The following is a 68,725-nucleotide window of genomic DNA, read 5'->3' as shown; positions in this document are numbered from 1 at the left end:
GATCAAAAAAACAAAATGAATTTCATTTGGTCAAATATATTATAATAATGAATACGAGTGATACAATTTTAATGTTTCATTAAGAAGTTTTAGTAATATATATATCAAACGATATATCTTTTCCGTTCAGATTTGGTATTTTGTTCAGAAATTCTAATGATCCAGAAAATGTTGTTCAGATTTAACAAATGACCCCTAAGTCGTGGACTAGATTCTGTTTTTGTTTTTTATAATTCAAAACTTCCCAACCCGATAACTTCTTGTTTGACTTACCTTGAAAACATATTTACAGTATCATTTATAAAAAATAGAGTAATTATTTACTATTTAAAAAACTGACTCATAAGTTGCTAAGTTGTATATCTTTCATAAGCATAGAAGTCGGGCTTTTAAACTCGGCCAAACACCACCCATATCCTTTTTAGCGGCTTATTTTTATTTTTAAAACTTTGATTTTACAACGTTGAAAGTACCTTTTTTAAAAATAATTTATGAAAATTTTATCATCATATTAAAAAAATTAGGATATTTATCAAATATACCTCGTTTTAATATTTTAATTGCAATAATACAATCTTCTCTCAGAAATTGCATATTTACTTCTCCTCCATCTTCTTTCACCGCCATATAATCATCATCAAATCCAGTACTGCTGTCACATAAATCTAAACTAAAATCATCAGGTTCAAATCCAACAAGTATTTCCATGCTCTCTCGTAAGTGTTGTAAAAAGTGAAAATCAGACTTAATCGGTGAATCTAAGTAATAAAGATTAATCAGAGATTAATTGAATTGATCATGAATTAATCGAATTAATCGGAAATTTAACCAGTATATTACGGATTAATGATTAATTATGATTAATCGCCGATTTTAGAACGTAGCCTCAATAGAATGAATGAATGATAAACTACACGCAGCATAACAAACTTTTCAAACAATTATTTTCAGCAAATCACATACGGAGATTCAATTGAGGGTATAATGAACAAACCTGCGTGTTGTGAAATAATCCGACTGCACACTATAATACAAACCTAACCAAGCCCGGCCTTGCTCAGGAGTTTTTTTTTATAATTCAAAACTTCCTAACCCGATAAGTTGATAACTTCAAAATCATGAACCGGGCGTATTTTAAAAAATATATATATTATTTATTAACGAGTAAATAATTTATAAGTGAGAAAATAATTATTAAAGACATGCTATCACTTAAAAGATATCATACTTTAAAGAGAAGAATGTGGAACGGTAAGTTTTATTAAATACCTATTGATCTAAACATTGTTACAATGTCTATCCATCCCATCTTCTTTATTTCTATGATTCTCTAATATTTAAATTAAAATTAAAATTTTCTTTCTTACTTACATAATTTTTAGAAAAATAATAATTAATAATATTTTCAAAATAGAAAGATTTTTGAACTTATAATCAATCTGATTATTGAGCATCGCTGGCAACATGGTCCACAACCGCATTCATTATTAATGACAATGGAAAGGTTTGAAAAGGAATTTTTGTAATTTATAAGGAGTTATGAAACACTAAAGATACGGGTTATATATCAAATGAGCCACTCGTTCTGATTAGATATCTCGTCTAGACCACCCATTACAAAGTCATATCATTTAAATCACTATACCGAACTTATATATCATTCCGTTAGTTACTTGTCATGATAATTAACGGAAACCGTTAAGTGCTTACACGGCATCCACGTCGCTTCCCAGTGGCATTCTAACATGGCATGATCAACGTGCAACTAGGGGTAAGCATTCGGTTCGGTTAACCGAAAACCGTACCGAATAACTGAAATTATTTCGGTTCGGTTAATCGAACTATATATTTCGGTTCGGTTTTCGGTAGTGGAAATTTTGAAATTCGGTTTTTCGGTTATTCGATTTTTAAATTCGGTTAACCGAAAAACCGAACGGTTAACCGAAAAACCGAACGGTTAACCGAATTTTCAATATTTGATAATATTTTATTATTAATAATACATATTTTCATATATATATATATATATATATATATATTATTTACATGTCGTGCTTAGGACGTGTACAAGTGACCAGAAAGAAAGAAGTTGATGTTAGTCCTGCTCTTACTACTGACCCGATGACTGAATACACTGATTCACCATAACATCATGAACTAAACATTTGATGCAAGTGATTTTCACTTCTTTTCATTAAATGTGTGTATGGTGGGTGATGTGTTAAATGTGTGTTATTGTATTATGATGTATTAAATGTGTGTGATGGAGAAGAATATTTACATTGAATGCATTTGTATTAAATGTATGAAATCATTTGTATTAGATGTATGAAGAATATTTACATTGAATGCATGTATTAAATGTGTGTGTTAAATGTGATATTACATGTGTGTTAAATGTATGTATGTTTAATGTGTGTTAAATGTATGGGTGTGTTAAATTTGTAGATGATAAACTTGGATCGAAGTTGGATTAATAATCAAGTGCAAAGTGATAAAATTTCGTTGACTCCGGAATATATGAATGATGTAGAAATTTTTTTAAATTTTGCAAGTGAAAATAGAATGGGAGAAGATGGTACAATGAAGTGTCCTTGTAAATATTGTATGAATTTGAATTGTTTAATATCGATGATGTTAGATTTCATTTACTTGCTAAGGGGATGCTTGAGGGTTATTACCGTTTGGACTTTGCTTCAATATAATCGCTTCGATTCTGTTTGCAAATTCAAAAACGATTGACCCGTATTCCTCAGAATTTCAGAATCCACTTCCAGTTGATAAAGTGATCACTGCTATGGGCCTCTCAGACCATACTTCTGCATGCCTCTCTCCTCTTCCAAAGAAAGTTTGTAGATGCTCCAGCATCTAGTCTGTCTATGCCCCATGCATGTTCTCTAGCTCATCGTATAAGTACTATTAGTTTCTTTTTTGATTTTATGTATCTTCTCGGTCCATCTTGCATAATTGACAAGGTGTTTTAGGCTTTAAGCCTTTTTAAAGGGAGTGTACTCCCTCTTGTAAGCTTTTCCGAGATTTTGATATATTTTCTTGATTATAAAAAAAAATATTATATGATATCTCATATCGTTATCATTATAAATTTCTCTATCGCAACCATTTTTCAATAGAGATAACGGCACTGTTAAGAATATCGTAGTTGTGGATATATATTATTGAAAAATTATGAAAAATATTAAAAAATTGAAATATACTGAAACTTCACGAGATAACACCAAATTAAATCTACTATTATATATTAAAAATATAAAGGGCGAAATTAGCCAATAAAATGCATGTGAAATTACCACCATATCCTTATTTAATAAAAAATAACAAACAAAATATTATTTCATAATTACTACTATAAATGAATCAATTTTTGATGTAAGTAATTGAACCTTTGAACTCATAAAATGACTATAAATCACTACCATTAAATTTCGTTGAAATCGGTTTCATTTTCAAAATCTTAACATCTCTCATTGTATCTTATTTTTATTTTTAAAATAATATAATGATTTTTTTTAATAGAAAAATAATATAATAATGATTTATATTATTTATATAACATAATAATAATTCTTCTTTTTTGAACCTACCCATTCCAAAATTATTCAATTCTTAAATCAAGGTGAATAAAAAATCACTCGGGGAATGGTACCCGTAACACTTCCAATAAAAAGACCTTTCAGCGTAAATGAGTCCGAATATGGAGTTCGGGTTTCGAGATCATCGTTTTGCTTTGAAAGACTTATCCTATACTCCTTCCATCTCAAATTAGATGATTTTTTTAGGAAAAAAATTTATCTCAAAATAATTTAACCTCTCTCTTTTCAATGCATATTTAGCAACAATCTTCTATTTTTACCCTTTCTTATTTATCATTTTCAATGTATCCTCCAACCATATTATAAAAAGTCAACACAATAAATATGGGTAGATATGAAAAAAAAATCCAATCATTTAATACTTCTTAATATGTTTGAAATGAGCAAAAGGCTGAAAAGCGCACATCTACTTATCTACTTCTACTTATATATATAATTCGTGTTAAGCATTCCTCCTAAGCAAATAAATTACCACATCTACTTATCTACTTCTACTTATATATAATTCGTGTTAAGCATTCCTCCTAAGCAAATAAATTACCTAGCTCCGAATCTGAGCCTAACTCCGAACCTAGCCTCTTCTCGTATATATTAAAAAAAATGTTATTAATAAGACTCGAACTCAGGACTCTCCGATGCAAATACATCGCTCAAACCACTTGAACTACACAAACAATTAGTTTGTTATTCAAAAGCATTAACCACATACTTTAAAATTTTTGTATTTATATTCGTTTCAATATCTTGTTTATTTGAGACAAGTTATTATTTCAGTTAAGTGTCATATATTGTTTACATGATATATTAATATCTATAAATTAATTATTTATGTAAATAAATTTAATATTGAAAAAGAATATGAATAATCGGGTTCAAGCCATGATTCAAATTTCTAAAAATAGATATAATTTATATTTGAATAAAAATAAACGAATTCAAATCTAACTTAATGGTTTAAACGAGCACCGGTACAATATTATAGAAATTTTAAGTCATGAATGTGAGAAATAAGCACACAAACTGAGGTTTAAGCGAGCATATTTGAAAGAAAAAATTGATGGGTTTTCAACATGGAATATGTCATATTAATTTCTTTTATTATAAAAGACGATTTAAAAAGAGATTATAATATTTTGGAGAGTACGAAATAAGGTGACTGAAAGAATATTCCTATTTAATTAGATTTTTTTTTTAAAACTTATGAATTCAGTATTTGATGTGTAACTAAATCTTTTTTTAAAGTAATTATAGATATAAGAATAATGACAATATATCAAATTTGGTGTCATAAAATATATCTAAATGGTGTAGTTTTGATGATATATGTAATTGAAATACTGTAACTTGTCATAACTTGTCATATGAAGGTGAATTTAGGGAAATTCTATATTGTCAATCAGAAGTCAACCATATAATAATAAAACGCGTTTACGAGAACTACTAAAAAGATTTGAGTTATAAATTTTACTTGGTTAATATAATAACACAGAGGAATAAGTTATATATATTAAAGTCTTAAAACTATAATTTTTAATATGCCATCATTCAATATATAATATACCAGTTAAATAAAATGATTCAAACTACAATTAAATTAATCATTTACAAATTAAGCTAATAAAATATAATTAATTCTGAATCGGATCATCTGACGCGATACGGTGAAAACTAATATCTGATTAAACGGGACTAGAACAAGAATAGTTTTTTCATAATTCAAAATATCGGATATATGATTTGATCTTTAACAATTGAACATGGTATGCCACATCGATCACTCCTAATAAATACATGTATCAAAATATTTAAAAATGTGATTTTGCACAAAGCTAAAAAAGTAACTGCACGACTAATTGAACTAAATAGTTCATGGTTTTATGAACTTCATGATGCCTAACTCATATCTACTCTCTTTTTACTATTTGAAATTCCTAAAAATCATTTGTTTGGGATTTGGTTTATAACGATTACATGAAAAATCATTAAAAATCTTAATCGACAACCTCAAAAAACTAATTATAAAAAATTAAAATTTTGTAACGAGATAACGTTATAACATACTGTATCAAAGTAATAATCATCTAATATTTTTAAATTAACAATAAAAATATAATACGTTGAAGTACTATATAATTGATATGAAAAATAAAAGGATAAGACACATCAAAGGCGTCAGAAATTTTTGGGGAGCAATTATACAGTTAGTAGTTCAATTGATGCTTTTATAATAAAATAAGGTATGTGTCTTTTTACATACAACATATATTTTAATTTCTATTTATACAAAATGTGTGCAACATATGCTAAAAAGAATGTGTTGATGATCTGCTCCATCATGTATCACTTTAACAATTATGCAAACGTACGCTAAAAAAAAGGAATAAATGTAAGACAACGCGGACCACACATCTTCGTTTAATCATGATTTAGGATATCGTAATTCACATATCAAGAATAAGTTTTCATCAAAATCATGATATATTAGTTGAAATAATTTAATAATTTCAACAATAAATTACATATACTTTTAATGAGTTATAATATATTTAAAATCTAAAATATCAGTTTTAATTTCGAATATAATTTTGAACATAGATAATATGATAATGGTCTCTACATCCTAACGAATTTGAATATAGAAATATCAGTTCAAATGTAGTTTTTGATCCATAATTTTTTTTAAAAAATTATACTCCCTTCGTCCCATTTTAAGTGACCTTATTTGACTTTCACGGAGATTAAGAAAAAGGTAGTTAAAAAAGGTTAAATTTAGTTGGAAAGTGGGTAAAGTGGTGGAACATATCAAAATTTAATAATAGATTTGAGATAGTGGAGGTAAGTAGTGAGTGTAATAGTGTTTATTTAATAAAGGCTTAATGACCTTTTAGCCCTTGAAGTTTGGGTGGAAGTTCCGATGCGGCCTCGAAGTTTAAAAACATACCTTTCGACCCTCAAAGTATCTTTGTCGTACCTTTTAGCCCTTATGGCGTATACCGGTATATAACAGGGTGAACAAAGTTGACATTTCACACGTGAGGGTTAAAAGGGGCATTAAACATTAAGGGTTAAAAAGAACATCTAATGAATTTTAATGTATTCTTTAGGGGTTAAAAGGAACGAGATGTATACTTTAAGAGTTAAAAGGTACGCCCAAACTTTACCCCGAATATGAATTGTCAAGTTTATCCCCCAATTTATACTGGTATTTTTCAAAAGGGCTAAAAGGTACGACAAAGATACTTTGAGGGTCGAAAGGTACGTTTTTAAACATCGATGCCGCATTTAATAAAAAAAAGTATAAAATAGAGAAGTAGTGGGTGTAATAGTGAAAAGTAGTGTTTAAAAATAGTAAGTATGATAAGTTCATTATTTTAGACATGTCCCAAAAAGGAATAAGGGTCATATAATATGGGACGGAGGTAATAGTACTTATTATTACTATTAATGCTATTAGGGTGCAAATATTACATTTTTCATATTTACATATTTTGTCAAAAAATAAAACGTAATAGTTACGCTCGAAACAATATGATGACACACAGATATTATTTAAAACACAATACAAACTGAAGGCTCGTACGAGAACAATACGATGACACATAAATATTATTTAAAACACAGCAAAAACTAGAGACCCGAACTTTTATGCTAGTTTTATTAGAAGAGCCGAGTGAACATGAATCATGGATCTTCGTGCAATTAATACACCGAGATAATCTCTTAATTTATTATATTTTTGGGGTAATAGCCTAAATTTTATGGAGAAATATTTTGAAAGCACATGAGCTGCTTAAACAGAAGATTGGGTGGCATAACACCGATGAGTGTAATTTATATATTCTTAAGAGCAAGTCTAATAGCGTTTTAGTAGAAATCCTATATATAATAGGGAAATTCTTGAAGTTACACTCATAGAATTGACTTTTCTCAATGGTACGGTCGCATTTTTAACTTCTATCAGTGGTACCCTCATACTTTTAATTTACTTTTTATGGTACGCTCGTGTACTTTTGATCTACTCTCCATTGATTTCAGACTGTAAAACAAATTGTATATTTGATATCCTTGCAAAAACTTACATAAAATAGACCCTTAAATCATGTAAGACAGAGTCAAAATGAGTGAGATATTAATGACAAAGTTTGGTTATGAAGTCATTAATATCTCACCCATTTTGACTCTGTCTTACATGATTTAAAGGTCTATTTTATGTAACTTTTCGCAAGGATTTCGAATATACAATTTGTTTTACATTTGAAATCAATAGAGAGTAAATTAAAAGTACACGAGGGTACCATAGAGAGTAAATTAAAAGTACGAGCGTACAATCAGTAGAAGTCAAATATGCGATGGTACCATGGAGAAAAGCCAATTCTACGAGGGTACCATCAAGAATTTCCCTATATAATAAAATATAATGTTCTAGAGATTTAGGATACTATACACATACATCTACTCCAACAATATGTCTTATTTTCATGTCTTAATATTAAAATATTAATATATTTGAATACAATTATATATAAGCTAAGTATTAAAAGGTGTGAAAAGAGAGAGAAATTGAATATTATATGGATTAAAATGGTTTAGGACAACTGTGGTAGTGCCTTATAAGAGCAAGTCCAACACTATGCTAAGAGGTTCTCTAAAAATATTATAAAATAATATGTCTTAGTGATTTAGCACAAAATTTAGCACATGAGCTCCAATAGTACTCCATATATCTATTTTCTATTATTATAATAATAATATTAAATTTAAACACTTTGGGATGTTGTGAAAAGGGAAATGATGTGGAGGAGAGAAGGAAATGAATATATTAATGATAAAAATAGTTTAGAAGTGACTAGTATATCTAAAAATAGGGAATGAGATGTTTGTGCTAGTGATTTAGCACATCACTAGCATAGTGTTGGAGTGCAATTTTATCACATATTCCCTATTTTTGGATTTAAGATTTGATTTAGCACACCTGTTGGACTTGCTCTAAATAAGGCACATGTAGTGTGTCCTAGTGTTTTAAGGCACCACTAGGACACTGTTGGATTACATTTTTATCTCAAATGCCTCAAATTTTACCTTAAGACACTATTATAGGGCATTATTGGACTTGCTATAATGAAACTTGGTTCCCTCGTGAAATAAATTCATTTATTTTGTATAACGATAAAATTTTAAGATTAATTTGGTTCAATATTGAATAAAATTAGAAAACAGGGAGTGAAATAAAGATTGGGTTTTGACTTGTTTGATGATAGAGAACGAAAAATAATTCTGGAACTCCAAATTTGTAAGGAGATTTAAATGTGTTCTATGGAGTAAAAGTAGCTTTTAAGTGCGATGAAATCGCATACAAATTTCTCTAGAGCACATTCTAATATTTATAGTGTGGATGTGTAGAAGTAGTGAAGATTTTGATTTCAGGATACCAACCAAAACTAAATAATTTCTTTGGAGGGTGCTCACAAGGTGTATAGATAATGATAAATTTATTCTAAAAATTAGCAGCGATTTAGAAAACGTGTCTAATACGTAAAAGGAGCGATGATGCAATTTTTCATGTATTAGTTTCCGTATCATGTTGCTTAAATGTTGCACAAAGACGAGATTAATGAATTTGAGAAAAGTGGTGTTTAATTTGGTTGCCTCCTCTCAAATTTGTTACTCTCTTTATTTTTTATTATTTGATATTTTGATTTCTAATACATATTTTTAAATGATTTGACCAGTTAGTTAAAAATATTATTTTTGATAGATTTTTTTTGTGAATTAAAATTTTGATTATATATTTATATTCAAAAAAAGAAAATTTAAAAAATAATATTTTTAATTATCCGACCAAAAAACTTAAAAATGTGTGTCAAAAATCAAAACGTCAAATAATAAAAAACAGAAAAAACACATAAAGTTTTTTTAAATACTAGGAGGAAAAGATTGTGATGATTTGTTAGGCGTTATGTTGCACTTGTAATGATTTTAGAGTGCTAAGTAATCATTCTAATAGAATATAATTTATTTATTTTTGTAATTGACCGATTTTGCCGACTTTTGACTGATTTTCCCAATTTTCATCGATTTTCAAAAAACGTTTTTTTGTCTAACGATTAATCGAGACGTTTTCCGTCTGAGCAGTGATTAATCGGCGATTAATTCAGATTAAATTACCGACTAGAACTCTGCTAATTAGTATCAAATAAAAATAATCCTAACTTATACAAGATTAAACAACATATATGAAAGATACGTGTTTTGAGATTGTATTTAACTTATAAATAAAATTGAAATAATAAAATCTAATTTGATATCTCATACTTCTCCCTCAAACCCACTTACTCTCGAAGGTATCAAATTTCATTTCTGATAGATTTAATGTATGAGTTTTAATTTTTAAAAATGATCAACAAAATATCATATATAATTTTGAAATGAACTCATACCCGATATTAGAATCGGATGAACCAAACAACCCTTTAAAGATTAGGTTCGTTCTTTCATCAAGAAATCGTAGAATACGAGACTCTAGTTATAATGAACTCTGGTCCGAATTTCTTTCCGGTGAAAAAATGCAGTTAAGATGATTGGAAAATTACATATATTTTTGCTCAAAAACGGTGGTTTTACTACAAATACAGTGAATCAATACATGCACGAGTGCAGCTTTGTTAATGGCGTGACTCTTCTAGTTAGGTGGGCTGTTCTGATTTAAGTTAGAATATGAGAAGTTGAAAATATCAAAAAAAATAAAATTAGTGACTTATTTTTATTTTTAAAATTAGATTTTTTAAAATATGTAAAATATCATTTTAAAAGATAATTTAGAATAATTTATTATTATTATATTATTATATTATTATTATTATTATATAATGACCTGTTATGTATAAAAAAATAAACGCTTCTTTTCTTCTTAGTTGCGTTAAACGGTCCCAACACAAATATTTATCACATTATGTTTATCATTATAAATAAAATTAAGATGTCTTTGATTACATGATAGTACGAGGCCAAACCTGTGTTATGACCAAACAGATTGCAACAGCATTGTTTGCTAATTCACCTTTTACGGAAGGAAAGCCAAATGGTTACCTCAGCATGAGAAGGTTTGCATAGACGGGCCTATAGTTGTTTTACTGGCATTTCGAAATATCTGGCCATCATTTTCCTCTTTGACAGCTTCAAATTTATAGTCAGATTTCTGGAACCATTGTTTCCATGTAAGTGAGGATCATGGAGGAAAACTAACAAGGAGATACATAAGTTATATATAACAAACCTTCAGCTTATTTTGTTCCACATTTAGTTAAATATCGTCCTCCAGTTTGTCCATAACTTCTGAAACCAATCAAAAAGAAAGAAAATGGTTAAATTAAGGAAGGTAAGAATCATACTCAAATTAAGAATGAAATTGTGAGACTTACCCATTTTCTGCCACTTTTCCGTAGTTATAAATCCTTTAATGTCGTCGATAGGTCTTCTTTGTGTTTGTCTACGCTTATGCTCATCTAGTGCCCTTAATTTGTCAATGTAAAACTCAAATTTTTGATCCATTTTCAATGCCAATCCTAGTGAAGCAGAACACTCTTTGGCATCCCTTAACCCTAACTGAGTATATAACCGTAACGGATCCCACTCAAATCCCAAATCATACAAATACCATACTCCACTAGTGTGCCCCCAATTCAAGATAGTATCTAATTGTCTCCTGTTCAAAGTAACCTGTCTTGGCTCTCCATTATTCATACCCAAAGATTTCGATATTACACGCAAAATTTCATCCGATCTCATCGTTTCACACAGAATAACACACAAATTTCGAAATGACTTCTCATCACGCGAATTAAAAACATTTATAATCGATTCCTTAAACACAATGAGGGAGAAATGGGTGGGACATCCAAGACGATAGCTAGAATCATACTTTAATTCCTCCGATTTTGTAAATTTGTGATGAGTTAAATCCGAAAAATCTTTAACCACATACCATTTGTTCTCGATGAAAAAGCCAACATTATACACATTTGGCTTATAGATTAGAAAATCAATCCCATATCCACCCTCAAAATAAAAGGCTACTATCATAAATAGGTTTTTGTAGGACTTATCATCTCCTAAACACAATTTATAATCCAATTTTTCTCTTATAAATCTTTCCCCTCCACAAGCAGCGAAATATCGCAATTGAACTATAAATGTAATGAAATTATATATAAGATGTTGATCATCAAACCTCAAGTTGAAAACGAAACGATCATCTTTCCCTAATCTGCGCGGATCAAAATCCCGCCTCTTTCCTTTGTCCTTGGGCTGCGACTTTTCTATCTTGGGAGCCATGAGCACTACTGAATGTAGCACGGAGCAGAACAAACAATGCCGCACTCGGAATCAACAGGCAAACACGAACCAAACTCAAACAAACGAAAACCAATCTCAGCCTAAACCGCGCATGCACTGCAGAACCCAATGAACTTTCAAATCACAGAAGCAAAAATGATCATAAATGCAATCTGCAGGAATCGACGAAAACTCTGATTTAAACCATAAACTAAAAGCAAATTCAAAACCCAATTACTGACTTAATTTCTCAAAGCAAGAAGAACAAACAGTCGAAACCAAGTTTATATATACTCTACAGAACTCTATTGGAAATAAAATACAACTGTGAAACAGAATCAGACAACTCGGCAAATCGATAACTCGCAGCAAAGTGTCAACGACTCGAAAAACAAACTCGACTCACGCAACTCAAAAGAACAGACTCACAGTTAAATAACATAAAATCAAAACACAGCAGCAAAGTAAAACCAGTTCGCAAAAGCTCGGCAAAAACAACTCGGACTCGACATTCAAACTCAAGAAACAAAAGCAATAAACCGAAAAGAACAGCACTCGACTTTGACTCACCTACTCTGAAATCGGACTACCCAAACACAGCTATGGCAGACTACAACTCCTCGGAGAAAACAGCCAGCGATTCAAGGAAATGACTCAAAAACAATGTGACTTAAACACGGGACAGGGGCTGTGACTCGGTTTCGACGTCACCAAAACAAAACTAATTAGCATCTCACACAACACAGCAACTCGGAAATGTCTACGACGAATCACACGGCAAAAACCCCAACTCAGGGTTTTTTTTTTTTTTTGCCACACAACTCAGGGTTTTTGTTAAAACAAAAAGGAGAAGAATAGCTTGAAGAGAAAGGCAATGCTAGAGATCCCAAATTTTTTCCCCAAAATTTGTTACCAAATGACGTGGTTAACAAGTGACGAAATTTGATTGGGTGATTGATGAATTTGTAGGAGGCCTCACTATTATGGGAATGAATGCAACCAATGAGATTTTGCCACGTAATTTGGGAAAAAATTTTGGGATAAATATTTGGGTTCCTAGCATTTTTCTTAAGAGAAAGATATCTCATTTAGTTCTTGTTTATTTTCTTTAATTATTTTGATCGTAATAGAGTCTAATTGTTTCATGCAATATTTTTTTGATAGTGATTGTTTTTTTAGTTTAAATTTTTAAATTTTGATATTATCTTTTTTTGAATATATCTTTTTTATTTATGATTATATTAGATATATTAACTGATATTTTGTTTAGAATTTTAAACTTTGTATAAAGGTTTTAATTCTCTTAATTAGTATTTACTTTATCACATTAAAATTTATTCTTTTGTATAAATGAAATTTTTTTGAAATTGTATGGAAACGTTTTTTTATTCTCATTTACTCGGTTAATTAGTATGTTAATTGTGTTATTATTGATGATTAATTTGTAACATTTATGGGTGATGATATTTTTTTTTTTGGCTTACAAGAGGCAACTACGTGTCACTTTGTTGGCTACAATTACATGCCACTTTGTTGGCTTGTTAATGACTGATTTGTTAAATTTTCGTTATTTTATTTTTTTCCTTAGTGTCTAACCAAAGATCCATCTTTTGTTGCATTTTATTTCATTTCATTTCATTCCGTAAAGGGGTACTAAAGATAGGGTGGCCTGGGTCCATACTACAAATGGACAGTTTCGGTGAAATCAGGATATCAACAATGGCATAAGAACCATGTTGGTGATGGTGAGGCTCAGCAGTCAAAAGGTTGGAATAAAATCTGACGAATTGCAGTCCTTCATCGAATAAAATTTTTCTGTGAAGATTCTGTCGCAACAACATTATTGTGAGAATTTTACTACGGGGAAGAGGGGTCCTTGTTCCGATTGGATGTGAAATGTGTGAAGGGGAGGTAGAACATATGTACCACCTATTTTATGACTGTGACTTTGCAAAAACTTTGATGGCAGTTGACGGGGATTTCAAATGATATGAACGAGGTAGAGTATGTTTTTGATTGGCTTCTTGGAAAACTGAGTACCGAGTCAGGGGACGATTTAATTAAAATTGCTACAATTTTTTGTGCAGTGTGGTTCGCGAGAAATCAGAAAATCTTTGAAGGAAAGCTGTTGATACCTGAGTTTGTCATGCAATGAAATTCGAAGCAAATAGCAGATTGGCAATCAACTCAAAGAAGAAGACACCCCACTTTACGACCTGCAGACTCGAGCTTAAATCAACCCCAAACTAGCTGGTGTCCTTTTTCTATTGGCATGGTGTTGAGAAACCATCAAGGCCATTATATTAAAGGGAAGATGATGAGGTTTGGTGAGTGTGTTCCTATGATGGAGGCAGAGTTGATTGGGATTGCTGAAGCTCTAAAGTGGTTAGAGGACGTTCCCATGACAACGCAAATAACTTTGGAGAGTGACTCGCTACTCAGTATTACTGCCATAAACTCGGGTGGCAATAATCTGTTGGAGATGGGCAACTTGATTAGCTTCTACAGAGAGTTTCTTAAGAGAAGAAATGGAATTAAGGTTGGGTATATTAGAAAGCATGCAAACAAACTAACTCATAGTATAGTTAGAATCCCTTGTGAGCCTAATAGCTTTGTTGAGAATATGTCTCCTCCATTGTTTTTGTTGGAGACACTTTTGTATGATATTTCCTGGAGAAATAAACATTTCCATGGTTTAAAAAAAAAGTGATTTTAATATTTATTTATTATTAGATTTATTATCCTTAATTTTTGTGATATATATAAGTTGTTATATATATCGACTTATATTTTCCTTGTTCAATTGTTTACATTTTCAGGATGTTTGGAAGAAGACAGGTTTTTCTTTACGGAAATTAAAATTTTATTGTCTAAATTTTCTCGGTCATCTTGCATGTCTAATGGTTAGATAAGTTTTCTTGAATGAAAGAATTATCACGGTGAATTGCCAAGTCTTTTGTTGAGATTCATTCTCATTATCAATAAAATAAAATAATAATAAATAAATAAATCACAAAATGCTAATATATTGGAACTTAAAATTCCACGCAAATTCGTTTTGGTGCTATACTTTTCACTTGAAAATTGAATCTACAAGTAAAAGAGCTTTAACCACTTATTTAAACAATCAAGGCCCTCTTTTCTTGCTAAGCAATGCACCATACTAATTTTCAGTTAAAAACTTTAATTTGTTATAATAATTTTTATAAAGAATCAGAGATATTAAATGTTAAATAAATATTTGATATATTATGTATTTTAAATTAAATGTATTCATTATCTTATTTTGAAAAATGATTTCTTTGGAGATTATGATATTTTGGGATGAAAATAAATAAAAAGATATTATTATTTCATGGAGGGAGGGAAAGATAGATGACATATAAACAAATTGTAAACCATTAAGTATAAGCAACGTCGTCTTACTATTGATTCAATTACTGTACTTAACCAAGTCCACAAAGACAGATTCAAACTTCCCACCATTGAGGTATTAACAACATTAATAACTAATCAACATGCAAGCAATCAAGATCAATAGCTAAATCCAAACAATTCATCAACTATATTAATAACCAATCAATTCTACAGCAAAAAACACCGGCAACCTTAAAACTGAAGAAAAAACAATTTTATCTTCATAATAAATTAAGTGACTTCAGTATCATTGTGCCTATAACACATGCATATATACATAAGATTCATTAAAGAGCAATATAGCCATTTCACAAGAAATCCACGGGAGGATATTTAACAGCAGATCATGTAATCAAAATTCATGTCAAACATATGGAAGATCTTTCCATTTGACATCAATACAAATGTCAACAAAATCACTCTTGATGACCTCTAAAAAGTTTTCTTTCTTCCTTGTAAAGAGTACCCTTTGAAAGAACTCTACATCATAAGTTGGCAGTAATGTCACCATAAATTTTGACATGAGCAAAAGATCCGCGATGAAATACGAGACGGACTTCAATAATTGCCAGAACAGCAAACGAGAACAAGGTATAATTAACAGCAGCAAAACTCTTCTCGTTGACACTCTTAACAACTGAACGAAGTCGCCTATCAAACCAAGGCCTTTGACGTTCACCAATTGCAGGAGATGATGCGACATATCCTTGGATGTTCACATGTCCATCAACGTCCCTGAGATCAATTTCCATGGAAAAAAAATACCCTGGTGTAATAGCTCGTGTTGGCCCTCGCACAGGTAAGAAATTGGAACCCCGCGATAAGCAATATGCCTCTTTCTTACTACAACTGAAGATACTGCACCAGCCCCTCGAATCCAAAATGTTAACAGACCCATATAAATTCACCTCCTCCTCAGTTGTGAAGCATATAAGCTAGGCCAGTGAGGCTGAAAAAAAGAGTTAAATGAAGTATATTAAATAGCATCACAAATACCATAATACAACACAATGAGAAAAAAAAAATGTACTATCAATTTAAAATATAAATGAGTGCATTTATGGAAGAGGAAATCGCCATAAAATAAGACCATGACTATTACAGGTCAGGATCTGACACAACTGGGTAGTTATGTCCAGACACCATTCAACACAGCTACTCAACTAGAATGCTTTCATAAAAGAATACTACGTCCCAATAGGTTATATATATTTGGTATAGACACGGATCAAGAAAAAGTGTAAAAAATAAGTAAATTTAGATGAAAGGTGAGTAAAGTAACGGGACCTATTTGTATTTAATTATAGATTTGTGATAGTGGAGTAAAGTAGTGGGTGTAATAATATTTATATTATTATAAAATAAAGATAATGGAAAAAAATAGTTGGTGTAATAATGTTTTACATTATAAAAATTTACTATTTTAGGAATGTATAGAAATGATGGGACATCCAAAGAGAAAACTGTATAGAAATGACTCGGAGGGAGGGAGTACATGTTAAGCTTGTATTGTTTTATTACCAATAAATGTTTTTTTTTATCAATGAAGCATGGTTTAAAATTCAAATGATTGCCAGCCGGTTAGCCACATATATATACAAGAAGAGGATAATATTTCATGTGTATGTCAACCTCTCTAGCTCTTATCTTTAAGCATTATACAAATCCTATAATTAACAATCATTTGCATAAAAAAATTATCACGGTGAATGATGATACTATGGTTCACCGATTTTATGCAGTAATGTTACAGAGGCAAAACTGAAATAACTGTTTCCGAGGATTAAAGACCGGGCTTGAAATAGTCGAGTCTTCGTGACACACACTCTAATGCTAATGTGAAGTATAGTTATATAATTTTTTAAACTTTTTTTCAAAAAAGAGGTTTTAAAAATAAATTATAGAACTGCACTTTATAATAGCATTAAAGTGTCTTTCGAGTAACGAAAAAAGCCTATGAAAATGAGTGGGTCGGATAAAGTATATTTCACTTGAAGACAAAGAAGATGACTAAACATTGCCATCAGAGAATTTGACAGATTAATCTCCGTTAAAATCATTAATCAAGACAAATTGTTCTTTATTTGTTACAGTTAAACCTCGATTAAATAATATCCGATAAAGTAATAACCTCGCTTAAGTAATAAATTTTGCCGGTCCCAACTTGGGCCAATGTTGTAAAGTAATATTTTCGCTAAAAGCATAAGATAATAAAAATTTAGAAATTCATTAAAGGCCCAGGTAATATGTAAAGTAATAATTCATGAATTATATGTATATATATAATGTATATGAATTACAAATTTCAGTTCTTTTTAAAATCTGTAGTAGCTTGTTTCTTCTTTCCGCCAAGACCAAAATTAACCCCATCTTTGACTTTATGTAAAGCATAAATAACTCTCGGTATGTTTTGCTCATGTTGTAACAAGTAATTGTTTAAAGTGTTGATTGCTTGAAGTGCTTCCTTTGATGACACGCTTGGTATGATGTACAGTATGTACATTACACATGTTACAGTACATATATACTCTATCTGGGGCATGCATGAATTTAGTTTTCACATATGATTAATTATTGCATGTGACTGATTGTTGTTTATAAAAATAATGAATTATAATTTGTAAACATATAGAAATTCGGTAAAATAATAAAATATTACTTTATCGATAAAGTAATAAAATATTATTATATCGATAAAATAATAAATTCGGTAAAGTAATATTTTTCCCCGGTCCGAGGGGTATTACTTTAAAGAGGTTTAACTGTAATTAGTTTGATAACAACAGGCTGGCTAACTTGAAAGTTGACATAGGCCCATATCAAAAACACTAAAGATCAGCAACCCCATGAGCCTGAGTTTCATGATTAGCAAAACTGATTATTACATAAATTTCATTTATTTAACTATTTTTATCTACTTTTGTGGGAAATGTAAATTTAAGACACTATTTAGATAATGTAGCCGTTGGGTAATGAACGTTATTCAAGCTGGTTGTCACTTTGTCACAATGTATACAACTCCAACGGTTATTTTATCAGATTCTCTCAGCTACCCTACATTAAAACCTTTATGCAGACATAACTTCAGAATTATTTGTCATAAATAATAACTTTCGAGAGATATCGAATTCAAAACATGATTACAGATCATCCCGTAAATTCTTACGCAAATAAATAATTCTTTTAATATAATTAATTATAATACAACAAAAAATATTCATCGGAAATAATTTCTGAAAATCTGACATTAAGACGCGAACAATGTGGAATAAATTTATGCCGAACAAATAATAAGTAGTATCTTGCATATTCCTTTCATCTCATGATAAGTGTGTTTTTCACTACTCAAACGGATTATATTTGACTAAAAAATTTATATATATATATATATATATTATATAATTAAAAAAATTATTGTCCTTAGTTTTTCTAAAATATAATTTTTTATTTTTTAAAATAATATATAATTTCTTTTAATATGAAATTAATATATTATCAATTCAACGTCTTGAAAAACTGAAAGATGCATCTAATTTGAAATCTAATTTGAAATAAATGGCTTCTCCAAGATTATTGATTATGATACAACTAAGAAAATTAATAATGTTGACATGACAATCTGTAAAGGATAAACACAACACATAAAAAACCAATAAACCTAAAACAAATCATGCTAAATCATAACCTGTCACAGTCCACTCCTACTTTCCAGACCACCATTGTCCCACTCTAAACAAAACCCAATGATTCACTAATTTTCTTACATTTTAAACAACTTCTAGCCTGGCTTTAACTCCACTTCCCCTCTATAAAAAACCCACTTCAACTCTATCCATTCTCACACAGAAACCTTTCTTTTTTAACTCAATTTATTCAAGAAAAGCCAAGATTTTGTGCAAGCAACAATGGAGGGCAAGGAGGAGGATGTTCATGTAGGGGCTAACAAGTACTCAGAGAGGCAGCCATTAGGCACATCTGCACAGACTGATAAGGACTATAAGGAGCCACCACCAGCTCCTTTGTTTGAGCATGGTGAACTCACTTCTTGGTCTTTTTACAGGGCTGGGATTGCTGAGTTTATAGCCACTTTCTTGTTCTTGTATGTCACTGTTTTGACTGTTATGGGGGTTTCTAGGGCTCCTAATAAGTGTGCTTCTGTGGGGATTCAAGGGATTGCTTGGGCTTTTGGGGGGATGATCTTTGCCCTTGTTTACTGCACTGCTGGTATTTCAGGTAATTCTTGAACCTGAATATTACTCTTTTTTTGTTTTACTGTGTTTCTTGATGTGGGTATTTCTTGTTTTTCTGCATTTTGTCCAAATAAGCCCCTCTTATTTGCTGCCTTCCTTGATGATTATTACAAATTAGTACATGCTAGTAATTTTTGTTTTACTGTGCAAATTTAGTGTGTTTTTTGATGTGGGTATTTCTTGATTTTCTGCATTTTGTCCAAATAAGCCACTTTTATTTGCTGCCTTTCTTGATTATTACAATTAGTACATGCTAATTACCCATTTTTTGTTTAAGAAATCAATGTTATAGACTATGCCCGACAATTTTGTACACGACATAGAAAAAGACACACTAATTAAATTAAATTCTTTAATGTGTACTATTTTAGATAATTACAGAGTAGAAGTTATTATGGCCTTCTTGGTTTGGCTTCACAAACTTACTGTATTTCTTGATGTGTGCATCTGTTGTTTCTTCGATAATGTGATGTAGTTTTAGAAATTTATGCTATTGTCTTTAGATTGTTCTTTTTAGTTGGCAATTTAATTGTTAGTAATTGTAGTGTAGGACATATTTACTATTTTACTGTTATGGTTGTGTTTATTCATGTTAATTACCCAATTTTAGTTTCGGATATCGTAGTAAACATATTAATTCAGGGTCTTTAGGGGTTAATTGTAGCCTAATGTGGTTTGATGGAATAAACAGGAGGACATATCAACCCTGCTGTAACCTTCGGTTTGTTTCTGGCAAGGAAGCTTTCCTTGACCAGGGCTGTGTTCTACATGGTGATGCAGTGTCTTGGTGCTATCTGTGGTGCTGGTGTTATTAAAGGTTTTGAAGGATCTTCGAGATTTGAGCTCAGTGGCGGTGGAGCTAATGCTGTCAACCATGGCTACACCAAGGGTTCAGGTCTTGGTGCTGAGATTATTGGAACCTTTGTTCTTGTCTACACCGTGTTTTCTGCCACTGATGCTAAGAGAAGTGCCAGAGAATCACATGTTCCTGTATGTACTCTTATTCGGCTAAATTTTACTACTACATTTTGATTAGTATGATATGATGTTTGTCTATTCACACTTCATCCATATAATTTTTTTGGGAAATTAGATTCCTTTGTCTCTCTTATTTGGAATTTTTGAAATTAGGATTAGAGTACTAGTTGCTTCATAAAATTCAGTAGTCAACAACATTCTATTACTCGAGAAAAGAAAATGTTTCAGTAAATATTATATCTTTTGTTACATTGGTTGTGTTATGAAATAATTTTGTGTACTATGTGGCAGATTTTGGCCCCTCTTCCTATCGGGTTTGCTGTGTTCTTGGTTCATTTGGCCACCATCCCCATCACCGGAACTGGAATCAACCCAGCTAGAAGTCTTGGAGCTGCCATCATCTACAACAAAGGGCACGCTTGGGATGATCATGTGAGTATTGGTTACCAAGAATCTGAATCCGCTCTAACATTTCTTTTATAATCTATTCATAAAATTATAAATAATAATACTAATGAACTTTCATTTTCTATACCAGTGGGTATTCTGGGTTGGTCCATTCATTGGCGCCGCACTTGCTGCAATGTACCACCAGATTGTCATCAGAGCCATTCCTTTCAAGAGCAGATCTTAAGTTTCGGTTTTTAAGTATCGATTATGTACTGCCCCTTTTGTTGTTCTTTTCAATGTATGTGGATGTTATGTGGATTAATTAGCAGCTGTTGATTATGCATGTAAATTATCAGATTATGCTGTATTTAAGCTTGCCTTTGCATCTTTATGAATGAGAAATTCTCTCCTGGTTTCAACATGCCTCTGCATAATCTTCTGTGCTCTTATCAATTTCTTATCTACCACATTGTCCTAGAAGCTGGTAATTAATTTCGTAGCTTGCTGAATTAATTAAATCTCCGATTATATAATTAATCAGCCGATTAATCTCTGATTAATCCTTGTGAATGAGAAATTCTCTCCTAATTTCAACATGCCTATGCCTATGATTAATACTATTGGAGATTATATAATTAAGAGATTATATAATTAATCAGCCGATTAATCTCAGATTAATTTTTGTGAATGAGAAATTCTCTCCTAATTTCAACATGCCTATGATTAATCCTATGTGTTCTTATCATTTTCTTATCTACTACATTGTTCTAAAAGTCAGTAATTCATTTCAAATTCGAATTGATTAAATCTTCAATTATATATTTAATCCTCATACGTGTCTTCACCAATAAAATCCAAATCCAACTTTTCACGACACTGATCAAGTACACAAAAGCAAGAGAGAAAGATGTAATTTTGGTTCAAAATTTAAATTAGAAAAGAAAAAGAGTAACCACAAGAGTGTAAGCCCCGTTCAGTTAATCCATTATTGGACCACGTGAATGACTGTGTTATCGGCCAACTTGACTTGAGAGAAATCCGAAGGCTCCACACTTGTCTCAGCCCAAACCCAAGAGTTTAGATTTCTTCACCAAGCCGTACCTGTTTCCAGGCCTGCATCTCTGCAGATAAGGGCCCGGGGACTTTCCTGGGCCGGACAAACTACTTTGCCATGGCCCAATCACGCCATCTTGTGGTTGTATTTGCTGTCGCTACAATTCCTATTGTATACATAGATTTTGTTTTGTAAGTTCTCGATGTGGTACTAGAAATCATAAACTCATTACTCACCCTCTCTCTCTAATAAAACCCACAATTTATATAACAAATTTATCGCCCCCGAGATGCATGCATATAAATTTCCCGATCATCTTTTCATGTCCGAAAGTATATATTTATTGCACTCAATAAAATCATATTTTGTTCATAAATATATGTAAATTCAACCGTTTCAAAATCTTTCATGTTAAAATTGCTAACATTCAGGCAAATATCGATACTATTGATTCACTTTGATGCTGATCTTTCATTTTCAAATAAATGAATTTCAAAATCTGAAATGATAAAACATGAACTTTTTCAAAAAGTATCCCGAAAAAACAACTATTTTCGAGTATACAACTTTTATCGTATTCTTAAAAAATAAAAAAATATAGATATTTTTTGAATAAAACTAATATGAAGCATCACTTTCGTGGCACAGTGAAATATTAGTAATTTATTAACCAATTAAAATTCAATAATATGTTGAATTGTTCAAATCAGGTATTATTAGTTTATTATATTTTAGTTGAATCTTGTATCATAAATTATTAAATATATTCAACATAATATTTTTTCCCGAAATATTATATTCAACATGATGATCATTGATTTAATCTACTAAATCGTCCCTGTTCTCTTTGTACTTTCTCTAAACCCGGCCCACGAAAACCTTAATTAAAACCTTAACCTTCCACTAATCCTTAAACATTTCTTGTTAACAAGAACAGAGAACAGACAGGGCAAGTGTTGAGAACACTACTACTAAATTTTTTGTTTTTGAAAAAGGGGTGATGTGGATATTTGGAAGAACAGGTGAATCTGGATTCTCGGCTCGATCAACAGCTGAGCAAGTTACTCATGGACTTGACGGCACTGGTCTTACAGCTATCGTTACTGGTCTCTCTCTCTCTCTCTCTCTCTCTCTCTCTCTCTCTCCCTTCTCTCTCCCCTCTCTCTCTCTCTCTCTCTCTCTCTCTCTCCTTCTCTCTCCCTGTATGTCTCTCTCCCCGTCCCTCGTCCACTCTCTCACTCTCTCTCCCTATCTCTCTGTTATATCAATCGTTAGAGCTCTAGTTACTTATATTTGGCTTATGTTTGCATAATTTTTTGTGGGGTTTTCTTTGATTTTAATGTGGATACTGTTTTGTTTGTATAATTATAACATCTTAAACAAGTTTGATAAATATTGATCAGTTTCAAGTTGTATGTAGCCTTTTTTAGCTGTTGATATATGTATGAACATGGATTTATGTATGTATGACATATAGATTCATGGTGATGCAGTGAATTGATTGCTTTGTCATGTTTGATCTCATATGATGTTGATGAGATTGTAATTCTATAGATTGAAAGATGTTATATGTCTCTCTGAGCTTTAGAGATGGGCTGAATTCGAAATTGTAAGGAACCACTTATATTCCTCCAAGATTGCTTTAGAGGAATACACTGTTGAAGCACGGCATGATTATGAACATTTATTACATATCACTTGAGCATTTACACTGACCTTTCAATTTCTTTGATCCCACTATATATGATCAGTAATCATCAGGAATTCAAGAATTAGAATAGGCCAACAGGTTGTATCATTGCTTTCGGATTGGTTGTATTTGAGTTGTTCCATCAGTGATTACAAACTGTAGTAACTCATAGTCTTGAAACTTGAAAGCTTAGAGGCAGCAAACTGAGCCTAACAGTTAGCGATCTATATTAGAGTTTCTCAAATTGCATCATTTAAATATGGATTCAGAAACATTGTGTTACTTCAGGAAATAATCAGCCTATCTTTTATCTATATATCTATATCCTTTCAGGTTCTTCAGCATTGAGGCTAATTACGATGTTGAATGATGAAAGCTTCTTTACTTTGTTCAGAACTTAATAATGTGACGATTTCATCATTGTTATGCATCTGTTTATTTAGCATCAGAAATTTTAATAATGTTCTTTATATAATGGAGGCTGTTCTAGAGACCGGGTTTTGAACTATGTTCTAGCTAAACAGCTAATTGTTTGATCATGTTTGAAATTTGCAGGAGCGTCAAGTGGAATCGGAATAGAGACTGCACGTGTCCTAGCTTTGCGTGGTGTACATGTTGTGATGGCAGTGAGGAATACCGCTAGTGGTAAAAAAGTGAAGGATGAAATACTTAAGGAAATCCCCAATGCTAAAATTGATGTCATGGAGTTGGATCTCAGTTCCTTGGCATCAGTTAAAAAATTCGCGTCAGACTATAATTCATCAGCTCTTCCCCTCAATCTCTTAATGTAAGAAATTTTGAGTTAATTAGTTTACTTGTTCAGCTAATGGAAATATTCAATTATTTCTATTTGTGCGTAAGTGTGTAACTGATTAATTTTGCTGTCTAAAGTAATAATGCAGGGGTTATGGCTACTCCCTTTATGCTTTCCAAAGACAATATAGAGCTGCAATTTGCAACTAACCATCTAGGTATTGTTTTAAAAAAAATTATTAGTGCAATTCTGTGTAGTGTGCATATAGTATACACAGATACGAAATTTTGTGATATGGAAAAAGTCAGTTAGACTTTATTTATTGCATTGTACAAGCTTTTTCATATATTAAAAGTAGCTTCTAAACAGAGTACGGAGATCGTTTTAATTGCTTGCTTTTCAAGATCTGCAAAGCCATGTTATATTCGCATAATATTCCATTTACCCTTAATGTTCTAGTACCAAGCCATTTTTGAAATTTTTAGGTATTGCTACAAAGTCTGTTGTGGCACTTCTATGCTTTTTAGCATGTTTACAGTTGCTTTCATAAACCTATATGTCTTTTTTATTATGTTTTGTTGTTGCTGTTAGGATGAACTTTGCACTGACTGTTTGGCAGGTCATTTTATGTTGACAAATCTTTTGTTGGACACTATGAAAAGCACTGCACGTGAAAGTCATAAAGAAGGAAGAATTGTTAATGTATCATCAGAGGCCCACCGGTTTGCATACAGCGAAGGAATTCGATTTGATAAAATTAATGATCAATCAAGGTTTAAAGTGGTAGCATTTATATTATAACGATCTCATGTTTATTCAGTAAAAGTGAATTACATTTAGTCCATGCACCTTAGTTATTACTATGGTTTCATTGTAATCCTCAGTTACACTCAATTTTATGCTTATGGACAATCAAAGCTTGCTAACATATTGCATGCTAACGAGCTTGCAAGGCGCTTGAAGGTACTGCTATCTATTAATATATTGCCTTTATGATTGATATTTTTACTCTTGATTCTTCATTCATATTTCTGTTGAACCCAAGAAAGGGTACTTGAGGCAAATGTAAGACAAAACACATGTTTGCTAAGCCCATAAACTTTTAAGGTGGAGTAATATTGTTTTTAGATAGAAAGGAGAAACAAATATCTTAATGATTTTAATGTACAAGGAACAGACAACTAAGTGAAATGTTACCCTGTCAAACTTGGCCAACGTTAAGCACTGCTGCTTCGAAATTAGAAAGAATATTAGTAAGTCATAATCTCTTAATTTGTAATTTGTATTATAGGGGAGTATACCAAGCAATTCAATATCTTGTAAATGTGTTTTTACTTATAAGTTACATTTCAAATGTTATTTGTAGCATCTTTGAAAGAAGATTTAGTAGTTGAAAGAAGATTTAGTAGCAAAATGTGATAGTAGGGATATGAAGGGAGGACTTCTTATGCCTTTATAATGTGAATGAAGTGGTGGCCGCTCTAGTGATAATTTTATCCCGGTGGTTATAAGTCTAGTTAAACTGTCTCTTACTAGATACCTTTTGTAGGGGAATATGTTACATACATGGTTCCTCTTTGGTTTGACATTTCAACAATGTTATGTCAGCAAGCAGGGAGTCAAATGCAGAGACAAACACATGTGCCGTTCACATTGGAATTGATACAAGTTTCCTTTCTGTTTTTTTAACAGGAGGAAGGTGTAGAGATAACTGCGAATTCACTTCATCCAGGGACCATTGCTACCAATCTTACACGCTATCACGGATTTGTAGATGGTATTTACCTTTCTCTTGTCCTTTAGATTAGTGTTAAAGCATGTTACTTTTACATTACAACGTAGTGTAAGACTTATATTCTTTGTTCACCTTTCCTAACCAATTGATGAATTGAAGCTAGCTACTTCTTGCTCAATACTAATATGATTATACAATTACTTTGTTTTTCTGACTAACGGCTCGGGAGTAGTTAACCATGCCTTAGGAGTCAAATTATAATGTGATCAAGTTATGATTAAATATGAGTAGCAGCTACTGGAATATTTAATGCATTCCTGTGGAATGCATGCTAGGACACAAATTTTTTTTGAATTAGCAGGTTTTGGCCCACTTGTTGTATTCAACTCAAAGTCCCTGATTTTCTTTAGGGATAGTTGTCTAATATCTGTAATCTCATGTTTTTTTATTTGTCATTATCGATTTATCTCTGGGAAAAACATTATAGAATTAGTAAAAAAAAAGTTAGCAGGTATTCACGTAGATGTATAATCTAGTTTGAATGTAACTGTGTTTTTCCTTGATCAATGCAGGTATGGTCAGTTTGTTTGGTAAATTTGTTCTCAAAACCATTCCACAGGTTAGGTCTTGCTTTCTCTCAATGTCAGTCGGAGGAATATTATGTTGTAGTTGTAACCTTGTGCACATCTGTTTATTTTACATGGTTTCAAACAAATTTACATGAAAAAGCTTTCACACTATCTGAATGTGCTTAATGCATCATTTTGATTTCAGGGAGCAGCCACAACGTGCTATGTGGCACTGCATCCCAAGGTGAAAGGAGTTAGCGGAGAATATTTTTGTGACAGTAATATTGCAAGTCGGAGCACACTGGCTACTGATGCAGAATTGGCCAAAAAACTGTGGGACTTCAGTTTGAACTTGACACAACCCAAGTAACTTGGTATATTCTATCTGAATTTGGAAACCTCAGTGTAAATTCTTACGCAAGTTATGTTCAAATTTGACAACCTCGGTTATAATCCTACAAACGACTAAAACTTGAGTTCACCCTTTATCGAACTACATTCGAGGTTGCTCTCCTCGAGGCATCCTGGTACTGTAATGTTCAAAAGAGGGAAAAACGTTTCGTAGTTGGTTTTGATGTCAAAATGATTTAAATACATTTCGGTTGTGGGATATTTTCAGCTCTCTAGTATATAAATTTTATCCGTTTGATTTATGCTGGTCTGATCGTGAACTTTGAGTACATTATTGATTATACAATGGAGAGATGAGTTGAACCATTCAAATACGTACACATGAATGTGAATTAGACTTAATTGATAAAGACACGGAACAAGGATTAATTGGATTGATCGGATATTTAATAAGTTTAATCACCGATTTTATACATAATGATTGTGCTTGTGCAGAATCGTATGTTGTACAAACTAATCTAATATATGAGAAAACAGAAAATGAACGAGATTTTTTTTTGTAAGAAAAAATATTGACCGTATGTTGCTTGTTCATTTGAAACATTGTTTAATGCCCGGGGACTGTTCATCGGGGGATCATTGCTACCAATCTTGCACCCCATCACGGATTTATAGATGGTATTTCAGCTTCCTCTTGTTGCATTCATGATTCAATTAGTCACTGATTTTCTCAAAGAAATAGTTTTTCCACTCATTAAATCTCATGATTTTTATGTCTTCATCCCCAGAAATTTTTTTATGGTCTGTTTGGGAATCTGGATTTTATTTGAAAATCTGGATTTTATCAAATAACATGTTTTGAAATTCGGATTTCGATGTCATTTGATATCTAGACATTCAAATATTAGTAGAAATCAAGAATTTAAAATGACAACTCAAAATTTGTCATTTGAAATCCACAATTTGAAATGAAATGTATGTTTACATACGGCTTTTTATAGAATTAGTAAACTTCTCAAAATTTGTCATTTGAAATCCACAATTTGAAATGAAATGTATGTTTACAAACGGCTTTTTATAGAATTAGTAAACTTTTCAGGTGTTCTCTTAAAATAATACTCCCTTCGTCCCCTTGAATAATATACATGTGAAATGGGCACGGAGACTAAGAAAAGTGTATAAAGTAGTATGAACTAATGAGAAAGAGAAAGAAAAGTGGGTATAGTAGTGGGACCCATTAATTTTTAATATATAAAAGAGAGATAGTGGGGTAAAAAGTAGTGTGAAAAGGAAAGAAAAGTGAAAAAGTGATGGGACCTATTAACTAATTTGGGAAAAATTTGAAATGTATAGAATTAAGTGGGACATCTCAAAAAGAAAGTGTATAGAATTAAATGGGACGGAGGGAGTAATAAACTTTTCAGATGTGCACGTACGTAATCTGGTCCGACCGTAAATGTGGTATTATTTATTTATTTATAAATAAAATATGTGAACGTGTGCATAATTAAAGAAAAAAATGAGAAGTTAAAAAAAGGAGATTTTTTTTTTGAGAAGTAAAAAAAAGGAGATTTTTTTTGAAAAATAAATAAAAAAGAATGACCACAAGAGTGTAAGCCCCGTTCGGTTAATCCATTTAATGGACCACGTGAATGACTGTGTTATCGACCAATTTGACTTGAGAGAAATCTGAAGGCTCCACACTTGTCTCAGCCCAAACCCAAGGTTTTAAATTTCATCATCAAGCTGTACCTGTTTCCAGGCCTGCATCTCTGCAGATCAGGGCCCGGGGACTTTCCTGGGCCGGACAAATAAATTGTCATAGCCCACTCACGTCAACTTGTGGTCGATGGGCCATGTAGTTGCATCTTTATATTATAAACATAAAAGTTTCCCCGTATGTTTTCGATGTGGGAGGACTGTGCTGAAATTTCAGTGCTCTTCTGCAACAATTCATCCAAAATGCCTGATTTGTTTAAAATGTGATACAAATATTATCCGATTCTAATAATAATAGTGATTGCACCCGTGATCTCATAAATTTTGTTATATCAGATTATCTGACAATGATGACATATCAGCGAAACCTCGAATATTAATAACAAAATGACAAAAATTGAACGTAAAATTTTAATATGAGATGAAAACGACACGGGTAATGACATGGGCGTGGATTCTCGGGAGGTTCATGAATCACAATTTCTTACAGTAATATTAAACGGAAGCATATGCAGATTTTCAAGTGGTTCATCCCGGAAATACGGTACATACAGTACTATATTTTGAAACTTCCGGATTTGATCCCTCTAATTATTTTTCTGTTTCTCGAATCAAATTTAAAAATACGATTAATCATTATAATTTTGTTAAGAAGCAAGTTAACATGGTTGCGTATAATCTAATTCGCATACCTGGTATGCTACATAGCTTCATGATTCATTATCTCTTCCATCATGTGTGTTAGAGACACTTTTGTCGGATGTTTGATTTTAATAGAAATCTTTTTTTTTAAAAAAAAATACTTATAATTTTTTTAAATAATATGTTATATAATAAATTAAATTATTATCTCAAATATTGTTATAAGTGTTATAAAAAATCTAATTTTTATTCACTTAATATCATCCAATTAATTTCTAATCATCACTTCCTATTATCCTGATCCCTGATCTTTACAACCAAATAACCGGTTACATTAGGAAATTTTTAGTGTCACATGTGGTGAAATACTTTCAAATACATGACACACTTGTGAACATGCAACCCATTAGTAATTAAATATCGCCATCTTTGTTAATTACAGGTTAATCTATTCTTAACCAAGATCCGAACGCAAACCAGTATTCCTTAACAAAGGTCAAATTCTCTATTGACACATAAAACCCCGCAACCACGTTGAATAAAAGTCCACAATCTGGAAACCAAACACAGGTCAACAAGGTCTTTCACACACGAGCGCTTTCTCGATGGTTCCACACGCTTAGCAACGTCATACATGAGGTGTCTGAACATCAACTACCAGATTTACCACTATATATAACACGTTGTCACATACAAACGAGGTATAAACAGATATTAAAGATTTGAATCTTCTCTAGCTCATCAAGAATATTTTCTAAACTATTTTGTTTGTGATCAAGAATTTTATTTAAAGAAAGATGTGGATTTTTGGATTAAGTGGGAAATCTGGGTTTTCAGCTCGTTCTACTGCAGAGCAGGTCACGAAAGGTGTTGATGGAACTGGGCTTGTAGCAATTGTTACAGGTATTTCTGCGTTTCTTGGTTCTTGGGTTGCTCTGATTTGTGGATTTTTGTTGATCATATCTTATTTTTCTCGTAGAGCACAATCTTCTGTAATGATATATTTTTCGTAGAGCAGGGTGTGAGGAAGGTAAAATATGTTTTCGTAAAATAGAGTTAGGGAAGGGTAAGGTGGAGGAGATGGTAGTTAAGGATGAAATGAACTCAACAGTGTTTGCTTTCACTTGCCATACTTCTAGATCTAGTAATACGGATTTCTGTCGTGTACTTGTGAACATGCACTAACGACCACTTTTATGTAGTTGGTGAAGTTCGATTGATTAAATGCACAAAAATATCCGTCAATAAAAATCCTTTGCCTAAACAAAAAGTAGTTGTTAATACGTAGAAAGACCTTGGTTAAGACCCCTAGTAATATACTTGCTATGAATTTTTTTAATAATTATAAGCTGATGAAGGTTTTATCTGTATCTTATAGTTAGTTCTCTTGAAGTTGGTGTTTCTTCTTTTGTATAATAGATGCATTGAAACAAAACTGGTTAGGTTTTTTTTACATTACCAGAACCTAGTGGATATTCCAGCTATGACTTGCCTTAGTTTGGTTTTTCGACCCTTTTTTAATGAGGAATCGGAAGCCTTTGAATTGCTAGCCAGTCTCCTTGGACCAAGACCAAGCTATGGATTGCTAGGCCAGACCTTGTTGGCTTTCTTCGTGCTACTTTTTTGATCCAGTTATATTTGTAATTTGTCTGAGTCGAGCAAGTTCCGGTAGAAGGATAGTCTTCTTATTGATGCTTATCTTGAGGTTTGATGTATGAGTATGGCATCATAAAAATCTTATATTGCTGAGCCAAGTATAATTAACTCTGTTTAAGGAGTGACAAGTGCTTAATTAGATTCCTATACAATTTCAGGAGCGACAAATGGTATTGGATTAGAGACGACGCGTGTTCTTGCCTTGAGGGGCGTCCATGTCATCATGGGAGTGAGGAACGTTAAAGCTGGTGAGAAAGTTAAAGGAGAAATTCTCCAGAAACATCCGGGTTCCAAAATTGATGTCATGGAGATAGATCTCAACTCACAAGCATCCATAAGAAAATTCGCTGCTGACTTCATAGCCACCGGTCTCCCCCTGAACATACTCATGTAAGATTAGTAATTGAATTACAATACTGCTGTACGTTTTCATTTTTTCGGTCTTCACAAACAAATATGCCCTGGGAGATTACGATAGCTGAACATGCTGTTTGTTGTTGACAGAAACAATGCGGGGATTATGGCACCTCCATTCACACTCTCCAAAGATAACATTGAACAACAATTTGCTGTTAATCATTTGGGTCCATTTCTTTTGACAAATCTTTTGTTGGACACAATGAAGAAAACAGCAAACGAGTGTGGTAAAGAAGGAAGGATTGTTAACGTAGCATCAGAGCTTCACCGGTATGGGTACAAAGAAGGGATTCGTTTTGACAAAATCAATGACAAAGCCAGGTACGTATTAATTATACACTCCTATAGTTTTATGTAATCATGACTAAGAAGACTGCCCTCAGTTACAGTCTGCGAAGATTATAATAGTCAAGCATTTAACGTTTTTCTGATTTTGTTCATATTTTCAGTTACAATCCCAATAGTGCATATGGACAGTCCAAGCTCTGCAACATATTACACTGTGTTGAGCTCACGAGGCGCCTAAAGGTAATCATTGATGTTTATTTTATCTGACAATTTTTAGTTCATTTCGGGATGTACCTCATTGAGCCTGAAACAGATACTTGTAGTGTGTATGCTTGGAAATTTTGCATAATACAGATTTTTTGTAGTATAATAGTCTTTTATTGCCAACTAAAGCAGATCAAGTTATTGTCACGGTCGTTTAAATTCAATGCACTAATATTATTCCATTTGCTAAATCATCAATAGGAGGAAGGAGCAAATGTTACCGCAAATTCACTTCATCCTGGAGTTATTGCCACTAATATTGCACAAAACAGCAGCCTTCTTGGCTGTAAGTACTCGAGCCCCAAAACTCTACTGTATCCCCCTCTTCTAAATTTACCATACTTAACACTAAGGCAGACACTTACATTAATGCTGATGAATTGCAGGTATATTCGGCTGTGCACAAATCTTTTTGAAAAACGTTCCCCAGGGCGCTGCAACCACCTGCTTTTTAGCATTGAGTCCGAAAGTAAATGGTGTAAGTGGCGAATATTTCATGGACAGCAACAAAGCTAAAGCTAGCTCGATGGCCAGAGATCCAGAACTCGCGAAGAAACTATGGGACTTCAGCTTGACCTTCACAGAGAACAAATAATCTTTTACTCTGTTGTGTGCAAAGATGTCCTATACCTACTAGTGAAACTTTTAAGATTTTTTTGTTCCTGGTGTGCATTTGTAGTTCTGATGTATGGTAGCCTTGTTTTTGAGAGATGTGTTGTTACTTGTTACATCTAATATGTAATTTAGAACAAGTTAAATTTATTTTATGGTGAGTTTGGAAATGAAGTGAATTATTTTATGTGTATCTTGCCTCCAATTGAACCGATCCTTCATCTGACAATTTTGTTCAATTTAATCGGTTCGTAAAATTAAATTGTCCGGGGACAAATATACTAAAATCTTGTTGGATAAATGAATCTCATTGAATGAATAATTTTTTTGGGTCTCAATTTTAGATAAAATTCCATTCTACCCTCCATATCAGGATAGCAAATAGTTTGTAATTTGTATGTGACTTGGACTCAATAAATTTATTTGAGCCCATTTTCGGGAGATGCATAAAAAATGTAACATATGAACATAATTTTCTACTCTAGACACAGATTTTCGGACAGTTCATCCAAAAAAAAAGATGACCCAAAAAAAAGACGACACATGAACATAATTTTGAAATACGACATAAATGTTTATACGAGACAAAAGACGGGTGCAAAAACAGATTTCTCCGAATAGAAACCAGCGAAATGATTTTATTTAATTAAGTATAATTCAGCCGATCACCATTTATCACATTGCATAACAAGCTCTCACATGCTATTGATGCATTTTAGAGGATTCACGTCTCAGTGAGTGAAAGCAACACGGGTTTATCAGATAAAATAGACCCGCTAGCGAAATCTCAATGAAACTAATCTGCTTCAAAAGATGTCTGTCTAATGGTGATCGTTCACTATCAACTGGAATACAAATTTTTCACGATAGATCGACTTCAATAAGCGGAATTTCGGGAAATTAGTCTTGAAATAACAACATATCTTATTATGAGACGGATGAATATATAAAAATACTTTGTGCCACTAACAATTTAGCTAAGAATTTTGTATCATCCGCAAACACATGAGATGTTTGTAGTTTTGTACATTAAGTACCTCTATATATAACACACATACAAACGAGTTAGAAACAGATTAAGAATATTTTGTATCAAATTATATTTCTTTACACTTTTTGTGATCAAGAATCTTAATAGAAGAGAGATGTGGATATTTGGATTAAATGGCAACTTTGGATTTTCAGCTCGTTCCACTGCAGAGCAAGTTACAAAAGGTGTTGATGGAACTGGCCTTGTTGCCATTGTTACAGGTAATTTTGCCTCTTTTTTTTTTAAGTAATCTCGATATACGAAAGCAGGGTCTGGGAAGGGTAAGATGAATAAGACAACCATAACTAAACAGTCCTAAACCATGTTGGCATTCTTCGTGTTACTTTGTTGATTCGGTTATACTTTGTTTGAGGCAAACAAGTTTTGGTAGGATAATCTTCGTATTGATGCTTATTTTGAGTCCTGAAATTTGATGAATGGCATCATGGCAGTCCTCTATTGCCTGATTAGTAACTAACTCTATAATTTCAGTGAGAACTGAGAAGTGTTTAATTGAATTAGTACACAATTTCAGGAGCAACAAATGGAATTGGTAAAGAGACAACGCGTGTTCTTGCCTTGCGGGGTGTTCATGTCATCTTGGGAGTGAGAAATGTTAAAGCCGGTGAAAAGGTTAAAGAAGAGATGCTTCAGAAACATCCTGGTTCTGAAATTGATGTCATGGAGATAGATCTCAGTTCACAAGCATCGATAAGAAAATTTGCTGCTGAATTTATAGCCACCGGTCTTCCCCTGAACATCCTCATGTAAGATTAGTGATTGAATTACATAACTAGTCTATGTTTTCATTTTTGCAGTCTTTACTAACAAGTATGCCCTGGGAGATTATGATATCTGAACATGCTGTTTGTTGCTGACAGAAACAACGCGGGGATGATGTCACCTCCATTCACACTCTCCAAGGACAACATTGAACAACAATTTGCTGTTAACCATCTGGGACCATTTCTTCTGACAAATCTTTTGCTGGACACTATGAAAAAAACAGCACGCGACTGTGGTAAAGAAGGAAGGGTTGTCAACGTGGCATCAGAGCTTCACCGGTATGGTTACAAAGAAGGGATTATTTTTGACAAAATCAATGACAAAACCAGGCACGTATTTTACTTCAAGTCTGTCAGTCTCTGAGGATTATACTAGTTCAAGCATTTAACATTTTCTTAGAGCTTGATCGTGTTTCCAGTTACAAGCCCGTTATTGCATATGGACAGTCCAAACTCTGCAACATATTACACTGTGTTGAGCTTACCAGGCGCCTAAAGGTAATCATCGATGTGCATAAATAGCTAACATTTTTTCTTACAATTTTTTAGTTCATTTGCCAGAACTTCAATCCTTTTCTTTTGCATAAGTTATTGTCATAGTGGTTTAAATTCAATACAATAATGTTATAATTCCATTTTGCTAAACCATCATTAGGAGGAAGGAGCAAATGTTACTGCAAATTCACTTCATCCTGGAGTCATCGCAACTAACATCTCACAAAACAGCAGCCTTCTTGCTTGTAAGTACTCGACCTCTAAACTTTATTGGAATCTACTCCCTCCGTCCCTAAATACATGTCCATTTTGACTTTTGACTAGTCAAATTGACTATACTTTTATTGAAATTTACATCTACAATACAATTGAAAAATATAATAAAAATTATATTATTAGAAAGTATATTTAGTCAATTTTAATATGCAATTTTCATTTTAAAAATCATGAATAGATAATTTGTAATCTTTAGTCAAAAATTGGTCAATTTGACTGGGACGGAGAGAGTACTACTCTTGATGCTAACAAACCAAACGTACCCAGTATATCCCGCTTACACGAGGGTCTGGGGAGCAGGGACGGAGCCACACTGGGGGCAGTGGGGGTACTTGCCCCCAGTAGCTCGTGAATGGTTTACTAGTTCTATTATGTAAAATTAATGAAGTATGGCTTTGCCCCCTTGGTTTAGATGTGTGTCTTTTCTGGATGTGGTTCAAGTTCGACTCCTCCCAGCTTCATTTGAACATTTGTTGCCCAGTCTTGTGTCTCAGCCTCTTCAGTCCTAATATTTGCTTGTATGATTTTTTTTTTTTTTGGTGTGTTTTTTGCCCCCACATAACCAAATTCCTAGATCCGTCCCTGCTGGGGAGGGTAACACTTGATGTTAACATACTTATGTTAATGCTGATAAATTGCAGGTGTATTAGGTTGTGCAAATATCTTCATGAAAAACGTCCCGCAGGGTGCTGCAACTACCTGCTATGTAGCACTGAGTCCAAAAGTGAATGGTCTAAGCGGCGAATATTTCATGGACAGCAACAAAGCTAAAGCTAGTTCAATGGCTAGAGATCCGGAACTGGCCAAGAAACTGTGGGAGTTCAGCTTGACATTCACAGAGAAGAATTGATCTTTTGTCCATTGTGTGCAGAGATGTCAGACTCATATATGATCTACCTGGTGTTAAAGTTTCAAGATTTTCTTGTTCCTGGTGTGCATGTGTAGTTCTCATATAGGACTCGAGCCTTGTTTTTAAGCTTGTCTTAGTTAGAGCTTGGAAATAAAATAATTGTTGTCTATATAATTTTTTTAAAAATGTATTTATATTTCTGAGCTCATCTTAACTTTAATAAGATTCATATTCTCGACATAAAAAATGATGGTTATAGAAGTATCTTATGATTAAAAAAAACATATTTCATCTTGGTCAAAGAAATAAAATCATTATGATAAAAATAATATTACTTTAAAAATATGATGATAAAACTTTTCATCCACGTCTTAAATCAAATAAATAGATTTATTTATGAGATAAAATCATTTACATGATAAATTCTTTTCTTAGATTTAAAATTATTATAAAATATTGTAAATGTATATATTATTTTTCTGAAGCTAAAATTCAAATAAATACAACAATTTGTCTCAAAATTTAAATTTTATAGGAAGAAAAAATTAATAAAATAGATATTCTTAACACTGGACTAATATCTTTTTCTTATTTACCCCAAAGAAATTCATAATATGCCTAATTTTCTTTCACTAAGACAATATTCTACTATTTTTAGGTTTTAACAAATTAACAAAAATAATCATCACTATTTTTGATTTCGACCGTAATAATCTAAAAAGGACTGTGATGAAAATCAACGCTTTTGGCTAGATGAAAAAACAGTATATCGACACAAATATTTAAGTATTTAACTGTAGAATTAAAATCAACTTTTTTGAGAGCAAATTAAAATTAACTTTAAAAGTTTTTATTAAAAACAATATACGATCAAAATTTTGATTTACAAATAAAATTAACAAAAATACTTACGGTGGAGACTGGCGGCACGAATATTTGCACCTTTCGTGAATCTCAAAAATCATATTCATCCCAATTGGAGCCCTTCTGACACTGTTTTGACCCGACCCGTAAACCATTTCTTGAAATTCTTGCTTAAGGTATGATTATTAGATACAAAGTTGGGTTTTCATTAATGTGAAGTTGAAATGTTTTTTAGGTTCAATTCCTTGTGTAGAACAAGAAAAGTTCTTGTAAATTGCTGTAAGGTTAGTATTGAATGCTGTGAAAGTAGTTTGATTAGCCCTTTTCACTGTGAGGGTGTTTGTGCTTATTTTTCAACAAATTCATGGAGAAATTCTTGTGAAAGTTCTCGTTTTGATGCTAATGTGTGTGCCCAATTGGTTGATAAGGATGATTTTGATGGTGGGGGAGATGGGTCTGTTGAAGTTGAGAACTTGGGTGGTAGAGGAGGTAAAGATTTGATCATAAAAGGTTGCGGAAATTTCGGGTTTGAGGGTGATGATGGTTTGGGTGAGGATTCTGAAGATGGAGGGGAAGAGGATGATGATGGTACAGATAATGATAATGATGAGGAGTTCAGGGTGTTGAATTTGTATGATCGGAATAGGAAAGAAAGGGGTGATATTAATAGAGTTGAAGTTAGGGAAGATGAATTGAGGAACCCTTTGGTGAAGGAAATATGTAGACTGATTGATCGTAGGTCGGATTGGACCCCAAAATTTGAAGGTGAGTTAAGGCATTTGTTAAGGAGTTTGAAGCCTCAGCAAGTTTGTGCCGTTCTACGTGCTCAGGCTGATGAACGGGTGGCTTTGAAGTTCTTTTATTGGGCTGATAGACAGTGGCGGTATAGGCATGATCCTATTGTGTATTATGCAATGCTTGAGGTTCTTAGTAAGACTAAGCTTTGTCAGGGTGCAAAACGGGTTCTTCGGCTTATGACACGAAGAAGGATTGTGCGTAGACCGGAAGCTTTTGGTTATGTGATGGTTTCTTTCAGCCGGGCTGGTAATATTAGGAAAGCAATGCAGGTGTTGACATTTATGCAAAAAGAAGGTGTTGAACCTGATTTAGGTATATGTAACACCGCAATTTATGTTTTGGTGAAGGGGAAAAGGATGGACAAGGCACTGAGGTTCTTGGAGCGCATGCAGTTGGTAGGTATTACGCCTAGTGTCGTGACTTACAATTGCTTGATTAAGGGTTATTGTGACATGGATCGTACTGAAGATGCAATAGGGCTCATCTCTGAAATGGCTTCAAAGGGTTGCTCCCCGGATAAAGTTAGTTACTATACTGTGATGGGGATCCTTTGCAAGGATAAAAGAATCGAAAAAGTGAAGGGATTGTTGGAGAAAATGACGAGGGAAAATAATCTGTTACGTGACCAGGTGACGTACAACACTCTTATCCATGCGCTAACCAAGCATGGGTATGGAGATGAAGCTATAAGTTTCTTAAGAGAAGCTGAAGCTGAAGGGTTTTGCATAGATAAGGTTGGTTATAGTGCGATTGTTCACTCGTTCTGTCAGGCAGGAAATATGGAAAGAGCTAAAGAAGTTGTCAATGAAATGTTCACAAAAGGTTGCATCCCTGATGTAGTCACTTATACTGCTGTGATAAACGGGTTTTGTCATATAGGAAAGGTGGATCAAGCTAAACAGTTAATTCAACAAATGCACAGGCATGGTTGCAAGCCCAATACTGTATCTTATACTGCACTGTTGAATGGGCTTTGTCGGAATGGCAATACATCTGAGGCAAGAGAGATGATGAACATGAGTGAGGAGGAGTGGTGGACCCCCAATGCCATTACGTATAGTGTTGTGTTGCATGGATTCCGGAGGGAAGGAAAGTTGTCTGAGGCCTGTGAGGTAGTTCGTGAAATGATTGGAAAGGGATTTTATCCAACTCCTGTTGAAATTAATTTGTTGATTCAGGCTCTTTGTCAACAAGGAAGAGCAGATCTCGCAAAGTTGTTCATGGATGAGTGTTTAAAGAAAGGATGTGCTGTTAATGTGGTGAATTTCACAAGTGTTATTCACGGGTTCTGTCAAAAGGATGACCTAGATGACGCCCTGTCAGCATTTGATGATATTTATTTAAGTAATAAGCACCCTGATGCAATCACATATACAACCATTATTGATGCATTAGGAAAGAGAGGTAGAATAGAGGAGGCAACTGAAATGGCAAATAAAATGCTCCATCAAGGTTTGCTTCCTACTCCGGTTACATACAGGACTGTGATCCACCGATTTTGCCAGCATGGCAGGGTGGATGATCTATTGAAACTGATTGAGAAAATGCTATCAAGGCAAGCATGCAAAACAGCATATAGCCAGATTGTTGATAAACTTTGCACCTTTGGAAACCTTGATGAGGCTTATAAGCTATTGGGAAAAGTTTTGAGGACAGCTTCAGTGGTTGATGCAAAGTCCTGTCATTTGCTTATCGAAAGTTATCTGAAGAAAGGGAATGCATTAGCATCCTATAAAGTGGCCTGTCGAATGTTTGGTCGCAATCTAGTTCCTGATTTAAAGTTGTGTGAAAGGGTGTGCAAAAGATTGATGTCAGATGGAAAAGTGAAAGAGGCTGATAATCTTATGCTATGTTTTGTTGAGCGTGGAAGGATGTCACCAGAGCGTATGCAGGATCTGCAACTGTAGAGAGAGTATCTAAGTTTGAGTTCATCAATACAAGGGAGCATTACATTGGAAATTTCCTCTACTAAAATTTTGTCAAGACTTACAGCGAAGTACAGGTACTCCTGGAGAATTTCGATATTTTAGAATATGTTGTTGCACACTACTTTACTCTTTACTATTGATATTTAAGCTTCTAAGGATATCGCTTGTTTAACTTCATCACAAAATTTTGCCATTGGTTTATTTGACAGTTCAGACTATGCCAAAATTTCAGTTCCTATAGTTGGAGGTTCTTTTTTCCCATTAGAAATCCGATGTAAGTTATATATTTTTTTTTTGTGATCTAGTACTGACTATGTAGATTCACCATTTTGATTGAATGTACTTATGTACATTTCTTGCTAATATTAATGGTGCCACAAGAAATCCTGACAGTGTACCTATTACTTAAGAAATATCTGTGCTGTGACTGGCCATGGTGTCATATGCTTTATCTATTAAGAAATTGCATATATGGATTACAGACATTGCTACTCATCTAGTTGAACGCTCTACATAAATTGGAATCAAATGACAAAGAGATGTGTTACTATTGTTTAGATCAGATGTGTTATTCTGTTTTCTTTCATCTCTGAGAAATTTGACAAGTATTAAGCATAATCATGATAGCTTACCGATGCTGCTTTTAATCTTTATATATACTAAAAAAAAAAAAAAACTGCAGCAATGTCTGAACTATAGCTTCACGAATATAAAATGAACCATTACAAAGACTACTAAATTTTTTGTTTCCTTTTGCAAACTCGTAATTAGGAAAACATTTAAAACACTGCCTTAATAACGGCAATATACAATAGCTCATCAAATCGATTCCTTATAGTATAACTATCGTTAAATATGAATATATCCAAAAGGTCTACTTTCCCACTGTATATCTTGTAAATCAAAGTGCTGTTTATAATTGTTCTCAGGGTTTTATGACTTAAATATGTTTTAGTTTGTACCGGTTATTATTATTTTGTTTTCTGAACATAGTATGGCAACTTTTGTCCAACCATGTGATAGATCATTGGCAAGTTAAAGGAAGCCATATGGTCACTGTAAACACTATTTCCAAATTTGTAGAAAGAGTCTATTTTGTGTGATCTAGTCTCGAATTTGCAAAGGTCTTTACCAAGTAGGGTATTATACTGTTGCAAAACTGTATCTCAAAAAACGGCAAAGTTTGTCTACTTGATGTTATTCAGTATAAGCAGTTTTATATGTTAAAAACTTGGTATGCCAATCTTAATAGCAAATTTCAGTATGTGCACTTAAAAAAAGATATGTAACAGAATCACCATAGGAAGTTACGTCTCCAGAAGTGTTTTACTAAATAATTAGTGAATTCAGTGTTTATTATAATATTTTAAGAATAATATTTTACTACCAGATCAATTTTTTCATCAAAGTACAGTAGTTATGTACTCAATAATATTACTCAACTGCTATGCGTGCATTATTAACTAAGTTGGACAAGCTGAGGGTACAATGTGATTAAACAACTTTTATATCAAATATTTGATATGCGTAGTAAAAATTAATAAAATTATCAGATATATATAATTTGGTCAGATATGGCTGGCTGAGTTGATAGAGATTTTCTGGAAAGATTAACGGACGATCAAATATCTTTGTAGCATACTCTGAATGAGCTTTCAGGATGCTTAATGGTAAAGTTGTCTAACCTTCTTTATTAATATAGCATAGACTATTTATTTATTATATATTAAGTGTTGATACTATATATACCAAGACATGTAAAATCATGTTTGTTACATAAATTGTTGTTTCTTTTCTGTTCATTTGCTAAATTTAGGTGGAAGGAGAAAATTTAACTGCAAATTAAATTCGTCTTGAAGTTGTCACCAAAATTGTACAGAACAGGGGACTTCTTGGTTGTAAGTACACAAACCTCTTAATTTAATGTTCAAATTGCCTTATTTTGAGCACTAAACTAAAATCAACTGTCCTATTATGTACTAAACTTATATTGTTATTGTTATTTTCTTGTTGATGAATTTGCAGGTACATCTGTTTGTGGATAATTTTTAATAAATTCGTAGCTTAATGGAGTTGATGGTAGAAAAAATTGGTAGCAACAAAGCCAAAGCTAGTTTGATAGCTACATTAGCTAGAGATCCAGAAACTTGGTAGCAACAAAGCAAAAGCTAGTTTGATAAAATTATGGGAGAGATGTATTTCGATCTTTTAGTGTTTTTCTTTATACATAACTTAAGGCCGGAATCTTGGTTATGTATATGTTCTCCATCTTTTTGTTTGTGTTTGCTTTTCCTTTTGTTATACTTAATACAACAGACCAGAGTTTTTGCCAGGAGCATGCACCTTTGAAAATCATCTGGTCAGTTCACCAACACATTAAGATATCTTCATAATGAACACACTTTTATGTCCTTCATGCTTGACTCTTTAATTTCCTAGGACTAACTTTTCATATGAGGAGAAGCAGTCATGCAGGAACTGTCACAACTCACAAGTTATGCATGAACTACCAGGTACAGGTAACTTTGTAATCATTTAATATGCGTAGAATACATTGTGATGTTGTAATGTTGCATGTGTATTTGTGCTGCAAATTAAGAGATTCATATTATCCTCAAATCCCGGGAATTTAAAGCTGGTCAGGTCAGTTTCCAAGGTAGAAGTCTTTGCAAGCAACTGCGGAAAATATATGGTAACTGAAACTTTCTTATTTTTTTCTGTCAGGGGGAACTGAAGCCTTTTACTTATTCTCAGCCAAATGCAGTTGGAGGGTCTTCAGTCAGATGTGATAAATGACCCCTTCATGTGGGGGGTTCCCACACATACATGAGCCCTGAAATTACGCCGGTCATAGCAAGAAATCAAAATTTTGAGTTTTCAAAGAGCATTTAGGATAGGTTGTGTTACTTGCTAACTGCTTTTTAGTGTAAAAATATATGATACCCATACCCCTCCCGTCTGGTTTGACTCTGTATTACTTTTACGATAAAAATATGTGATTGATATTTTAATTTATTTTTTAAAAAATAATGATTTTAAGAATTGTGTGTCATTTTTCTTCAAAAAAAAAGAATTGTGTGTCATTGTCAACCGATCTATTTCAAAATAGAGGGATTAAGATTTTAGAAAATATGAGGTGTATATGGTGTTTGTTTCTGTTTTTAGAAAATGATTTTGGGCAAATATATAATGATTGAACAGTTTTTAAGAATAGTAAATATGAAAATGTTGGATGGTGTTTGATATCTTTCACGTGTTTTTTTTGTTGACAATTTAGGGTTATATGTCTTACAAAGATGTCGCGGAATAACATAGGGGTTATCCAATCGTGCTCTCCGTGTTTTGTTTTTAGTAATGAACACTTTCATGTTTTCTATTTTATATGTTCAAAAACTTTTTTTTAGTTATTAATTATTTGAATTTTTTTTTTTTTTTTTAAACTGGATTCAGAGATGGGAATCGGTTTTTGAGTTGTGAAGTCACTCGTATTCCAAGAAACTTAAAAATCAGAAAAAAAATGATAAACAATACCTAACATTTTCTATGTTTCTCTTTCATAATATTTAAATTATTCAATATAAATAACTTAGATTTTCAAAGTTTTTACCAAATTAACCAAAATCCGTGAATTAATCACAAATATATTTCATTTTGTAATATTCATATTATATATGTGTTAAATATATGTATAATCATAGGATAATACTATCTTAATTTCATTATCTCTTTGTCCATTCCTCATCTTCCTTGTGAATTTCATTGTCGTTTGTCACTCAAATTTTCTTTATTCCATTTATGGAAGTTTCTTTATTTTCGGCATTCTATTTCTCAAGTCTAACTCATTTCATTCTCGATGTGTTTCTTATTCCCTTGGTATTCATTGATATCAACTATCAATTAGGTCGTGTTATTCTTTCTTTACAATTTTATTTATAAACTCTTTATCATATCGTGTACTAATCAACAAAAAGATTTAGTTAAGGTCTAAAAGATGTATTACTATACATTTGAAGGTTTAAGGATGCAAATGAATTTTATTGTTTTTCGCTTCTTTTTTTTGAGAAAATAATTATTTATTTTTAATTGAGTTTTGACCGAAATAGATATTCCAATTAGATAGAATGAAAATTATTTCAATGTTATGTTCGAGATTTTTCGATATTCGATTATCACATGCTTCGCCATATTTAGTAACACATTTAAAGATTAGGTTCGGTCTTCCATCAAGGAATCATAGAATACGAGCCTCTAACAGGGGTGTATTGAATTGGGATTTTAAAACATTTTTTTGCATTCATGAAATCTGAGTGTATTCGATTGGGATTGTTTGAAATCTATTATAATCTTGAGGTATTCAATTGGGATTTTAAATTATGCTACAAAATCTGGTGTTATTCAATTGAGATTTTAAATTATGTTTTAAAATCCGATGGTATTCAATTGTGATTGTTTAAAATCCATTAAAATCTGATGGTATTCAAATGCTGATGGATTTTTTTTTCATTTCATAAAATGATGGATTTTGTGGCATTATTCAGTGTATTTTAAGTTTTTTGAAATCCCACCAAAATCAATGAGATTTTGAAGCATTGTAACTAAATCCTATCAACTCTACAACATTTTATCAAAAATCCGCATAAAATCAAAATCTTATACAATCCATTAAAATCCATAGACTAAAGACAATCTATTAAAACCCCAATCGAATACACCCTGTAATTATTTCGAGTTACTTGTTTGATATTTACGATGACTTTAATGACCATTTTGATACCGTTTTCAGTTCAGTGACCAACTTGATACATTATGCCCAATTCAATCGTCTTATATTTTTGCTCAAAATCGTTGGTTTTAGTGCAAATATAGTGAATCAATACATGCACGAGTGCAGCTTTGTCTATGCAGGAATGGCGTGACTCCAGTTAGGTGGGCTGTTCTGTTTAACTTTTTCAAAACCGCAGGTGACATTTTAAAGAAATTTTCCTGCAAATTAAACCACAAAAATCTCGGTCGTGGTATTAGATTTTTGTTGTTCGTATATGGTCCCCGTTTAATATATCGTTGATAGATTTTTATAATTATTGTAAGATGAATATATGAAAACAGTTTTAGGCCATCGAAAGCAAAAATATGAAAATGTTTATCAAGTAAAACAATTTCAATCACCATAACAAAAGATAAATACTAACCATCCAAAAATTATTTTCATATTTTTCATAATGAGATTTATTATCATATTTTCTGTAAGCTTGTCATAAAAATTAGACACGAATTTAATCACTATTATTATATACTTTCTCCATTAAATTTCTCAAACTTAGTCCTTTTATCTTAAAAACAGAAAAATAACTTTTAGAAAATACATAATAAGAAGAGAGTGCAAAGAAAAAAAATCACAATGTTTTGAATTCATAACTAAAATATTATTCTCTTTTTGAATATAAAAAATAAATTTTCATAAAACGGTATCTGATTTTGTGTTGAAAAATATTTTTTAATAAAAATATAATTACAAAACTGTTCTTGTTTTACAAGAATATATGATAATATTGTTTCAAACTAAATATTGAAAATAAAGTCAACCAGCACCTTAATTTTGTTAATAAAACACAGAAAATAATATCAACCATCTCCGGAATAACGACTTTCATCTATTCCATTAACCAAATCAAAATCATTTAAATTATTGAAATATTTGTAAATATAAATACACATACACATATTTAAATTTATTTTCAAAAATTCGGTCGAAGTTACAAATGAGACTGCAACACTGGTTGAAAACAGTTTTTTTTTTTTTTTTTGAAAAAGGAAAATAATTCAATAATGAAAAGCCATACGGCATCTACAGATATAGTCGAAATTGAACAAACGAAGAATCGTATCGCCGTTAAGTCCTTCCTTCTTCAGTAGGCAACCAAGCGATTTTTTGAAGAGATTTGTACATGCTGTAATACTCCCAATGTTGTTTTGAGCAATCGACCATAAATGCATCACCATACAAATCTTTATCACTGAATCAGCATCATGAAAATCCCGCAGATCTGTAATCCCGGACATGATGAACACACAAAATCCTAACAAAAACCAAACTCTCACAAAAGGAGAGACCAAACAAAACCCAAATAAATTGGGAACTTATTGAAGAAAACAAGAGATTAACTAATAATAAGAAAAGAAGACAAGATTGGGCTTTCCACCGGTGAAAGCCGATGGAAGCCCCTCAGATAAAAGAGACGGCGGCTACTTCAAGGTGAGAGAAATTTAGGGTTTTGACTTTTGTGACTTTTGTGGTTGAAAACAGTTAATTTTGTGGAGTTGCTAACGAGGTTGTATTTATGATTATACTATATTTTTTTAATAAAAAAATTACAACTTGAATATTTAAAGACCGTAAATCATTTCGGTCCCTCCTACTTAAACATATGAGAAATAAAATTAAGTATTTTGTTCCGAATGTTCAACCAGTGTCTGAGAAGCTAACAAAGACGGAAGATGATAATTGATACAGACATTTCCCATGTCTACATATTCAACATCTAACCGTTACCCTTCTTGTTTAAGAAACGTCGGATACTCCGTTTTTTTATATGTCACGTTTGACTTGGCTATTTTAAGGTTGACCGAATAATAAAAATTATTATTTTTAATTAATTTATTTTTGTGAATTAAAATTTTATTTATATATTTTTATTCAAAAAAAATTCAAAAATAATATTTTAAACTATTTGGTCAAAGCACTTAAAAGTGTGTGCCAAAAAATCAAACGTCATATATTAATTACAGAAGGAGTATACAAGGCTCTCGATCTAAGATAAGATAATTATGTGCATATATTTAATTATAAATTCATATATAACGAATCATTTATTAAATAAATAAATCCTTTGATAATCTATTCAAATTACAATTTATTCTTATAAATATTTATAAAAATTATTTGAATCTGTTACATATCATGAACAATTCCAAAGTAAATTATGTTACTCCCTCCATCCCAAATTAGATGGCCCCGTTGACTTTGGGCACACAATTTAAGGTTCATTGACCGCATAGATACGTTACTTATTTTTAAAATTTTATTTTTGCAAATAAAAATTAAAATATGAAATTTTCATTTATAAAAGAAAAAATAAAAAAATAAATTTCGGAAGTATACGGTCAATGAACCTAAAGTTACGTGCACAAAGTCGGACATCTAATTTGGAATGAACCTAAAGTTACGTGCCCAAAGTCAACGGGGACATCTAATTTGGGATGGAGGTAGTATATCACATTTCTTCAAATAGTCCTGATATATCTGTTTCCCTATAATGCATTAAGAGTATTTAACTAGCTTAAAAAGAATAGAACAATCACACAAGTATCAAACAAACCAACAATTCTAATCACTGTCCTAAATTAATCAAGTCTCTAATTACACATAACCAATAAAACAAAATCAGAAGGAAAAAAAAAGGTTAGGAATTGGTAAACAACATTAAAGATCTGAAATGGAGAGGTTAATTAGCTGACAATTAGTCAACAACCTTAACCAGTCACATGTAATTAAACTAATTAAAACACTTGGGCAATCTCTTGTCTCTTTCCCAAATATAGCTAAGCCTATTGATAAATCAAACACTAGTGAATTAAATATATTCTGGGTTTTCTAATTTCTTGAAAAACCAGCTAAGGGGTTGTACTAGTTGTGCACTTCAATCATCTTCTAACCATATACACATCTATAAATATACCTACATCCTAACATGTATGTGTGTTTTCTTTCTTTTTCCAACTAATCCCATTTACTTCTTCCCCCCCTTCTTCAATGCTGGCTACAACTTTAGCACTCAACCCTTCTTTCCTGCCAAATTAGGTGGGAATATAACTTACAATATCTTTACCATTTCTTGTTTTGAGTACAATATCAATAATGTATGTGCATACTAGTATTTGTGGCGAAACTACTGAGTATTGAGTACGCACATTCGAGAATGGACCATGTCAGTACGAGAGTTTTGTGTACCGAATACTATTTACGGTTCTATACATGTACACTTGCATAAATTATAACGTAAATAAGGATACATCAAAAGTATGAATGTGTGATTATGAATAGTTATAAAAGTGGTTGCGGGAATCTTGCACACCAGGACAAGTGAAAATGTTACGGAAATAATGTATTATACATGTGTGCACATACATAATTTGTAACGTAAAATAAGGATACATCAAAAATGGTTGCGGGAATCTAGTATACCAGGTAAGATAAGGTTACGACTTTACATATGCATGGATGATTCTAGTATAATTAGTTGAAGTATTCATAATTTCAAAAGTTGTTGCGGGAATCTTGCGCGCCGAGACGCGTAAAATGTTACGGGAATCTTGTATAGTGGGGACGGGTGGAAATATTACTGGGAGAGGTGCAAGGAAGCTGATGTTCATACATGCATTGTAAAAATCTGGTAGTATAATTCTAGTATTAGTAATTATGGAAGTGGTTGTTTACAGTAATTAGTTAGATAGCAAACTAGCTCTCTTCCAACAACCTGTGTTGGCAATAAATAACTCTCCCTCTTAAAGCTCTTCATTAGGAAACACTGATCAGAAAAAATATACCACGCAGCTTCGTTGCTTGTTTTTCAACATAAAGTCGGCCCACCCATATTAATTAATAGCCTCCATTTCTACTTCTCCCTCCTTTATATACTCACTCTTTTCCTCTCTTGTTGATCCATCTTTCTTTCACTCATTGCAGCATTCCACATTGCTCTAAATTCTCACTTTTCTTCGAACAAATTTGGAGAAAGGTGGTTTTGATTCGATGGATGCATCAACGGTTATGATGGTGCTGGCGATGATCGCGGCCTATTTGATGTGGTTTAGGACAATGGTGAGGCCGTTGAAGGGACCGCGTGTCTGGCCTATAGTGGGAAGTCTTCCGGGATTGATTGAGAATTCGAATAAGATGCATGATTGGATTGCTGAGAATTTGCGCGCGTGTGGTGGCACGTACCAGACCTGCATAGCCGCGGTGCCCTTCTTGGCGCAGAAGCAGGGGCTTGTGACGGTCACGTGTGATCCGAAGAATTTGGAGCATATATTGAAGATTCGGTTTGATAATTATCCGAAGGGGCCGACTTGGCAAGGGGTTTTTCATGATTTGCTTGGTGAAGGGATTTTTAATTCTGACGGTGACACGTGGAAATTCCAGCGCAAGACTGCTGCGCTGGAATTTACCACCAGGACATTGCGACAGGCAATGGCCAGGTGGGTGAGCCGAGCCATTAAGAATAGGTTTTGTCCTATTCTTAAGACGGCTCAGCTTGAGGGCAAGCCGGTTGATTTACAAGACCTCTTGCTTCGGCTTACTTTTGATAATATATGTGGTTTGGCTTTTGGTAAAGACCCGGAGACTCTGTCTCCGGGCTTACCTGAGAATCGCTTTGCGTCGTCTTTTGATAGAGCCACGGAGGCCACGTTGCAGCGCTTTATATTGCCCGAGATGATCTGGAAGCTGAGGAGATGGCTCCGCCTTGGAATGGAAGTCAGTTTGAGTGAGAGCATTGGACATGTGGACAAGTACTTGACCAATGTCATCAATACACGTAAGCTTGAACTGATTAGTCAGCAAAATGGTGGCGGTGTTGTCCCACACGACGACCTGCTGTCGCGGTTCATGAAGAAAAAGGAGTCCTATACTGACCAATTCCTCCAGCACGTGGCACTCAACTTCATCCTAGCTGGGCGTGACACGTCATCTGTGGCGCTGAGCTGGTTTTTCTGGCTGGTGACAAAGAATCCGAGAGTAGAAGAAAAAATTCTGACAGAGATATGTGCTGTCCTGATGGACTCGCGTGGCAAGGATACATCCAAGTGGCTTGAGGATCCGTTAGTGTTTGAAGAAGTTGACAGATTGATATACCTCAAGGCAGCATTGTCAGAGACTCTAAGGCTATATCCCTCTGTCCCGGAGGACTCAAAGCATGTCGTCTCGGACGACATATTGCCTGATGGCACTGTTGTTCTAGCAGGATCATCAATCACATACTCAATCTACTCATCTGGCCGGATGAAGTACATATGGGGCGAAGACTGCCTTGAATTTCGACCAGAGAGATGGTTAACTGCAGACGAAACCAAATTTGAAACCAAAGACCAGTTTAAGTTTGTTTCTTTTAATGCAGGCCCAAGAATCTGTTTAGGCAAGGATCTGGCGTATCTGCAAATGAAGTCTATCGCAGCAGCACTACTTTTGCGCCATCGCCTGACAGTAACAGCTGGCCACCGCGTGGAACAGAAGATGTCACTGACATTGTTCCTGAAATACGGGCTCAAGGTCGATTTGCACCCTAGGGACTTGACTCCTATCGTAGCCAAGATCGGAGAAAACTATGCATGCATGGGCAACACACGCGATGAGGAGCTGGAATATGTCCAGCTCGTCGCTGAGGTTGCTTAAGATCATCCCTGAATATGCTCTCTTCTCCAAATATTCACAGAACTACTATATAATCTAAAATGTATTTACTTATATTTGTATATTTATAAAGTACAGTGACTGTGGCTCTGTTGATGATCTTCTTGTCAGACATGAGTTCCATTAATCATGGACCAGGAGCCATGTCTGTCAGAAGTAATCATCAACATCTCCTGTCATGTTTGAATATTTCTGCAGCATACAACTTCTCTGTGTACTACATAATTGTCATTTTCACAAGATTGTTTTTTCATGCAACTGGACAAATTTGACGGTAAAAAAAAAATGGGCCAACAGCAGAGTGATTATACTTAAATTTCATTTGTATTTTTCTCTTTGTAATATAATACAACTATTTCAACATTTTTTTCGAGAATTTTTTGTAATTTGAAGATAACGAGGGTAATACTGCATACATCATACATCGTCGTTTTTCACATACCTGCTAATGCGATCTATTGTCTTAGTCTCGACTATTTCTCAATCCCGGTCCCGCCACTGGTGTAATTACTACACTTGACAACGGAATTACACTGAACTAGTAAAATTTCTGCGCAAATATCACTATCATAATCTGGACACCTGTTCTAATTTTCTGGCATTCCCAGCTAGAAATGCTGTCTATTAATCAATTTCTGCAGTGTCTCTAATTTTGGCTGTCAATTTATTAGTATTTAGGTAACATGCACCATAAAGGTACCATCATATAGAAAGAGAGATTTTTCATTTTTGTTTCTGTGATAGAGATTACAGTCTGTGTAGACAAGACAATCCTGACCTATGACAAATTGACATGTAAGATTTCATCACAATTATTGAAATGGCATTTTAAAGGGAGTGTAAATAACTACATAATAAATGAAGTAACAAGAACCAAATTGTATAGACTATTTATGTTTTCTCCACCAAACATTCGGCTACTTAATGTTTATCATTATGTCAGATTTGTAAACCACTATCCGATCAACACTTTTAACAAACTGTGTCCTGTAATCTCTGTAGTCATATTCATGGTCTGTCGTTACACTACTGTAATCCTAATTGGGACGGTCCTGAGATTCACGAGGCCTTAGTCGAAATTGGCTTTCAGGGCCCTAATTCATATATGCGTCAGAATTTTTATTTTGAATATTCTGAAATTTAGGGGCCCTAAATTCTAAATTGTTTACTCGTTACTCGCTAAATTTCAGTTAAATAATATGTGTGAAATATTTGCTGTAGTGTAAATCCGACTTGCTAATAAGAGGTCAAGGTTCAAGTCTCCGTTAGTAGCAGACAATTATAAGACCAAGACTAAGAGCAGTGACTTTGAAGGGTAAACCTCAGAATGGATCTGATTCTGGTTAACTGTCTATTTCAAGGCCCTGGCATTTGTCAACTTTCAACGAAAGAAGAAAAAAGAGAAGAAAATCGATATTTCAAACATGCATCTGCTAACTGTTATCAACTTCAACATTTTTTTATCGTTTCAATTATGTTATTCCGACTCTTATATTTAGGTTGCGTACCCGTGTCTGATACTTGGACACTCGGACATGACATTTATTTTGTGTCGAATTTCTTGATTGAAATGTGGATACTTGGACCAACTAAGAGACCACATATGAGTTAAATATACAATGCAAAACAGGAAAAATAAATAAATAAAAGTAACAGATTGGATGAGAGAACCGGATGCATCTACTACGATCAGGGAGCTCATATGTGTATGAGTGCATTGGCGGATCTTATACAACAAACAAATTTGCGGCCGTTGGATGAATATCCAGCGACCAGGATGCGCTTTTAAAACGCTGAATAAAACCTCCCCAGCCAGAAACGTATGTGCTGCATAAAACCTCCCCAGCAATCATATGCCGGGGACCGGCACCCCACAGAAAACACCTACCTCATAATCAGTCACTTTTCAGTTGGGAGTTGTTGATTTTTCTATACTGAGATAAAATTTGGTCTGTTGCTGCAGTTGAAGGAAAGTGCAGCACTCTTCAGGCCAAAATTAATTGTTGCTGGTGCAAGCTTATGCTGGCTTGTACAACTATGAACACATGCATTAGGTAAATACGGAGGCAGAGCACATGGTTTCGAATATTTTTCGTCATTGTTATCTTGGCTTTTCAGAACCTATAAGTCACTTGTCATTTGCTTCACAACTTGTTCAGTCTTCTCAGCACCTGGTTTTTCATCTTCAATTATCGATACAGCTGAGATTGAAGTTTTAACATATCAGAACTAAATTAACATCTGAATGTCGTCGTATAGGCCATGTACGACTTTGAGCATAGAATCAACCGTGCTGTGTTTCCGCCTTCAAGGCGAGCCACACAATCAAACCATTGCTGGTATAGCAGTTGCACCGAAAGAGGTATAGTTTCTATATTTCCTCACCTTCTTCTTCTTAAAAAATGCGAAAAATCTTTTCATCTGCTTCTACTTTATACGGCATTGTATTTTTCACTATGTTGAATTTGCTGTTTCAACTTATTTCTGAGGTCTTTTTTGTAATCCAGACTTTGACAGATATGGGATATGAATTGGTATCTGGTGGAACTGAGAACCATTCAGTTCTGGTAAATCTAAAGAACAAGGTAAAAGAATAATTTTTTTTTTTTTTTGGTTGCATTTCTTATGACCTTATTCTAATTGATGAATTGGTGACTGTATACTGTATAGAGTTCTTCAGAGTATGTTTTTAATATTTGATTAATTTTTAATATAACAGATCATATCGTGTAACATACTTAGATACCACCTAAAAATGACTAAATGAAGTTGTTCCGACACAGATATTTTCTCAAAAAAAGTTATTACTACAAGGCAATTGGGAAAATGCATCAACATGTGTATTCTGTTATCACTACACTGTAAGTGTTCATATTCAAACACTTTTTTCTCAAAAGTGTGACATACGAGCACTTATGACATGGTAAAAGAGATATATGAAATATCTTCACTAGAGAAGATTATATTATGTTGTTTTAGCTACCTAGAATAACTTGTCCCAAATTTGTATGTTATTAAGAGCCGGCTTGGGAAAATGCATCAAAACTCGCATGTTATTAAGAGGCGCCTTGTCATTAAACACTACTCCATAAGTGCTTATATGCAATGCTTTTTCTCAGAAGTGTGGTGTAAGAGCACTTATGGCGTCGTGAATAAGATATATATACATCAATCGGCAGGAATATCTCAAGAAGATTATATTATGATACTTTAGCTACCTAGAATAACTTGTACAATGAAATGTACTTCTTAATCTCTGTGAACAAATTTTCTGCAGGGAATTGATGGGTCTAAAGTTGAAAAGGTCCTGGAATCTGTGGCCATTGCAGCCAATAAAAACACTGTTCCTGGTGATGTCTCTGCCATGGTGCCTGAGGCCATTCGAATGGGTAAACCTTTCTAATTTGACGGAGTATTCTTTTGCTGGAATTGTGAGTACCCATTTGTACGGAGGACTTATTAATTTTGTAATCTAGGAACACCTGCTCTGACTTCGAGGGGATTCTCTGAACCAGATTTTATAAATGCTGCGGTGCAATTGGCTTCAAGGATCAAGGCTAATACAAAAGGCAGATATAAGAGTCTGCAAATCTAGCAAATTTTTTGTTTTCACTTTCAGTAACGTTTTCATGCTCATGCGCCTATTATATCAGGACCAAAGTTAAAGGACTTCGTCAAAACAATAAAAGATGGAATATATCAATCTGAGATTACCAAATTAAAGCACGAAGTGGAGGAGTATGCCAAACAGTTTCTCACAGTCTGTAGGAAACTGTTTGGCATACTCCACGTCATGCTTTAATTTGGTGATCTCAGATTGATATATTTCATCTTTCATTGTTTTGACGAAGTCCTTCAACTTTGGTCGTGATATGATAGCCGCATGAGGAAGAAAACATTGCTGAAAGAGAAAACAAAATTTGCTAGATTTGCAGACTCTTATATCTACCTTTTGTATTAGCCTTGACCCTTAAAGCCAATTGCACCGCAGCATCAAAGAACTCAGCAACTTTTATAAAATCTGGTTCGAGAAGTCCCCTCAAAGTCAGAGCAGGTGTTCCTAGATTACAAAATTAATAAGTCCTCCGTAAAAATGGGTACTCACAATTCCAGCAAAAGAATACTCCATCAAATTAGAAAGGTTTACCCATTCGAATGCCCCCATGCACCATGGCAGAGACATCACCAGGAACAGTGTTTTTATTGGCTGCAATAGCCACAGATTCCAGGACCTTTTCAACTTTAGACTCATCAATTTCCTGCAGAAAGTTAGTTCACAGAGATTAAGAAGTACATTTCATTATACAAGTTATTCTAGGTAGCTAAAGTATCATAATATAATCTTCTTGAGATATTTCTGCCAATTGATATATATATCTTATTCACGACGCCATAAGTGCTCATACACCACACTTCTGAGAAAAAGCATTGCATATAAGCACTTATGGAGTAGTGTTTAATGACAAGGTGCCTCTTAATAACATGCGAGTTTTGATGCATTTTCCCAAGCTAGCTCTTGATAACATACAAATTTGGGACAAGTTATTCTAGGTAGCTAAAACAACATAATGTAATCTTCTCTAGTCAAGATATTTCATATATCTCTTTCACCATGTCATAAGTGCTCGTATGCCACACTTTTGAGAAAAAGTGTTGTATATGAACACTTACAGTGTAGTGATAACAGAATACACATGTTGATGCATTTTCCCAATTGCCTTGTAATAACTTTTTTTTTTAGAAAATATTCGTGTCGGAACAACTTCTTTTAGTCATTTTTATGTGGTATCTCAGTATGGTATACGATTTGATCTGTTATATTAAAAATTAATTACATATTGCTCCAAGCACATACTATATGGATGAGGAAAAAGTGCTCCGAAGAACTCTATGCAGTATACAGTCACCAATTCATCAATTAGCATAAGGTCATAAGCAATGAAGCAGAAAGGAAAATATATATTATTCTCTTACATTGTTCTTTAGATTTACCAGAGCTAAATGGTTCTCAGTTTCACCAGATACCAATTCATATCCCATTACTGAAAGAGAAAACAAAATTTGCTAGATTTGCAGACTCTTATATCTACCTTTTGAAAGCAAAATTAGAACTTACCTTACGCTTTTTGAGAGCAAAGTGTGAAATCAACCAACGGAGCTTGACAGTCTCCATCAAGCTTAATCATGAATCGTCAACCCAGCAGAACTCCTACAGATAATTAATTTTGCAGTACAGAAAAATGTGTATTATTTGCGGACGAGATAAAATGAACATGCTTCTCAATCTCGTAAGGTAAAAATTTCACCACTGAAATAGAAAAATGCAAAAGAGTAAACAGAAACTCTCTATAGCCATCATAAAAAGCATTCACAGAAATTACAAACATAGATTAAACATCTGAAATAATTTCTTAAGAGCTTAGATGCAGAAACATAGCAAAATGTCTCATATCAGAATGATAGAGAACTGCATAATTGGTTCAGTACAAAACAGAATGAATATATGAAGATAAAAGATGATAGGTGCATGGTCCATAATATCCTAACAACTTCACCAGAAATGTGGTCCTCTTAATACAATAAGAGAGCATCAGAAATAGTTGCAGATCAATTGCTTTAAAAGTGTGAAATAAACAAAGCGGTAACAAGATCCAATGAACAAGTCAGGAACATCATTACAGCCATAACTAACATTTATACACCACATACTATTATGCAGTTATTATAAGAAACACTAGTGGAAAGAATACGAGATCTTTGTATTGACATCAAATATATGAAGATTCAATAAATTACAGTCATAAAAATAAAACAAATTGAACATCTGCATAAACAAATGGAATTGGATCATCTGCATAACACAAATTTGTGTTACAACGAATGTAGGCTATCTATTCGATTCTACAAATATGTCTGAAAAACGATTACAATCCTCTTACTGAGCTCTGCCATACTTCAACAAATTGCTGATTCTTCCTTGTGACAAACATTTTATTTCCACCAAACTGCAAGTTGGTTATTCTACTTCCTCCCATGTCCTTCTCTCTCCCCATTAGGTTCTTTCTGAAGACCCTCCCGCCCGTGCCATTATCAGTCTTCCTCAGAGACCCTACCATAACCTCCGACCACAACTCCAAATCTCCACCTTTGCTGCAAAACACTTGATTGTTGTGACTTTGAATTATACACCCGACACCTTCTTTCTTTCCACTAGCCGCCTTTCTTTTATCACCTAAACACTCCCACGAGTTTTCAGCACCCATATTCCTCATATCAGAGAAGAAAACCTCTCCTGAATTCACACCAACCTTAAATATCGCAGAAAGATTGTCCATAACAGTAACATCCGCAAAACAATCAACATTTTCCTTCAATTCCCAAACAACATTACCAGACCGAATATCCCAAAACTTAATATTACCCATTACTCCCTGAGGTCCACTATGAGAACCAGAAGCCATTAACAAATTATAACTAGGAACCCAATTCAACTTCGTAGCTGGAATCGCAGAACCGAGATCAGCACCATAGACTTCACAATGCCCAATCTCAGCAACTGGACGAAAACCACCCTGCAAATCATAAACCATAATGGCACTTGAATTCCTTCGACCCGACTCAAAACTACTAAACAGGAAATCAGGTGATGACCCAATTGCCTGCACTGTTGAACTAGACCTAGTCACATTCTCCCAACTCAATGTCTCCCTAACAAACCCCTTATCCAGATCAAGAATCTGCAACCCAGAAAAATCAGTTGCACCAGCAGCTGCAATCACAGGGCTAATAGACAACAAAGAATCAATAGCTGTAAATTCTGTCAAAATGGTAGATTTCTTCCTCAATGACCAATCAAAAGAAGTGATCTTACTCCCATGTGCCACATGAACAGAACCATAAGGAGTTGTGGACATACAATTAGGAGAATCCCTACCATTCAATGACAAAAGCAAAGATTTTTCAAGATTAAAAGCCTCAAACTGAGAAGGGTTTGATTGAGATGCCACAAGAACATCCTCAATCCCATAAAACTGAGCCTCAAAAATCAAATCTTGAACATCAATCCCTCTAGCTTTAGATGACAAATTACCTGTCCTCAACAAAGACAACAAAATAGCAAACAACTCAGGGTCTCTGTCAATAAAAGGCACAGCTTCATCACCAGCCTCACAAGCTTGATACAGCATTGAATTAGGCCCAGCCAAAGCTAAAGTCTGCTTAGTAGTTTGAAAAAGCTGACCACCCACATCAATGGTGCATACATCAGACTTAAAATCTCGAGATTTTGGATGAAACCCATGTGAAGGAGGTGGTGAAGAAGCAAAAGATGGCATCTTTTTCAATTCTTGATGAAAAAATAAAGAAAGTGAAATTTGTGTATGATTGTATGAATGTGTGGGTATATATATAAAGGGTTTGTTTTGTGTGTGAAGAAAATGAAAGGGAGTCAAAGGAAGATGAGAAGCAAGAAAATAGGAAAAGTTAAGATTGGGGGCTTGAAAGAGCAGTCCAAGTTGGACCAGGAGAAGAGAGAAAAACACTCTGTGGAATGTACTTGTGTTTATATTTTATATTTTGTTTTCTGGAATGTACTTGTGTTTTTGCATTTTACGCACGAGCCACAAATGTGGTCCTCGTGTTTAAATGTGCCACAAATTTGTGCATATATATGCACCTCTAAAATGAACAAAATTGAATATTTTTGAAAGTTAAGATCTTTATTATCTTTTATCGAAACTATATACTTGTTGATAATTGATATCAGAAAAAAATTATAAGGATCAAGAATGACTATCGAGGCAATGAGATTAATTATTATTAAAAGTGTTAGTATTTGATAAAATTTAATTTTACGGAAAAAATGATTAAATTTCAATCATCCATACTCATTATCCAATGTCTTAAAAACTATTTTTTGGTTTCAATCCGTGTAAATTATCCTAGATGTTAGAATCTATTTGTTATTTAACTCATACCCGTTAAGGTTTAGTACCCTTTTAAAATTGATGTACATCATATAAAACAAAAAATGATACATGAATTAAGTTAGACTATTGAGTCAATTATTAAAGATCTAACCGGCTAGATAAGCTAGCTTTGGAAAACTAGTTGGAGGGTTTTTTCTCAGTGAGAATAATCAGATGTCTGTTAAAATACAAGTACTAAGTTGTGAATATTTATTTATCAAATAATTTTATTGTCCGTTAGTGAAAATAATTAAATTAAAAACATCTCATCCAATCCGTTCCGGTCAAAATATATAATCTTATCTATTATCATTATTTCATTTAAGTCTGTTAAAAAAGGTGTCAAAACTATAACATAAAACGTAAACGACATTTTCTAGACCATCCCGATCAAGCAATCTATTATCACTATTTCATTTAAGCATGTTAAACAAGGTGTCAAAACTATAACATAAAATGTGGACGACACTTTCTATGTGTGATCAGGCCCGGGTATACACCCTAGCCTACAATTACAAACATAATGGAAAGCCAAAACTTCTCCAAAATGCTTTCCGAACACCATCCCGATCAAGCATTGTTTTGCAGAGATCCGCTTTTTTATACAGCCATACATCAGGCCATATGAAGTCAAATCAGGGGACGTGAGGGAAAGCTACGAAGGAGCATTATCATCAGATCCCAAGTTCTTATTTGCTAACTAGTTGAGCAAGAGCAACAAACAAGCTACTAGTTCTATAAGCTAGATTCCACATATTTTGCACATACATTCTTGAAATGTGTCCATATAGTGTGCCTCCAAATGTGAGTAATATGTTACTAGAACAAGAAGCAAAAGCAAATGTTATGCTTAGTAATGAATCCAAAGAGAAAAGCACTACAAAGGAAACGCCTCACTTTCCTGCAAAGCATCAAACCTATCAAAGGTTTGAAACTTCAAGACGGAAATCATAGTAATTAAGTGAAAGTAAGATAGCCTCTTTGCAAGTTCTAAATCTTTGTTAAAGCATGAGAGATGATACATCTCAACATTCTTAAATGTCAAGCCACTGACGGCAAAAAACAAAAGTCACAATGCCGAAAAACTTCAGTCATCTGTATGCTTTAATGCTCATTAAATGAGCAACCCAAAATTCCTTTACTGAAATACCTAATTAACAGCGGCAGGGCCGCTCAGGAACTCCTGTATATTTCACCAAAAAAAAAAAAAACTTCATCACCACTGTGTGTGTCGATCTATAGTCAACAGCGCCAAGGCCCAAGAGGCTACTCCAAATCAGTGTTCTGCATACTGAGAGAGCATTCAGGTAAATTAGATCCTTCAAGAAAAGCACTACCCCCGACTGATCCAAAGTCAGTTTCATCATCGTCACTGTCTATGTGTTTTGGTGTCACGCGGTTCTGGTAACTTCTACGCCGGAGAACAAGGACATTGAAGTAATAGCTAACCAACTTTTCTCTTGTTTTAGAAGGAAATAGCTTGAAAGCATTTTTCCAAAATTTATTGTGGGCTGTATTTTCTAGCACCATTTTCTTGAATCTCTTTTTTTCTTCGGGAGTCCAGGAAAGTGAAACCTCCTCACCCATGCGATCAAACCTCCAACAATAGAACAGCCCACCCAAAGCTCGCTTCAACTCCAATCTCTTCTCGGCAATGTGTAATCCTACACAAGAAGACGAACCTGGAAGAGAACAATCACACGAAGTTTCTCTTCCCTTGCCAATAGGATGCTTCTCTACGAGGGTTTTTTCGTTTTCATCTTCAGGAGTCCACACCCGTTTGCCTAACCACTTAGAATCACTTACTGAAACTGCACCTGTCCATTTAGGAACTTCTGCTTGGTAAGTAGGACCAACAGAAACATGCCTCTCATAGGGCACCTCTTTATGTGAATCATCTAAAGCAGGTGAGCTTGAAACTTCTGCAGATGATTTTAATTTGCGGTCATGTGTTTGTGCTTTGCGAGGACTTGCAACTTTACTTTGAGAAGAAGCGCCTTGGTTGCAACACGGGCAAAACTGAGATTTGGACAAAGGAATCCTTTTGCTACATCTTACTCTCTCTGCAGATTGGTAGACGGCATTTATATCTTCATACATTGAAGGATGCATCTTAAGCTTCTTCTGCAAGTTACAACCACATTAGATGGCAAAATATAACAGTTGAAACTATGAAGTAAACAATTTTTGTCTAATTGTGTGTGCATATCATTTGCCATCTATGCTGTAACAAACATTTAATTGACCACTCTGCAACAAGATCCATCAAATAGCAACATTTACTGCAATCGATCATGCTAATCATTATAAGTCACCAGAAATATCCAATTATAAAAATATAGATGGCTTAAAACATATTTGGCAAAATATTTTACGAAGTCATTATCGGTCTCACAATTTTGTTCTCCATCAAATTTTAATTTAGGATCCAAAACGGAGGGTCTCTTGGAGATGCTCTAATTCCATTTATATAAATGGCAACAAAAAATATAATAAAAAACTATGTTTAATGTATTATAAGAGGTAAAATCATCAAAACCAAACACCGCTTAAATATAAGGAAAATTGTCAATCTTTATTCGAAGTGTAGTTAATTTGATCCAAAACGAATAAACACACCAAAAAGGAACAGGGGGAGTAAGTCGCTACTCTATATCTATACTGCCAGATTTATGTATCTGATTCCATTCGACTCGTGCTTGGGAACTAATGATTGTTTGTCTTTCTCCATAGACAATTAAGAATATTCTAAGCCATAGTAGTAAAAATATAAAAAGGATTCATTTCCTTTATTTACTTGTTTCCTTACTATCAGAATTTACTTGTTGATTATACAATTAGGTTATTTGCACTGTACCACGGGGTATCCAAGTGCCATGGAATTAATGCAAATACCATAGGTAAACTATAATTTTACGAGAGACCAAATGTAGGCATTGGTGCCTAAGACACACTATTAACATCTGTATTCTCTCCTTACTCCCTCAGATTGCAGAAGAAGAAGACCATGATGTTCAAAAGAAGATGAGAAGTATTAGAATTTTGTGAAATATTGTGCTTGCATTAAGCAGCTAGAAATGGCACTCTGCTGCTCTTTCCATGCTATACAATCACACACACAAATATACAATTACTAGCTAAACCAAACAACCAAATAGTCCCACAATCCTAAACAGTTTCTAGTTTACTTTCATGTTTAGCTCAATTTAATTAAAACCTTACAGAACGAGAGTGAGAAAATAACATTCTTTGACTATTGAGCTTTCTATTTTATACATATAGAACAATAAATGTAATGAGGAGTGACATATCTTAATTCAATATAGACCGGTACAGTAAGCAAAGCCTATGCAAACATATATCTTAAAGATCAAATACACGGCAGTAGTTAGGAAACCTTAATAAGCAGATCTCTCTTCTAGACTTACTAGGGACTGCGAAAGGCCATAGGTCTTACACTATCATATTCAATATGTGAGAGTTCCGAGGCAAAATCAATGTACCTGCAGGGGAGCTTCTTCAAAGTTTGCAGTTGGTCGCTTTATCAGGAGAGCCTCACGTGCTAAGAGAGCCTGCATCCAGCATTCGTCAGTTTCAAGATCATTCCACTTGGAAGGATCGGGTACTTTTCCAATTGCAGGATCATCAGAATGCTTTGCAGCATGAGTTATCCAGTTTAGCATTTCTGGCAGAGATGTAGATTCCCATTTTCTCTTCCGAGATAGAGCTACTTCGTTGCCCACACTTGGCATTGATAATTCGTTACTGGCATCCTCTCGAACCTGCACTTTTCCACAGTCGTCTCTGTTGCTTTCTGCATTTCCACGCACTCCATTGATAGCTTCGCTAGGCCACATATTCTTTCCCTCATCCTGAGAACTAGCAAATTTATCAGCAATTCTTCTAGCCGATAAAATTAAATCGCAGTCATCAAAATTTTCATCATCGTCACAAGTATTTTTGACATTGTCAACTTCCGGCAATGAACAAAATTCACTTTTCATTGAGCTAACAACATTATTAACAACACTTCTAGCTAAACACAGGATATCATAATCATCCTGGCCGGCAAGTTCTTTGTTGTCATTGTCACTTCTACTCGCTTCTACTTTGTCTTGCACTTTATCTACTCCGACCTTTAATCCCAATTTTATCCGTTTAGAGCTCATGGCATTATCATCAGTACATTTGGCTGAAGACATGATACTTTCATCACTTTGTATGCACATATATTTCTCACTATCATTACTACTTTCTACAATATGATCCACTTTATTTAGGTCGTCGCAGCCATTACACAAAAGCAATCCATTAGTGCAAGTACCAAAATCGACGCAACTTTCAGTTTCATCATAAAAAAATTTCTTATTATGATGCACTTTATTAAAGATGCTGCCATCTGACAATTGTGATCTATGCTTGCCATTAGTAACTTCAACAGAACTTCCAGTTTTGTCATCAAAATTAAGTCCAAGTTCACCATCATCCCTCTTTTTGTCCTCATCACTCCATAGCAGACCCTTAAGCTCCTTTGCTTCCACCTTTAACAGTTCCAACTTCTTCAAAATCTCGACCACATAATTCTCTGATATCTTACCCCTAAACACCTGTTGCAACCACCCATCGAACTCCTTCAAATACTTAAGATACAACATTTTAAGCGACGCCGTTAGCGTAGCACTCAAGAAGCATTCCTCAGCAACCGAACCCCACAAACCACTTTCCGAAACAGAATTGAATCCTCCTTTCTTCTTCACAACCCAAAACAACCGAAACAAATCCACCGGCTGCCCATCACCCAGCAAAGCCGGTAAAGGTCTAGAAATCTTCCCAACCGAAACCTCCCTCAAATATATCGGAATCACTTGATCAAACACCCTCTCCAAAGTCCCCTTACATTCATCCAAAACACCATCCTTTAAACCAAAATCTTGATAAAAACACGACACGCTATGATTAACATGATTCAGCCCATCATTTCCACATTCCAATTCATCTTTTAATCTCGACAAAATAGCCATTCAACCTCAAATTCCACCCTTGTCACCCTACAAAAATGCAATCTTTATCAACACCAAAAATAAAGCCTCATAAAAATGCAACCTTTATCAACATATGAAATGAAAGCCTCATAAAAATGCAATCTTTACCAACAAAAACACAAGCAATCAATTCAAACACCCATTAATAAAAACACTAACAAAGCAAAGATACAACTACTTCAGCTCTGAATTAACATAAACAATCACAAGTTATAGATACATCACCTTGTATCTATATGTTCTTGATTAAGCTTCCCAGAAAAACTGGTCTGCAAATGAAATGAAACAAGTGCTTGTCTGAAAACCCCAGCTGAATAATCAAGATTTCAGGTGCTAATTCATATGCTAAGACTAAAAATCTTTTCTTAAATAGCAAAAAATGGAAAATTCAAGCTTAATTAGGTTTTAAAAATTTGGGTGTCTTTCAAGATATTATAAGATTAAATATACAAAAAAAATCATATAAGTATTGTAGATTTTAAAAGATTGTGTATCTTCAAAGATATCATATAAATAAATGAAATAATAAAAAAAATTATAAATTAAGAAAATTTGTTATCTTTTAAATATAATAATATCTTAATTATACAAAAGAAATGATGAAGTGTAATTTAAGATAATAATACAAATAAGATACATTTCCTATGTGAACTTTTTAGTAAGATTTATAAATTTTGGATGCAGGCTCATGTTGTGGGCATTTTATGTGTTTTTTTTTATGTAATTGTCTATAATGATATGTTATGTTATATTTCCTATTATTTAATAATAATTCATAAAAAAATACTCAGTCAAGTTTATAATATATTTTGATTGGGCAGCTTTTTATTTGATTGCATTTCAATATCTTTTAAGAAAATATCAAATTTTGGGTTTTTTAATTAATATATCAAATTATCCTACAAAGTATGAAGATATCATCTAACCATTTTTAAATTTATTTGATATCTTTTTGTAATCAAATATTTGTTGATTTTATAGATATCATGAGATAATACATCATAATCAAGTTGATTTATTATATTTATAAAAATTTATCTAAAATCTTCAAGATATTACAAGATTTTACAGCTGTCATTAAAATTTGTAGATTCCAAATGGGAGTTAAGTTCTATGGAGTACAAAAAAAATTGGAGTATTGGAGTACAAAGTTTGATAAAATGTAATTTAGTCATCTAAATTTCAATTTTTTTTGTCCAATAATATTTGTAAATATTTGACAACCTGCACATTATGTTCTGCAACATAAACATCGTGATCAAATGGTACAATAGTTACTTTTATAAATCATAGGACTCTATGTTCTGCAATATAACTAATAAGCAGAACAATAATCTTAATACTTGTTAAAGTTGAAAGATATTAATGATTAATTGACAATTATGTGCAAGACAACTTATAAATGATAGATTATATCAAAATTTGGATAATCAAAGATATTATATAGGATCAAACCAAAAAATTATGATTTGTACTCCAATACTCCAATGTTTTTATGTACTCCATAGAACTTAACTCTTCCAAATGGATATCAATTTATTATCTTCTATATATTTTTGAATTTAATTAAAATATTTGTACAACTTCGCCTCTATAACTTTTTATTTTCTTTGAAATTTTTATAAAATTTTATCTCTAAAACTATGTCCATATTCAAAGAATTTATACTTATTATGAAAGAATAAATTTTGAATTTGTCAAAAAAGTATTCTTTGTATTGTGTCCATATTCAATGAATCTGTACTCACATTGGTCCATAAATTTCGTTTGGCTACATTAAAGTAATAAGACGGTAAAATAATAACTCCAAAAGTATAAGATTGAATTTAGTTAAAAATAGGCATTAACACATTATGGTCCATTCAAAATCGCTCAAATCTAATTTAGGGACGCATTTAATTGAGATTTTAAAAGATTTTTTTCATTCATAAAATCTGAGAGTATTTAACTCGAATTTGAAAAATATATCAAACTTTTGGTATATTCAGTTGAGATTTTAAATTATACTTCAAAAATCTTTTAGTATTGAGTCAAGATTATGCTTAAAAATCCAATAGGCATGATATTATTTAAAATTCGTTAGAATCTGATGATACTTAAATGCTGATAGATTTTCTTGGACTTCATAAAAACATGAATATTGTGAAATTGTTTAACGTATTTAAGCTTATTAAAATCTCATCAAAATCCATGAAATTTTGAGATTTTGTGCTTAAATCCTAAAATATCTATATCAACTCTATAATATTTTATCAACAATCAGCATAAAATCAAAATTAAATATAATATATTAAAATTCATAGATTAAAAATAATTTATTAAAATTTCAATTGAACACACTCCATCCAACAGACAGGCTATAAACTTCGTGTCAAAAAAACTTGTCATGTTCAATCTTATATTTACTTTCGAGGACTTAGAATTTGTCGTGTCTTATTTTTCTTAGCAAGAATACATTCTTTGAAAATGATTCTATATTTATTAAGCATGTCAAAAAATTTCTCTAAAATATAAAATATTGTTCTCACGAAGTCGAGTACACAGAAATTTGTTTTGGGTAAGGCCTCGTATGAATTAAGTTAATTAACTATTTATGAATCAGCATTTTACCATTCACTTAGATTGATGATGGAAAGCCTGCTTCCCTCGTACTCAAGAGTTCGAAGCAACTCGAGTCTAGTTGAACTTTATTTATTAAATTTTCTAAGTTTAAGTTTTTCCTTATTGAATCAAGTTTGGTCGATTAATCCTAACAAAATAAAAAAGTTAGGTCGACTGACGTATGGAAAATGTTTTGTTGACCAAACTTAAAATTATTAAAATATGAGTGAAATTTGATTTGCTCGCAAATAATTCGTGTCGAGTCGATTCTGACTTACTCATGAAAATTTTAAATTATTTAATTTTCTTTTAGACCATTCTGGTTAAAAATAAAATTATTATAAAATAAATCATGGTCTAATATTAATAAATCGTGGTTAAAAGGTTTATAAGAATTAGTTTCCATAAATTTTACTATTTTTATAATAATAATATTTAATATATTGACTTCTTGTAATATTTGTTTAATTTAAAAGAATTCTACACTAATTCTCTTTAATTTATAAAATTGTTAAACTTACATTATTATATAAATAAATTATATTTTCTTATATGAATAATCAAATTAAAAACTCTAGCTACACACTATAAATTAAACACCAACAAACACCGTTTTTGATTTAATATATGCCCTCTAACCTAGTTCTAAAATAAATAAAATTACAATGTAACTACAAAATGAGTTAACCAAAGACGGCCTTGGACATAATTGGTAGAAGAGTCGCAGATATCTGATAAATTTAAATGAAGCTGATCCTATCCGAACCCGACCCGATAGTTGACAAGTATAAATGTACGTGTTGTATCAATAAACCGCAAAAATATTAAAGGTCCTGTCATCCTGCATTAATCTATGAAAGTATTGTTACAAGCGGCGAGAGTAAATTAAATTAACGTGCATGTTTTGATCGGAAAAATTGGAAATGGCGTCGTCGAAAGCGCAGGTGGAGAAGGCGCAGCTGCGGCAGACCTACCGGAACGAATGGCACTCCGATCTCATCTCCACAATAACTGCTGATGCACCATGTATAAATCTCCTTCTCCGTATTTAATTAATATAATATAATAATATGTTTTGTCGGTATTAATTTTCGGTTAACAATTATCTGAAATGCTTTTGCAGATTGCTGTTTTACGGTTTTCTGGTATGTACTCTCGTTATTATCGAATTTCTATTCACTTTTGTTTGTGTATTAGGATTGTGTAATGTGTAATGAATTTTTAGAATGTGTTGTTTATGTGAATGTGTATGATCCTTTCTCGTCGGATTTAGAGAATCATATATTTACAGATTGTTAATTAGATTTGTATTGTTGTATTGTTAATTAAAGTGACGTTTGCAAATATGTCTCAAATTATTATTATTCGTTGTGTATATTATTCTACTGTTGATTAAAGTGACGCTTGTATATGTGAAATCGGGAAATTGTTGTTAGTTGTTGTGCTGTATATATTATTCTACGGCAAGAATGATTGCTTATAATATTGGCCTGTGATTTTTTCAAGAGCACTGGAAATCAGTTTTTGCTCTTAATGTTTCATCTAAGTACATCCTGTTGGCTCGAATTGCAGTCCACAATGTGCATCATACATGCTTCGAAAGCGAGCTCTTTACGATGATATGTCGAGGTATGTTTGCTGTGGTGGTTATATGCCCTGCAGTGGTCGTTGCGGAGAAAGCAAATGCCCTGAGTTCTGCCTTTGTACTGAGGTACAGGAATTGCCTCGCAAAATTGTACCTGACAAACTTCTCTGTTTTAAACTTTCATGTCGGTTTCTGATTGTTCTAGTGCGATAGACGATAGTCTCCAATATAGTCATAACGGATTTTCTAGTGTGTGTCCATGACACACACTAACAACCACTTTTTAGATAGGTGGTGGATTTCTATTGGCTACAATCTCATTAATAATGATGGCCCCCTGCTGAACCTTGTTCTTGCTGCTTCTTTTTTTTGCTAATAACTTGGAGACCGTAATTTTTTTACAGCATGATGTCGAAAATACTAATTCTGCTCTGAAAGGGTGTAATAATTGTTTTTCAGCTGCTTTAAGCATTGTTCTTATATTATGAATTCTAATATTTTCACACTTTACAGGTCTTCTGTTGCTTTGCAAATTCTGTGGTATCAACTCGTTTCCTTCTGCAAGATCAGTTTAATATACACACGACGGAATGTGATAACTGCATCATTGTACGCGTTTCTACCCTTTACTTGCATTCCCTTCCCCCATCTCTCTCTCAAGCAAACTAATTTTCTCGTCCGGAAACAGGGTTTCATGGTTTGTCTTCAACAACTCGCCTGCATATGTTCCCTTATCGCAATGGTTGCTGGTAGTGAGGAGATATCAGAGGCCTCTCAGTTGCTCAATTGCATTTCTGATTGGGTCTATTGCACGTGAGTGATGTTAAAATTTTCAGATTTAATGTTTAGCTTCGATGAATTTCTTAAGGGACTAAGGATTGTTCTGTTTCTCTTTGCTAGGGTGTGCGCGTGTATGCAGGTACTAAATTCATCACTACCCCAATTTCTACATGTTCTAGTACCCGAATCTAAGGGAGATTCTACTCATTCCATTATAAATTCAATGAAATCTTGCCGATTTTACAGAACACCCAATCTAACATTTGTAAGGGCACATCTGTCTCTTTTTCGGCTAGTGACTGATCAATTGCCTTGTTGCAGACACAACACAAGATCGAAATGGATAAGCGAGATGGCCTGCTTAGTTCACAGCCTATGGCCGTACCCCCACCTCAGCAGATGTCGCGTGTCGGTTATTGACAAGGTCACCCCTAAGGCTATCCACCACAAGGCTACAACTCCTGGTTATACATAATTGTCTTCATTCAGTAGAATATTAAAGGTTTAGAGAATTTGTAGGCAAAAATTCGA

The 68,725-nt window shown here is 33.2% G+C and overlaps 10 protein-coding genes and 1 long non-coding RNA gene across 17 annotated transcripts; 8 read left to right on the top strand and 3 right to left on the bottom strand.

The window, feature by feature from the left end:
• Nucleotides 1-10,598: 10,598 nt before the first annotated feature.
• Nucleotides 10,599-12,103, bottom strand: LOC108223794 (uncharacterized). Its single transcript, XM_017398253.2, has 3 exons — nt 11,030-12,103; nt 10,885-10,943; nt 10,599-10,806 (listed from the first exon to the last, which is right to left on the bottom strand). The coding sequence occupies exons 1-2, from the start codon at nt 11,940-11,942 to the stop codon at nt 10,912-10,914; spliced, it is 945 nt and encodes a 314-aa protein (XP_017253742.1). The 5' UTR covers nt 11,943-12,103; the 3' UTR covers nt 10,599-10,806; nt 10,885-10,911.
• Nucleotides 12,104-19,126: 7,023 nt separating this feature from the next.
• Nucleotides 19,127-21,398, top strand: LOC108205185 (aquaporin PIP1-3). Its single transcript, XM_017375015.2, has 4 exons — nt 19,127-19,592; nt 20,301-20,599; nt 20,879-21,019; nt 21,126-21,398. Exons 1-4 carry the CDS (start codon nt 19,265-19,267, stop codon nt 21,219-21,221), a joined length of 864 nt encoding a protein of 287 aa, XP_017230504.1. The 5' UTR covers nt 19,127-19,264; the 3' UTR covers nt 21,222-21,398.
• Nucleotides 21,399-22,948: 1,550 nt separating this feature from the next.
• Nucleotides 22,949-27,432, top strand: LOC108204965 (short-chain dehydrogenase TIC 32, chloroplastic). Its single transcript, XM_017374679.2, has 8 exons — nt 22,949-23,137; nt 24,277-24,508; nt 24,613-24,692; nt 25,095-25,248; nt 25,360-25,438; nt 26,168-26,252; nt 26,783-26,829; nt 26,985-27,432. The coding sequence occupies exons 1-8, from the start codon at nt 23,032-23,034 to the stop codon at nt 27,147-27,149; spliced, it is 948 nt and encodes a 315-aa protein (XP_017230168.1). The 5' UTR covers nt 22,949-23,031; the 3' UTR covers nt 27,150-27,432.
• Nucleotides 27,433-30,184: 2,752 nt separating this feature from the next.
• On the top strand, nt 30,185-32,921 carry LOC108203958 (short-chain dehydrogenase TIC 32, chloroplastic). The gene is made up of 6 exons (XM_017373172.2): nt 30,185-30,394; nt 31,306-31,537; nt 31,652-31,885; nt 32,014-32,092; nt 32,318-32,402; nt 32,503-32,921. The coding sequence occupies exons 1-6, from the start codon at nt 30,289-30,291 to the stop codon at nt 32,709-32,711; spliced, it is 945 nt and encodes a 314-aa protein (XP_017228661.1). The 5' UTR covers nt 30,185-30,288; the 3' UTR covers nt 32,712-32,921.
• Nucleotides 32,922-33,800: 879 nt separating this feature from the next.
• LOC108225028 (short-chain dehydrogenase TIC 32, chloroplastic) lies at nt 33,801-36,187 on the top strand. Of its 4 annotated transcripts, none has more exons than XM_064086141.1 (6): nt 33,801-33,979; nt 34,294-34,525; nt 34,640-34,873; nt 34,963-35,041; nt 35,199-35,283; nt 35,965-36,187. In XM_064086141.1, exons 1-6 carry the CDS (start codon nt 33,874-33,876, stop codon nt 36,162-36,164), a joined length of 936 nt encoding a protein of 311 aa, XP_063942211.1. In that variant the 5' UTR covers nt 33,801-33,873; the 3' UTR covers nt 36,165-36,187. The 4 variants fall into 4 exon arrangements, with proteins under 4 accessions (XP_063942211.1, XP_017255321.1, XP_063942209.1 ...); XM_017399832.2 differs by having other exon boundaries at nt 35,956-36,187; XM_064086139.1 differs by having other exon boundaries at nt 35,199-35,340.
• An 887-nt stretch (nt 36,188-37,074) lies between these two features.
• Nucleotides 37,075-42,007, top strand: LOC108203931 (pentatricopeptide repeat-containing protein At5g41170, mitochondrial). Of its 4 annotated transcripts, none has more exons than XM_017373148.2 (5): nt 37,075-39,828; nt 39,969-40,028; nt 41,327-41,424; nt 41,571-41,652; nt 41,780-42,007. In XM_017373148.2, exon 1 carries the CDS (start codon nt 37,253-37,255, stop codon nt 39,731-39,733), a length of 2,481 nt encoding a protein of 826 aa, XP_017228637.1. In that variant the 5' UTR covers nt 37,075-37,252; the 3' UTR covers nt 39,734-39,828; nt 39,969-40,028; nt 41,327-41,424; nt 41,571-41,652; nt 41,780-42,007. The 4 variants fall into 4 exon arrangements, with proteins under 4 accessions (XP_017228637.1, XP_017228640.1, XP_017228624.1 ...); XM_017373151.2 differs by having other exon boundaries at nt 41,308-41,424; XM_017373135.2 differs by having other exon boundaries at nt 39,964-40,028.
• A 6,371-nt stretch (nt 42,008-48,378) lies between these two features.
• Nucleotides 48,379-50,472, top strand: LOC108215276 (cytochrome P450 86A22). The gene has a single exon (XM_017387742.2). It carries the CDS (start codon nt 48,564-48,566, stop codon nt 50,199-50,201), a length of 1,638 nt encoding a protein of 545 aa, XP_017243231.1. The 5' UTR covers nt 48,379-48,563; the 3' UTR covers nt 50,202-50,472.
• A 1,417-nt stretch (nt 50,473-51,889) lies between these two features.
• Nucleotides 51,890-55,561, top strand: LOC108215353 (uncharacterized). The gene is made up of 2 exons (XR_010288274.1): nt 51,890-52,581; nt 52,727-55,561. It is a non-coding gene; the product is annotated as an uncharacterized LOC108215353 (long non-coding RNA).
• A 396-nt stretch (nt 55,562-55,957) lies between these two features.
• On the bottom strand, nt 55,958-57,783 carry LOC108207921 (BTB/POZ domain-containing protein At5g41330). The gene has a single exon (XM_017378356.2). The coding sequence runs from the start codon at nt 57,551-57,553 to the stop codon at nt 56,144-56,146; it is 1,410 nt and encodes a 469-aa protein (XP_017233845.1). The 5' UTR covers nt 57,554-57,783; the 3' UTR covers nt 55,958-56,143.
• Nucleotides 57,784-59,083: 1,300 nt separating this feature from the next.
• On the bottom strand, nt 59,084-63,617 carry LOC108212335 (AT-rich interactive domain-containing protein 2). The gene is made up of 3 exons (XM_017384066.2): nt 63,454-63,617; nt 61,690-63,234; nt 59,084-60,310 (listed from the first exon to the last, which is right to left on the bottom strand). The coding sequence occupies exons 2-3, from the start codon at nt 63,205-63,207 to the stop codon at nt 59,453-59,455; spliced, it is 2,376 nt and encodes a 791-aa protein (XP_017239555.1). The 5' UTR covers nt 63,208-63,234; nt 63,454-63,617; the 3' UTR covers nt 59,084-59,452.
• Nucleotides 63,618-66,746: 3,129 nt separating this feature from the next.
• On the top strand, nt 66,747-68,231 carry LOC108225023 (uncharacterized). The gene is made up of 5 exons (XM_017399819.2): nt 66,747-66,855; nt 66,953-66,974; nt 67,402-67,540; nt 67,928-68,023; nt 68,103-68,231. Exons 1-5 carry the CDS (start codon nt 66,753-66,755, stop codon nt 68,229-68,231), a joined length of 489 nt encoding a protein of 162 aa, XP_017255308.2. The 5' UTR covers nt 66,747-66,752.
• The last annotated feature ends 494 nt before the right edge of the window (nt 68,232-68,725 follow it).

The sequence above is a fragment of the Daucus carota genome, chromosome 1 (assembly GCF_001625215.2).
Source record: "Daucus carota subsp. sativus chromosome 1, DH1 v3.0, whole genome shotgun sequence".
NCBI lineage: Eukaryota > Viridiplantae > Streptophyta > Magnoliopsida > Apiales > Apiaceae > Daucus > Daucus carota.
The sequence above is the reverse complement of the archived record's forward strand: the minus strand, read 5'-3'. Positions and strand labels throughout refer to the sequence as shown.

Bases quoted from the DNA above. Each gene is read 5' to 3' on its own strand.
- LOC108223794 (XM_017398253.2), bottom strand. From the start codon at position 11,942: ATGGCTCCCAAGATAGAAAAGTCGCAGCCCAAGGACAAAGGAAAGAGG. The intron at 10,944-11,029 runs GTAAGTCTCACA...GATTGGTTTCAG, and splicing joins GGAAAAGTGGCAGAAAATGG to AAGTTATGGACAAACTGGAG.
- LOC108204965 (XM_017374679.2), top strand. From the start codon at position 23,032: ATGTGGATATTTGGAAGAACAGGTGAATCTGGATTCTCGGCTCGATCA. The intron at 25,249-25,359 runs GTTTAAAGTGGT...TGTAATCCTCAG, and splicing joins AAAATTAATGATCAATCAAG to TTACACTCAATTTTATGCTT. The intron at 25,439-26,167 runs GTACTGCTATCT...TTTTTTTAACAG, and splicing joins AGCTTGCAAGGCGCTTGAAG to GAGGAAGGTGTAGAGATAAC.
- LOC108203958 (XM_017373172.2), top strand. From the start codon at position 30,289: ATGTGGATTTTTGGATTAAGTGGGAAATCTGGGTTTTCAGCTCGTTCT. The intron at 31,538-31,651 runs GTAAGATTAGTA...TGTTGTTGACAG, and splicing joins CTCCCCCTGAACATACTCAT to AAACAATGCGGGGATTATGG. The intron at 31,886-32,013 runs GTACGTATTAAT...TCATATTTTCAG, and splicing joins AAAATCAATGACAAAGCCAG to TTACAATCCCAATAGTGCAT.
- LOC108207921 (XM_017378356.2), bottom strand. From the start codon at position 57,553: ATGCCATCTTTTGCTTCTTCACCACCTCCTTCACATGGGTTTCATCCA.
- LOC108225023 (XM_017399819.2), top strand. From the start codon at position 66,753: ATGGCGTCGTCGAAAGCGCAGGTGGAGAAGGCGCAGCTGCGGCAGACC. The intron at 66,975-67,401 runs GTATGTACTCTC...CTCGAATTGCAG, and splicing joins TGCTGTTTTACGGTTTTCTG to TCCACAATGTGCATCATACA. The intron at 67,541-67,927 runs GTACAGGAATTG...CACACTTTACAG, and splicing joins AGTTCTGCCTTTGTACTGAG to GTCTTCTGTTGCTTTGCAAA.
- LOC108205185 (XM_017375015.2), top strand. From the start codon at position 19,265: ATGGAGGGCAAGGAGGAGGATGTTCATGTAGGGGCTAACAAGTACTCA. The intron at 20,600-20,878 runs GTATGTACTCTT...ACTATGTGGCAG, and splicing joins CCAGAGAATCACATGTTCCT to ATTTTGGCCCCTCTTCCTAT. The intron at 21,020-21,125 runs GTGAGTATTGGT...TTTCTATACCAG, and splicing joins GGCACGCTTGGGATGATCAT to TGGGTATTCTGGGTTGGTCC.
- LOC108225028 (XM_064086139.1), top strand. From the start codon at position 33,874: ATGTGGATATTTGGATTAAATGGCAACTTTGGATTTTCAGCTCGTTCC. The intron at 33,980-34,293 runs GTAATTTTGCCT...ACACAATTTCAG, and splicing joins CCTTGTTGCCATTGTTACAG to GAGCAACAAATGGAATTGGT. The intron at 34,874-34,962 runs GCACGTATTTTA...TCGTGTTTCCAG, and splicing joins AAAATCAATGACAAAACCAG to TTACAAGCCCGTTATTGCAT.
- LOC108212335 (XM_017384066.2), bottom strand. From the start codon at position 63,207: ATGGCTATTTTGTCGAGATTAAAAGATGAATTGGAATGTGGAAATGAT. The intron at 60,311-61,689 runs GTACATTGATTT...TGTAACTTGCAG, and splicing joins TTGAAGAAGCTCCCCTGCAG to AAGAAGCTTAAGATGCATCC.
- LOC108215276 (XM_017387742.2), top strand. From the start codon at position 48,564: ATGGATGCATCAACGGTTATGATGGTGCTGGCGATGATCGCGGCCTAT.
- LOC108203931 (XM_017373148.2), top strand. From the start codon at position 37,253: ATGTTTTTTAGGTTCAATTCCTTGTGTAGAACAAGAAAAGTTCTTGTA.